This window comes from Pleurodeles waltl, chromosome 8 (assembly GCF_031143425.1).
Source record: "Pleurodeles waltl isolate 20211129_DDA chromosome 8, aPleWal1.hap1.20221129, whole genome shotgun sequence".
Classification (NCBI taxonomy): Eukaryota; Metazoa; Chordata; class Amphibia; order Caudata; family Salamandridae; genus Pleurodeles; species Pleurodeles waltl.
Genome location: NC_090447.1, coordinates 249,244,075 through 249,316,163, shown reverse-complemented (window position 1 = coordinate 249,316,163; position 72,089 = coordinate 249,244,075).

The window sequence follows — 72,089 nt, the reverse complement described above, 5'->3', positions numbered from 1 at the left end:
AGGAAGTGGACCACTGGGAGAGCACCAGGGTCTAGAAGAGGTATGGGGGAGATGACGCCAAGGGTGGGCTGGGTCCCTCTCAGAAGAAAGGGTGGGATAAGGGTAAACAGGGGGAGTTCTCTAAAGGGTCCCAACTTAGTTCCCAGGGTAAGGATTCCCAGCTCCCCAATGAAAAGAAGCCATGGTTCTCCAAAGGGAAACCTGTGGAAGGAGGTCCCCCACGTAAGTGTTATGCATGTGACCAGCTGGGTCATGTGAGGGGGACCCCAAGTGACCCAAGAGTACACCGGCACCCACTGGTGCGCAGTCCCAGGGTTTGGCTAGTGTAGGGCTTGGGGAGCAGTTTGTTCCAGGTGGGTGGGAGCCAGCTGAGATGACCCTTGTCTCACTAGGGGACCGTGAGATGGTCCAGAGAACCCTGGTGCCTGAGAACACTAAAAAGTACAGGCAGTGGGTGACCATCAATGGACAGAGGGTGGAGGCTCTTAGAGACACAGGATCCAGTGTGACTACAGTGAGGAGTTGCCTGGTGTTTGAAGAGCATATAGATCCCCTTGTACGTCACCAAGTAGTTGCAGGGGACAACTCAAAGCTCCTGTGCAGAGTGGCGTAGGTTGCCTTTGAATGGGGGGATCTTGGGTTCCTTGAAGGTAGCTGTGAGTCCAACCATGCCTGTGGATTGTTTTCTTGGCAATGACCTGGAGAATTCCCCTTGGAAGTAGGTGGAACACAGGTCACACTTGGAGATGTTGGGTCTGCCTGGGTGGGTATGCGTGTCCACCAGGTCAATGGCAGCCCATCAGGGTGGTCAGGAGCCCCTGGAGCCTGAAACAGCAGCTCAGGAGACCACCAAAAAGAGGAAGGGCAGGGGGCACGGGAAAGCAGTTGCAGAAGTTTCCACGGTCCAGGAGGAGGCGGAGCTTGAGGGTGACACACTGGAACCTACAGGGGAACAGGTGGCTGAGCTGGGGGAGATTCCTGAGCTGTCACAGTGGCAGCACGAAAGGGGACCCACCAGGGAGGCATTCTGCGGCAGCCGGCTGCAGACCAGGCGGCTAGCAAGGAGCCAGGATCTCACCTGATTTATTAGGAGGACGGCTCTCCTCTATAGTGAGCCTAAGGTTGCTGAGCCAGGGCCAGCCCATGTGCTGGTGGTACCCCAGTGCTTCAGAGCCTTCCTACTGGGTCTGGCTCATGATGTGCCTTTAGCTGGACATTTGGGGCAGGACAAGACCTTGGAACGGCTTGTCACCTACTTTTATTGGCCCCCAATGCGCAGGCACTCGGATGCTCATTGCAGGTCTTTCCAAACTTGTCAGGCAAGTGGCAAGAGTGGGGGGAAATGTACGGCACCCCTCCAACCTTTTCCAGTAGTCAGTACCCCCTTTGAAAGGGTCAGTATTGACATTGTGGGGCTTCTGGATCCCAAGACAGCCATGAGCAACAGGTTCATCCTGGTCTTGGTGGACCATGTCACCCGGTACCCAGAAGCTATTCCTCTGAGGTCAATCACTTCCCCTGTGGTGGGACGTGCATTGATGGGGGTTTTTATCCGCAAGGGTTTCCCAAGGAAGTGGTTTCTGATAGGGGTACCAACCTCATATCCACGTATATGAAGTCTCTGTGGCAGGAGTGTGGGGTAAGTTAAAAGTTCACCACTCCTTACCACCCCCAAAGCAATGATCTGGTTGAGAGATTCAACTGCACCTTAAAAGGCATGATCATGGGCCTGTCGGAGCATTTGAGGCGAAAGTGGGACATTCTCTTGCCATGCCTTCTGTTCGCCTACAGGAAGGTGCCTCAAAAAGGGCTTGGATTTAGTCTTTTTGAACTACTGTAAGGCCACCTTGTTAGGGGATCTTTGAGTCTGCTGAAGGAGGGCTTAGAGAAAGCCCCCAGTAAGCCCATCCACCAGGATGTATTTGGCTACATACTGGCCTTCAGAAACCAGACTGCCCGCTTCAGAACTCTTGCACAAGAGAACCTGGAAGCAAGCCAGGCAGACATGAAACTGTGGTATGACCAGAATGCCACGTTGGTCGAGTTTCAGCCTGGGCACAAAGTGTGGGTATGGTGCCAGTGGTGCCCAGGGTGCTCCAGAACAAGTGGACCAGGCCATTTGAGGTGGTGTAGCGCAAGAGTGAAGTCACCTACCTGGTGGACTTGCAGACTCCCAGGAACCCCTTAAGGGTTCTGCGTGTGAGCCGTCTCTAACCACACTTTGAGCGTACTGAATTGTCTATGCTCCTAGCAACAGATGATGGGGCGGAGGAAGACAGCAAGCCTCTTCCTGACCTCCTGTCTGCCGGAGAGAAAGATTGGTCTGTGGAGGGAATTAACCTCTCCCCCTCCCTGACCTCAGAACAGCAGAGGGACTGTCGCCAGGTATTGGGTCAGTTTGCCTCCTTGTTCTCCCTGATCCCAGGGGGTCACACACTTGTGTACACATGATGTGGACACTGGGGAGAGTCCACTCATTAAAGAGAAGGTTTACAGGGTGACTGATAAGGTCAGGGCTAGCATCAAAGATGAAGGGGGTCATTCTGACCCCGGCCGGCGGCGGAAGCCGCCGGCCTGGCTGGGACCGCCAGAATACCGCTGCGCGGTCAAAAGACCGCCGCGGGTATTCTGGGTTTCCCTCTGGGCTGGCGGGCGACCGCCAGAAGGCCGCCCGCCAGCCCACCGGGAAACACCCTTCCATGAGGATGCCGGCTCCGAATGGAGCCGGCGGAGTGGAAGGGGTGCGACGGGTGCAGTTGCACCCATCGCGATTTTCAGTGTCTGCATGGCAGACACTGAAAATCTTTGTGGGGCCCTGCTACGGGGGCCCCTGCAGTGCCCATGCCATTGGCATGGGCACTGCAGGGTTCCCCAGGGGCCCCACGACACCCCATACCGCCATTCTGTTCCCGGCGGCCAAAACCGCCAGGAACAGGATGGCGGCATGGGGGTCGGAATCCCCATGGCGGCGCAGCAAGCTGCGCCGCCATGGAGGATTCCCCAGGGCAGCGGGAAACCGGCGGTACACCGCCGGTTTTCCGTTTCTGACCACGGCCGTACCGCCGCGGTCAGAATGCCCATGGGAGCACCGCCAGCCTGTTGGCGGTGCTCCCGCGGTCGTTGGCCCTGGCGGATTTTATCGCCAGGGTCAGAATGACCCCCGAAGTGTCTAAAATGTTATCCCTGGGGTGACTGAGTTTTCTAGCAGTCCTTGGGCTAGCCCTGTGGTCTTGGTCCCAAAGGCTGCTGCTCCTGGTGCCACCCCAGAAGTCTGGTTCTGTGTGGACTACAGGGGTCTCAATGCGGTCACTAAAACTGACACCCACCACATCCCCTGAGCTGATGAGCTCATAGGTCGGTTGGCAGCTGCCAAATACCTCAGCACTGAAAGGAAGGGGTAGGAGGTGGAAATACCTCAGCACGTTTGATTGGACGTCTGGGTATTGGCAGATTGCCCTAACTGAGGGGGCCAAGGAGAGGTCAGCATTTCCTACCCCAGATGGACACTTCCAGTTTAAAGTGATTTCATTTGGGATGAAAAATGCCCCAGACACATTCCAGAGGTTGGTCAACTAGGTGTTGACTGAGCTGGATGACGACAGCACAGCATACCTGGATGACATTGCAATGTTGAGTTCCACTTGGGAGGAACACTTGCAGCACCTCTGCAGAGTGTTGAAGGCCCTGCAAAAGGCAGGCCTCATTATTAAGGCAAACATGTGCCAAATAGGGCAGGGTTCAGTGGTGTATTTGGGACACCAGGTAGGGAATGGCCAGGTGGCACCCGTACAGATAAAAATTGACACCATTCTGGCTTGGGAGCCTCCCAAGACCCAGACTGAGGTGAGAGCCTTTTTAGGCCTCATTGGCTATTACAGGAGGTTTGTCAAGGAATATGGCACCATTATTGCCCCCTGAATTAGTTGACTTCCAAGAAACGACCAAAGAAGGTGATCTGGACCGAGGCTTGCCAGACCGCTTTTGATGCCCTGATGGCTGCCATGTGCACAGCACCTGTGCTGAAGGCTGCCTATTCCAAGGAATTTGTTGTGCAAACAGACGCCTCAGAGCATGATACAGGAGCAGTACTCTCACAGCTTAATGAAGAGGGCCTTGATCAACCTGTAGCCTTCATTTCCAGGTGGTTACTTCCCAGGGAACGTAGGTAGAGTGCAATTGAGCGTGAAGCTTTTGCTGTGGTCTGGGCGCTAAAGAAGCTAAGACCCTACTTCTTCGGGACTTACTTCTGGGTTCAGACAGACCACGGGCCCTCAGATGGCTAATGCAGATAAGGGTTGAAAATCCCAAATTGTTGAGGTGGTCCATCTCCCTACAGGTAATGGACTTTACAGTGGAACACCGCCCTGGTACAGAACACGCCAGTGCTGATGGTCTATCCAGATTCTTCCGCCTTAGTGATGAGAATTCCCATGAGGTTGGGTAGTTGCTCCCCACTTTCAGCTGGGGTTGGGGGGCGCTTGTTAGACTTAGCATCCTTGGCTTGGTCTTTCCTAACTTTTTGCCTCTGTTTCCCAGGTTGTTGATATATGCTGGACTCATTTTTTGCTGTTTTTGTTACTCTGGGCACTTTACCACTGCCATCCAGTGCTAAAGTGCAAGTGCTCCTATGTAAAATGTATGTGTAATTGGCTTTCCATGATTTACTAGTAAGACCCTTGTACAGTACAGTAGAGGTGCCCAGGGCCTGTAAATCAAATGCTAATAGTGGGCTTGTAGCACTGGTTGTGCCACCCACATAAGTAGCCCTGTAAACATGGCTCAGACCTGACACTGCAGTGACAGTGTGCACAGTTTTAATCTGGCAATTTGACGTGGCAAGTGTACCCAATTGCCAGACCTCATCCTTCCCTTTTTATACATGTAAGGCACCCCAAAGGTAGGCCCTAGGTATCCCCACGGGCAGAGTACAGTGTATGTAAAAGGTGGGACATGTTCTTATGTGGTTTACATGTCCTAACAGTGACATACTGCCAAATTCGGTTTTCACTGTTGCAAGGCCTATCTCTCTCATAGGTTAACATGGGGCTGCCTTTAAATATTGTTAAAGCGCAGATTCCCTTTGGGAGCAGATAGACATTTGGAGTGTGGTGTCTCTGAACTCACAATTTAAACAAAACATATTTTAGTGAAGTTGTTTTTTAGATTGTTTGTGTTTGAAAATGCCACTTTTAGAAAGTAGGCATTTTCTTGCTTAAACCATCCTGTGACACTGCTTGTTTGTGGATTCCCTGTCTGGGTCAGTTTGACAGTTGGGCTGTTTGCACCTCTCTCTAGACAGAGACACAAAGGGAGCTGGGGTGTAGCCTGCAGATCCTGATGAGCCATCTGTGCTAGGAAGGAGGGGAGGAGTGGTCACTCACACCTGAAAGGGCTGTGCCTGCCCTCACACAATGCAGTCTCCAACCCCCTGGTGGGTGTCTGGGGCCTGGCCTGAGCAAGGCAGGATCTTGAAAACAACAGAGACTTCTCTTTGCAGTAGGCCTACTTCAAAGGCAGAAAGGGGTATAAGAAGAGTCCACCAGACCCCTGAAAATTGGATCACTTCTGGAATCAAGAGGGGCCTCTGCCAAGGAGAAGAGCTAAAGAGCTGAGGAGAAGTGTTGCCCCTGCCTGTGACTGTGCTTTGTTGGGCTATCCTGTGTAGGAGGCTGGCCTGGCTTATAGTGGGTACCTTGTGGTACTTACACCTTGTGCCAGGTCCAGTTATCCCTTATTAGTAGAATAGAGGTGTTCTAGCAGCTTAGGCTGATAGAGGTAGCTATAGCAGAGCAGCTTAGGCTGAACTTGGAGACATGCAAAGCTCCTACTATACCACTTATATCATATAGCACAAATAAAACACAATACTCAGAGTTACTAAAAATATAGGTAATTTATTTTAGTGACAATATGCCAAAGTATCTCAGAGGATACACTCCCTTAGGAGGTAAGTAATATACACAAATTATATGTACACAGACCAAAATCAGGTAAGTAACAGTTAGAAAAGTAGTACAAACAATGTAGAATCACAATAGGATGCAATAGGTAGAAATAGGCCTAGGGGCAACACAAACCATATATTCCAAAAGTGGAATGCGAACCACGAATGGACCCCAGACCTAGTGTAGGTCGTAGAGGGTCGCTGGGAGTGTCAGAAAACACTAAGGGTGTCCAAGATACCCCACCCCAAGACCCTGAAAAGTAGGAGTAAAGTTACCCTACTACCCCAGAAAGACAGTAAAGTCGAGATAGGGGATTCTGCAAGGACAACAACTGCTAGCAAAACACTGAAGATGGATTCCTGGACCTGAGGAACTCTAAAGGAAGGGGACCAAGTCCAAGAGTCACGCAAGTGTCCAGAGGGGGCAGGAGCCCACTAAACCCAGGATGCAGGTGCAAAAGGGCTGCCTCCGGGTGGAAGAAGCCGAAGATTCGGCAACAACGGAAGGTGCCAGGAACTTTTCCTTTGGTCAGAAGATGTCCCACGGCGTGCTGGAGAATGCAGAGTTGTTTCCATGCAGAAAGACCGCAAGCAAGCCTTGCTAGCTGCAAGAGTTGTGGTTGAGGATTTTGGGTGCTGCTTGGGCCCAGGAAAGACCAGGAGGTCGCCCCTTGGAGGAGGAGACAGAGGGGGCACTCAGCAACTCAGAGAAGCAGGCAGAACCCGCAGAAATATCAGAACAGCCACTTACAAGATCTGAGGACAGCGGTCGAGTGAGAGTCACAAAGGAGGGTCCCACGACGTCAGAGTCCAACTCAGCGAGTTGGGCAATACAGGACGGAGTGCTGGGGACCTGGGCTAGGCTGTACACAATGGAAGCCTTGGAAAAGTGCACAGAAGCCCAAGCAGCTGTAGATCACGCAGTACACAGGATTACTGTCTGGCCTGGGGAGGCAAGGACTTACCTCCACCAAATTTGGACAGAAGGGCCACTGGACTGTAGGAAACACTTAGACCCAGCTCCTGTGTTCCAGGGACCACGCTTGTCAGGATGAGAGGGGACCCAGAGGACTAGTGATGCAGAAATTTGGTGCCTGCGTTAGCAGGGGGAAGATTCCGTCGACCCACCGGATGTTTTTTCTTGGCTTCCAGTGCAGGGTGAAGGCAGACAGCCCTCAGAGCATGCACCACCAGGAAACAGTCGAGAAAGCCGGCAGGATGAGGCGCTACAATGTTGTTGGTAGTCGTCTTGCTACTTTGTTGCGGTTTTGCAGGCGTCCTGGAACAGTCAGCAGTCGATCCTTGGCAGAAGTCGAAGAGGGAAGTGCAGAGGAACTCTGGCGAGCTCTTGCATTCGTTATCTGAGGAATAGCCCAGAGGAGAGACCCTAAATAGCCCATAGAGGAGGATTGGTTACTGAGAAAGGTAAGCACCTATCAGGAGGGGTCTCTGATGTCACCTGCTGGCATTAGCCACTCAGAGCTGTCCATGGTGCCCCAACACCTCTGCATCCAAGATCGCAGAGGTCTGGGACACACTGGAGGAGCTCTGGGCACTCCCCTTTCCTTTGTCCAGTTTTGCGCCAGAGCAGGGCTGGGGGATCCCTGAGCCGGTGTAGACTGGCTTTTGCAGAGAGGGCACCATCTGTGCCCATCAAAGCATTTCCAGAGGCTGGGGGAGGCTACTCCTCCCCAGCCCTTCACACCTATTTCCAAAGGGAGAGGGTGTAACACCCTCTCTCAGAGGAAATTATTTGTTCTACCTTCCTGGGACCGGGCTACCCAGGCCCCAGGGGGGGGCAGAAACCTGTCTGAGGGGTTGGCAGCAGCAGTAGCTGCAGTGGAGACCCCGGAAAGCAAGTTTGGCAGTACCTGGGTTCTGTGCTAGAGACCCGGGGATGCATGGAATTGTCACCCCAATACCAGAATGGTATTGGGGTGACAATTCCATGATCTTAGACATGTTACATGGCCATATTCAGAGTACCATGGTGACGCTACATATAGGAATTGACCTATATGTAGTGCACGCATGTAATGGTGTCCCCGCACTCACATAATCCGTGGAATTTGCCCTGAACAATGTGGGGGTACCTTGGCTAGTGCCAGGGTGCCCACACACTAAGTAACTTGGCACCTAACCTTCACCAAGTGAGGGTTAGCCATATAGGTGACTTATAAGTTACTTATGTGCGGTGAAAAATGGCTGTGAAATAACGTGGATGTTATTTCACTCAGGCTGCAGTGGCAGTCCTGTGTAAGAATTGTCTTAGCTCCCTATGGGTGGCAAAAGAAATGCTGCAGCCCATAGGGATCTCCTTGAACCCCAATACCCTGGGTACCTAGGTACCATGTACAAGGGAATTATAAGGGTGTTCCAGTGTGCCAATGAGAATTGGTAAAATTAGTCACTAGCCTGCAGTGACAATTTTAAAAGCAGAGAGAGCAGAAACACTGGGGTTCTGGTTAGCAGAGCCTTAGTGATACAGTTAGGCACCACACAGGGAACACATACAGGCCATACATTATGAACACTGGGGTCCTGACTAGCAGTGTCCCAGTGACACATAGGCAAAAACAAACATACATACAGTAAAATGGGGGTAACATGCCAGGCAAGATGGTACTTTCCTACATCCTGCAGTTGTTACTTCTGCCTGTGAAAGGGGACAAAGACTGGACTTTGTTGTACATTCCTGCTTGAGAAGAATCTCCAAGGGCTTGAACTGAGCTTGCCTCCTGTTGTTGAAGTCTCAGGGCCATCAAAGACTTCCCCTGCCAGCACCTGGACTCTCTTGAGACTCCTGCCAAGTGGTACCCTATCCAGTTCCTGGGCCCTTGAAAGCTGAAAATCCACGCACAGACTGCGTGCAGGGACATTTTGGATGCACCTTCCGTGATGCCACTGATAAACGATGTGCACCGGCTTCGCGGCTGAAATCAACTCTCCACCTGCATTGCGGCTGTAAGATAGACGCAAAGCGGCTGGAGAAACGACGGGCAGCACCCACTAACGGAGGCTGATAACGAAGCAAACCCCACGCAGCACGGTTTATGTGAAACTGTGTGACTGAATTTTCAGTGCAACATCGCTTGACACGGAAAATCAAAGCAAAGCCTCCCCGGACCCACGTTGCCAGTTCGGATCAATGCATTGCTCTCTTGCGGGAGAGAAGAAATGATGCACGCGAACCGACCGGAGGAAGAATGATGCACGATCTTGCTTGCGAGTGAGAAATCGACACATCGCTGGCCTTTTTTGACGCACACTCACCATGTGGCTTTATTTAGATGCTACCCAGGTACTTTTGTGAAATAACAGCATTCTCACTGTTTTCTAAGGATTAAGGGGGTCATTCTGACCCTGGCGGTCAGTGTAAAAGCGGCGGCCAACCCGCCAACAGGCTGGCGGCCTAAAAATATGAATTCTGACCCTGGCGGGAACCGCCAACACAGGCCGCCGCTTTAACACTCCGACCGCCACGGCGGTACAAACAAACAGCGCGGCGGTCACCGCCAACAGGCAGGCGGCAGACAATGTACCGCCCACCCTATCACGACCCACCAATCCGCCACCTTTTCCGGGGCGAGAGCCCCGCCGATAAAAACACGGCGGAAACAGACATCTCCAATGGAAAACGCTTACCTCGACACACTCCACGCGGAATCGGAACAGCATGGAACCCGAACTCCACATCCTCCCAGCCATTGCCTTCCTGCTCTTCTTCCAGGATCACGAACCTCGCCGCAGACGACAACGGTGAGTACTGCACCTACGACACAGGGGAGGGGGGAGGAGGAAAGGTTACGGGCACACACATACGCCACACACCCACCCCCACCCTCACCCCCACCGAAATACCTACACACCCATGCAGATAAAAAAGTCAGAGTGACACCCCCAACCCCCCCCCCAAAAAACAAAGACAAAAGGCAATGAATGTAAAAGTAGAACCATATTATTGCAACAATAAAGTATAGTGACCTTAGCAATATATGAAGAATGAATACACATCCAGAACTCTATCCATACAAGTAGCAAAAGTCCGGCCCAGTCATTCAAAGTCCAAATGTCCGTGGGCCAATGTGCAGCAACACATGGGCAAAGCCCACACACGAGATCGAGTCCATTGGAGAGAACACTGCTGGGGCATCACTAAAATAAAAAGACAGGCACCTCAGGGGGAAGGGAAGGGGGGGCACCTCAGCCACATGAGTCCACGACGCCAGATCCACGAAGGGCCTCCATGCCCACTGTGCCATCCTGGGGAGTGCAAAGCCACAGTCTCACAAGTCTCTACAGTGGGTGGATTGCCCACTGTGCCATCCTGGGGAGTGCAAAGCCACAGTCTCACAAGTCTCTACAGTGGGTGGATTGCCCACTGTGGCATCCTGGGGAGTGCAAAGCCACAGTCTCACAAGTCTCTACAGTGGGTGGATTGCCCACTGTTACATCCTGGGGAGTGCAAAGCCACAGTCCATCAGGTGGATTACAGAGACCACTGGTCATGGAGGAGGCATGGTGGGCAGAGTGCGTCGTGAAGGCCTGCCCGACACAGAACCGGGACTGCCAATGGGCCCGCGGTGCTTGACAGGAAGGGCCCAGCGGAGCGGTGCTTGAGATGAAGGGCCCAGCGGAGCGGTGCTTGGCAGGAAGGGCCCAGCGGAGCGGTGCTTGACAGGAAGGGCCCAGCGGAGCGGTGCTTGAGATGAAGGGCCCAGCGGAGCGGTGCTTGACAGGAAGGGCCCAGCGGAGCGGTGCAGAGACGGCGGTGCCCAGCGGAGCGGTGCTTGAGATGAAGGGCCCAGCGGAGCGGTGCTTGAGATGAAGGGCCCAGCGGAGGGGTGCTTGACAGGAAGGGCCCAGCGGAGCGGTGCTTGAGATGAAGGGCCCAGCGGAGCGGTGCTTGAGATGAAGGGCCCAGCGGAGCGGTGCTTGACAGGAAGGGCCCAGCGGACCGGTGCTTGACAGGAAGGGCCCAGCGGAGCGGTGCTTGACAGGAAGGGCCCAGCGGAGCGGTGCAGAGACGGCGGTGCCCAGCGGAGCGGTGCTTGAGATGAAGGGCCCAGCGGAGCGGTGCTTGAGATGAAGGGCCCAGCGGAGCGGTGCTTGACAGGAGGGCCCAGCGGAGCAGTGCTTGAGATGAAGGGCCCAGCGGAGCGGTGCTTGACAAGAAGGGCCCAGCGGAGCGGTGCTTGAGATGAAGGGCCCAGCGGAGCGGTGCTTGAGATGAAGGGCCCAGCGGAGCGGTGCTTGACAGGAAGGGCCCTGTTCAGCGGTGCTCCTCACGGCGGGGCCCTGTTCAGCGGTGCTTCTCACGGCGGGGCCCTGTTCAGCGGTGCTTCTCACGGCAGGGCCCGGCAGGGCCCTGTTCAGCGGTGCTCCTCACAGCAGGGCCCTGTTCAGCGGTGCTCCTCACGGCGGGGCCCTGTTCAGCGGTGCTCCTCACGGCGGGGCCCTGTTCAGCGGTGCTTCTCACGGCGGGGCCCTGTTCAGCGGTGCTTCTCACGGCGGGGCCCTGTTCAGCGGTGCTCCTCACGGCGGGGCCCTGTTCAGCGGTGCTCCTCACGGCGGGGCCCTGTTCAGCGGTGCCTGTCTTGTGTTTCCAGTGAACCACACCTGGCCAATACTTGCCGCTCAGTCTGCATCGGACCTTTCCGTTGCGGGGCCCTCCTGTGATGGAGTCCTGGGGCCCTGGCTCTCCTTCGATACCCCCGGAATGGGGCTGGTGGGGCCCTCATGGCCAGGTCGCCTGCTCCCTGCCTTTTGCTCCTTGCTGGCCTTGCCCTCCTTGGCAGACTGTCCGTGGCCCTTGGCTCCCTTACCCGATGTGGCAGGTGGCGGTGCAAGGCTACCCTCCTTGGGGGCAGGCGTATCAGGCCTGTCGCGCCTGCCCTTCAGTTTTTTGGTCCTCTTCCCAGGGGGCGGGGGCTGGCTGTGCCTTTGCTGCTGGACGATGTCCCAGCCCAAGAAAAGGGCGGACTCCAAAAACCAGGCACGACGTTCTTTGGAGTTGCTGGGCTGGTGGTGGCTGAGGTGTTTGTGGAACTCTTACGGGATGGAGGGGGTGGGTCAGGTGAGGAAAAGAGGTCCACTTTAGAGAGGAAAGTTTTCTTTGGAGCCATGGGAAGGGTGGCTGGAGTGGGTATGGGAGTGGAGGAAGAGGATGTGGTTGTAGGAGAGTCAAGTGTGCTGTCTTTGGGTGCAGGTGCTTGGGCAGGAGGCTGACGTGAGGTGGATGGCTGTTGTTTGGGTACCTGCCTGCGTTTGTGTGGTTGGGAAGCGGGGGTGACAGACACACTGGGAGAGGACACAGGTGACGTGTACATGCCAGTGGGGGTGGTGACTGCACGTGTGCGGACTGGTGTGGAGGGTGTGCTGGTGATGGGTGCAATGGCTGATGGTGGTGTGCTTGCAGGTGTGTGTGGAGACGTCACAGGGTGGGAGGAGGGAGACGAGGAGGTGGGGGACACAGAGGAGGTAGTGGCTGTTGGCATGTCTGCATCTGGATGTTGCTTGGGTGAATGCTTGTGTGTCCTGTGGTGCTTATGTCTGGATGAGCTGCCCTTGGGTGTTGAGGTGTGTGCAGGCTGGTCTGTAGGTGTGGATGGGATAGGCAGAGGAACAGGGGAGTGGGACTGGGTGGAAGGAGTCAGAAGAGGGAGGCTGGAGACAGGGACAATCGCTGCCGTCAGTGCTGAGGCCAGAGTGTTGAACGATCGTTGATGGGCAGCCTGACCCGAATGAAGGCCCTCCAGGTATGCATTGCTTTGATGCACCTCCCTCTCCACACCCTGGATGGCATTCAAAAGGGTAGACTGCCCAACAATGATGGTCCTCAGTAGGTCAATGACCTCCTCACTGAGGGCAGCAGGGGTGACTGGGGCAGGGCCTGAGGTGCCTGGGCGAAGGAGATGGCCGGCTTCCTGGCCTTGCGGGCACGGGCTGAAGGCCGAGGGGCTGCTGGGAGGGCGGAGCTGGTGCGCTGGGTGGCGGCTGTACCTGTTTCTGCGGTGGGCACGGATGTCGCTGCCGTCTTCACGGGTCCCCGTGGTGGAGCCCCCCTCGCCCTCCGTCTCACTGGTCATGTCGGAGTCCGTTGCATGGCACTCCGGGGCCATGTGAGATGCAGCTCCCTCTTGCGCCAATGCCAATTCTCCTCCGCCTGATGATGCTAATGCACACATTCACAGAAAAACAAAGAAAATGGGGGGCGGGTGGAAAACATAAAGACAAGTTGAGTGCATGCATTGGGGACACAGTTGGCGGAGAGGACAGACACAGAAGCCCCCTGACCTACGCTGCGCACTTGGGGTACACTACTCATTCACTGGGACATGCCCTACAAGCCTATGGGCGACAACTGCCCACACAGTAAACACTGGTCCATGAATCGCGTTACTAGGCACCCTACAGAGGTGGGGGGCGGGGGCACAGGACCATACCTCACGGACGGGCCTATCCTACAGAAATCGCCTTGGCCTAGGGATACCCACAGCCCTCCTCCCCCACCCAGGCACCTCCACTGCGCGCAAAATAGCTGAATGTGCTGGTACTCGCCCCCTTGTGTCTGCTGTGATGTCCTCAAGCGCCCATCTAAATCGGGGTAGGCCACCGCCAGGATCCGGGACATCAGGGGGGTCAAGGTATGACTGGCACCCCTCCTAGGTTGGGAGGCCATCCCCAGCAGAGGCTCCGCGGTCTTCCTGCTCCCGCGGCGGATGTCCTCCCACCTCTTGCGGCAGTGGGTGCCCCTTCTGGTGTGGACCCCCAGGGCCCGGACGTCCTTGGCGATGGCACGCCAAATGTCAATCTTCTGATGGGCGCTGACCTATGTGACATGTACAGGGGGGGAAGAGAAACATCATCACTTTTCTGCATGCTCGATGTGAGTGGCCCCCCCTCCCCAACCTTGCCATGTGGCACATGCTCTCATCTGTCGTGCCATGCATTCGGCATTCGCTGCCCTCCCCTCCATCGTACATCCTCCCCCCTCAGCCCAGGCATTGGGCACTATGCATTGCCCCCCGTGTACTCACCTGTTGGTCTGGAGGCCCGTAGAGTAGCGCATACTGGGGGAGGACCCCGTCCACGAGCTTCTCCAACTCCTCGGAACTGAAGGCGGGGGCCCTTTCCCCAGTCGCAGCAGCCATTGTCACTTCCAGACCGAGGTCACAGCAGCACTTGCAGTATAGGTCCTCTCCTGTGGATGCTCAGGTCTCGTGTGATCAAGCAGAGAGAAAATGGCGGTTACGGCCGCGGCGGTGCGTGCCGCTGCGGTGCGTACCGCGGCGGTGCGTACCGCGACCGCCAGCGCTCACCGCCATTGGCTCCTGAAACCCATAGGGTTCAATGTTGTCCAATGCGGCTTTGCGCCGCGGACTGTGACCGCCTACCGCCACGGTGTGCCACGCTTGCGCAATGACCTCACTTCACATTGTCACACTTCACAGGTCAGGCAGCCGCCATTTCAAGGGCCCACATGGCTTCATTCCTACTGCGTCACACATGGCTAGGCCTTGCACCAACAATCATACTAGCCATTCAATCCCGAGAGATTCGTGTACTGGGCATGCTGTGGGCACTTACCTGTGGGTTGCTTGACTCTGTGCTCCATGTTGTCCTTCCTAGGCATCGTCCGCTGGGACTTGCGAGGAGACGGAGGAATCTTCCCGTGTACAGACCGCTGGTGGACCTGTCGACAATGGAAGAAAGACACGTCATACTCACCTACAGACTCAACCGTGCCACTATACAGGAACTGTGTGCCCAGCTGGAGCCAGACCTGATGTCACCCATCCGCCAACCCACAGGGATTCCGCCTCTAGTGCAGGTGCTGTCAGTACTGCATTTTTGGGCAAATGGATCATTTCAAACTACCGTGGCTATTTCATCTGGGATGTCTCAGCCTATGTTTTCAAAGGTGTTGTCCAGAGTGTTGTCTGCCCTGATGAAATACATGCGGAGCTACATCATTTTCCCTGAGGTGGGTGACTTGCCTACAGTGAAGGGTGATTTCTATGCCCTTGGACACATTCCCAATATCATTGGTGCCATTGATGGTACCTATGTGGCTTTGGTTCCCTCAAAAGACGATGAGCAGGTGTACAGGAACCGTAAAAATTATCATTCGATGAATGTCCAGGTGGTCTGTTTGGCTGACCAGTACATCTCCCATTTAAATGCCAAGTTCCCTGGGTCAGTGCATGACGCGCACATCATGCGAAATAGCAGCATCCCTTATGTGATGGAACTGCTACAGAGACACCGTGTGTGGCTAATTGGTGACTCTGGTTACCCAAACCTGCCTTGGCTATTGACCCCAGTGAGGAATCCCAGGACCAGGGCAGAGGAACGGTACAATGAGGCCCATGGCCAGGTTTAGGTGCCTGCATATGACTGGTGGATCCCTCATGTACTCACCAAGGAAGGTGTGTCATATCATCGTGGCCTGCTGCATGCTTCACAACCTGGCTTTGCGACGCCAGGTGCCTTTCCTGCAGGAGGATGGTCCAGATGGTGGTGTTGTGGCCGCTGTGGAGCCTGTGGAGAGTGAAGAGGAGGAAGACGAAGAGGACGACACAGACAACAGGGACAGAGTGATACTGCAGTATTTCCAGTGACACACAGGTAATAATCTACTCCTGCATTGTATTATATCTGTAACTGTAGTGGCTCTCTACTGTCTGACCTTTCACCCCAATGTATGGTAACTTAGTTGTGTATATCACTTCCTATTTCAGTGATCTGATCCCCACGGAGTGCCCTCTGTTTTTTTTTTCCCATGGACTACCGCTGTGTGACACTGGTATGTTGTCATCACAATGTAACTAGAAATGTTTTGTTGGTTATATCGAATACATTTGGTTTAAATAAATATATAGCAGAATCCAGTTGGTTAATGTGCAATAATTGTGTTTATTGAAGTTTTAAAATAGGTGTATAGTTCAAAAAGGGTGATGGTGGAGGCATGTCCATGGCAGTGTCCAGACTGTCGTTCCTACAGGTCCATTGTCCATATGCCTGTGGAAGGTGGAGCAGGGGCAGTTCAAGGTTGGACAGGGTAAACAAGTGGGACAGTGGGATGACATCCGGGGGGTTTCCGTGCATGGTGGGGGTCTTGACATCCTACTCTGTCTTCTTCCTCGATCTCAGGCCTTTCTTGCGGGGTGGTTCTTGTTCTGCAGGGGGTGGGGTCCGGGAGGGCCGTTGCTGTTGTGTCGGGACCTCCTGACCACTAGCGCCGGCAGAGGTGGTGGGCTGTTCTTCCTCCATGCTAGTGGCAGGGGCCCTTTGGGGGGCCACATGGTCCCGCAATGTGGTGACAATCTGGTTGAGTGCCACCACGATTGTACCCATTGCGGAACTGATGGTGCGCAGTTCTTCCCGGAACCCCATGTACTGGCCCTCCTGCATGGCCTGGATCTCCTGGAACCTGGCCAGGACCGTCGCCATCGTCTCTTGGGAGTGGTGGTACGCTCCCATGATGGTGGTGAGGGCCTCTTGGACAGTGGGTTCCCTAGGCCTGTCCTCCCTCTGTCGCACAGCAGCCCTCCCAGTTCCTCTTTGTTCCTGGGCCTCTGTCCCCTGGACAGTGTGCCCACTACCAGTGCCCCCAGGTCCCTGTTGTTGTTGGGGTTGTGGGTTACCCTGGGTGCCCTGTACTGGTAGACACACCGCTGCTTGACCTGTCCTGGAGACAGAAGCATGGGCCCGCTGGGTGGGTGCTGTGCTGGTGTTTCCTGAGGGGGGTAGGTCTGCTGTGGCCTGGGGCTGACTGAGGGTAACCGACTGTCCAGAGGTCCCCGATGGTCCGGGCTGGTCATCAGGTTCTAGGTCGACAGAGCTGCTGTCATCACTGGGGGCCTGTTCTGGGGGTGGGATGGACAAATCTGGACCCTCCTGGCCGGTGTGTTGGCGTTCGGGCCCTGCAGGGGTAAAATAATATGGTTATTGATTTTTGTGTGCCGTGGCGTGCGATTTGTGGGTGCCCTTGTCCCCCAGTGCTGGCAGTCCCATGTGGGAGGAGTTGTGAGGGTGGTTTGTGGGGGGGGGATGGGTATGTGCAGTGGTCATGCTTAGGTGTCCATGGTTTGTGTTGGCATTCAGGGGTTTGGGTTGGGTTGGGTGGGTTGTGCTGGTGAGACATTAACAGGGAGTATGTGTGCTGGGGGGTTAGGGGTGAGGGTGGGGGTGTGGGTTGGCATGCTGGTGGTTGGGGGGGGTGAAGTAGTTGAGATTAGACTTACCAGAGTCCATTCCTCCGCCTACTCCAGCGAGGCCCTCAGGATGCAGGATGTTCAAGACCTCTTGCTCCCATGCTGTGAATTCGGGTGGAGTGGGTGGGGGTCCGCCGCCAGTCTTCTGCACAGCGATGTTGTATCTTGACACCATCGACCGCACCTTCCCCCGTAGGTCGTTCCAGCGCTTTCGGTTGTCTTCCCGATTTCTGGGATGCTGTCCCACAGCGTTGACCCTGTCGACGATCCTTTGCCATAGCTCCGCCTTCCTGGCTATTGTGGTGTGCTGCACCTGTGTGCCGAAGAGCTGGGGCTCTACCCTGATTATTTCCTCCACCATGACCCTGAGTTCTTGGTCCGTGAACCTGGGGTGTCTTTGGGGTGCCATGGTGTGGTGTGGATGAGGTGTGGGGTGGTGTTTGTGGTGATGAGTGTGGTGGTGTGTGGTGTTTTGTGCGTAGATGTGGTGTGGGTGATGATGTTGGGTTCCTGTGTGTGTTGTGGTTTGCGTTCCCTGTGCTCTCTCTCTCTGTATTGCGCCTTGTCTCTGAATTTCGATTTGTGGGGGTTTGTGGGTGATGTGGGTGTGTGTTTTATATGGTGATGGGTGTGTGGGTGTGGTGTGTGTATGTGTATCAGGTGTGTGTATTTCGAATTGTCCAATGTGGCTGTGTTTTGTAAAGGTGTGTGTATTTTGAGCGCGGCGGTGTGTACCGCCAATGGTATACCGCGGTTGAAAGACCGCCGCGTGGATTCGTGGGTCGTAATGGCATGGGCGTGTTTGTGTTGGCGTGACGGTGGAGGTTTGGTCATCTTCAGTTTATCGCTGACCGCTGATGAGGCGGGCTTCAGTGGATGTCGGGTTTTTGGCGGTTTTGCAGTTGTGGGTCAGAATGACCGTGGCGGTTTACCGCGGCCGCGGCTGGATGATGGCGGTCTTCTGACCGGCGGTAAGAGCCTTTTACCGCCAGGGTCAGAATGACCCCCTAAGACTCTTATTCTTTGAAAATGCATAACTTGGCTTGTGTATGTTGGTGTTTTGTCGTTTTGGTCTTGTTTTGTTTAGATAAATAGTCGCTATTTTTCTAAACCTGTGTTGTGTGATTTTGTAGTGTTTTCACTGAGTTACTGTGTGTTTCGGTACAAATACTTTACACATTGCTTCTGAAGTTAAGCCTGTCTGCTCTTGCTAAGCTACCAAAGGGGTGAGCGGGGGTTAACTGAGGGTGATACTCCTTTATCCTGACTAGAGTGAGGGTCCTTACCTGGACAGGGTGTAACCTGACTGCCGACCAAAGACCCCACTTCTAACAATATCAGTATACTGATAGACGCCAATCTCGTTCCTTTTAGGACTAACTGGAAAAACGCAGCGAGAGAGGTGGGCGGTAAGAGCAGTGAACCAAGTCATGAAACTGAGAAAGGACTCACAACGCTCGTCTGAAGTTTCAGTTAAGACAGAACAGAAACTTCCACAACAGAAACCCCAATTTAAAAAGAAAAAGTTGGAAGCAGTTGCAATCCGACATGCCACTTAAGAAGATAACTTTACTAAAGAATAAGAAATAGGCACTGGCACTGCTAGACAGTGCCGCAGAAGTCACAATAGTGCGCCAGGATCTTCTAGAGCATCTGGAGGTGAAAGCAAATGATGACTACCTGCAAGCTGAGATTGAGGGCATGAGTGTATCCACACCCGATAGGGTGTATAAAGTAACTATTCAGTTAGAAGGGGACATTGAACTCATGATAGACGCCATCTTTTGGGACCGCGTCATCTCTATTTATGATATCTTGCTGGTCGAAAAAGATTGCCCGCCAATATTTGTCCGTGTTCTCCTATACGGAGAGGATGTTATTGAAAAGTCCTTTTCGCCCTTTGTTCCTAAAAACCTTACTGAAATGTATGCTGTTGGTTGGGCAGTGGCGCAGGCACCTGCATTATACCGCAATCATGTAGGGTGGAACAAAGATTCTCCCTACCACATAATACCAATAAAATCCCAACCTCAGTCTCAACCTCAATACCCAATAAAGTATGATACAAAAGTCCCTGTAAGAGAAATCCTCAATCAATTAGAGTACCAGGGTGCCATTGAACGTTCAGATTCATCAATGAATAATCCATTATTTCCAGTCGCTAAACCCGACCACTCATATAGAATAGTCTTAGACTACGGATATTTAAACAGTCACACAAAGACATTTGCTATACAACACACACATAGCACAGCACTGATAAACAACTTTGTTCGGAAAGAATACAAAACGACCCTGGATATATTCAACAGGTTTTTCTGCCAAAACATAGCACCTGAAAGTAGGGACTTAACAAGTTTCAGTGCCCTAGGCTCCCAGAAAATTGTTTGCCGACTCCCACAAGGCTAAAAGAACAGTCCAGGTCTATTCTCAGCTTGTGTTACATCAACTTTACACGACATAGACCCAGAGGCGTTGCCATATGTGGACAACATCTACCTCACAGATGACGACCTCATGCAACATTTAAGATGGGTAGCCCACATTGTTGTACGATTTGCCGAATTCGGCTACAAATTCAACTTCAAAAAAATAAAAATAGCCTTTCTCAGTGTCCTGTTTCTGGGATACGAGTTGTTGGATGGAGGCAAGAGCCTTGCGACCCAAGTTTTTAGAAAAATGCACACAATTATAACCCCCAAATATGATTTAAAAAACTCCAATCAGTATTGGGCTTTCTAAATTTTGGCAGAACTTACATTCCAGACTATGCACAATGCATTAAACCTTTATATGACTTAATACTTCCTGATTTCCCAGTAAATTATAGAAAGTCAAACACACATGCATCATGAGAGCATTACTAAAAGACATGCTTGAAGCAAAACACTTGCATACAAGTGACAATAATACACATTTGGTCATCAGATTAATTGCTGGGGCCATTGGTTTCACCTATGTGACTTTCAGAGGGTGAGACAGTCCCAATTGCATATAAATCGCACTTATACTCCACAGCTGAACAACGCTTTGCTCCCACTGAGAAGATTCTCACTGCTGTCCAGATGGCGGTCTTTAAAGACAGAAACGCATCATTGTGGTGTCACCCATTCCAGCCCTTGAGGCTGTTACCAAAGCAAATGTTCCTAATGCTAAAACATTATATCCACGTTGGATTCAATGGGCAACATCTCTGACGGCCACTGATGTTGATTATGTTTTTGACTCTAAATTACAGACCCAAGCCAGACCCAAGAATTCCTATAATATGAACTTGAGTATCCAGTCCCAGCAGATAGATTACCTATTGAACAATATCAGACCATCTTGTATAAAGATGGTTCAGCTCAACCAGCAATAGGCACCAAACACCAATAGTCAGCTGCTTGTGCAGTCGTGAGTGGATACATAAAGGATGGCAAGTTCCATTCACAAATTACTTACACGCAGATGCTAGGGGACTGCACAGCACAACTTGCAGAGCTCAAGGCTCTTGAGATGACACTGGAACATATGGATCCTGAACAGATGGCGTTGATTGTCTGTGATTCGTACTATTGTGTCCAGTCTTTCAATAAATTTCTGCAGTAATGGCGACAAAATGGGTTCAGAGATTCAAAAGAAAATACCATTAAACACAGACTTCTGTGGGGGAAAGTAGCGGACCTGAAAGAAACGCTACCTAACATCCATGGTGTACATACACTAGGACACCAACATGTTGGAATACATGTGAAAGCAATACTTTGGCTGATGAAGCAGCAAAGTCGGCAGTCGCTTTGGCTTCTGTTGCAGCAGTAACTCGTTCTAGATCAAAAGTGGATGATGAAACACTAGCAGCTGTGAAAGCTTTGGCTGATGCACACCCTTGCCTAAAGCATATCCTGCTAAATATTCCTAATGGATGGCAGCATGTTTGATGTACTAGTAACAATACCAGTTGTGGGAGTTCGAGTGATTTCCAATAAAGACCTAAGACCTGAATTAATAAGAGCAGCGCATGAGGAAGTTGCTTCTGCTCATGCTGGTGTGGCGGCTACAATATCAATATTACAATCACGCTATTGGTGGCCAGGTCTTTACAGGTCCTTTATTGTGACATCTGCCAACAAATTAAAGGTTCCAGCGTTAAGCGCCCACCGCAGACACCCCTTCTAATTTCCAACAAACCATTACAATGTGTGTACTTCGACCATTGCATACAAATACATTTTAGCTGTTGACTCATGCTCCAGATTTTTATGGGTTTGGCCACAACGCTCGGCTGACGCTCAACGTGTTATTAAAGATTTGCAAGTCTTTATCGGTACATATGCTGTTGCAGCTTTCCACTCGGACCAGGGCCCTGTTTTTGCCATGGCTTCGTTAGGGGTCCAACTACATTACTCGTCTCTATTTCATCCCATGGGGAATAGTGTTGTGGAGCAATAAAACCAAAATTTAAAGTAATACTTAATGGGTAGAGTGTTTGGCTCACACACCTGTATGGAGTTCAGAGAGCACTCACTAATCTGCCCAGAAGGTCCCTGTGGGTGGCGTACTTCATACGAATGCCTGTTTGGAACCTGAATGTCTGTTCCAGATCTTGATGGTCCTGGCCTGGAGGCGGCAGATTCACCCTTTGACATAAATGAACGTGTCACTGTCTTGCAGGAGTTACAACAATTCTGTGATGACAACGCATCTGCCAATGCTGCCTCCTCTGGAATTAGGGATGTACCAGTAACATCTACCAGTTGGATTCCAAAATTAGGGGATCTGGTACATGAAAAGATTGCTGTGAAAAAGGAGTTTGTTCCTTCTTATTGTGCACCGGTTCCAGTCCTGGGAATACACTGTACCAGAACTGTCATTCTACCACCGCTGCCTGGTTCGAAAGAGAATCGCTTTGTCTCCATTGACAATGTCAAGTTACACCATGTGGCCGATCCTGCACAGCAGACCTAGGGGACTCATGGGTAGTACCCAAGTCCCTCTCACTACAGACCAGGACGTTCCCCTACAAATCTTCAACAGCAACGCTGACACCTCTCTGAGCTTGAGGAGGGTGGAAAATGAGCTTTCATTAGTTCCACTAACAACTACTTCTACATTGATTTCTGCTGATACTGAACAATATTATTAAAATTCTACATAAACGGATGGCATAGTCTACTATGAACCGCTGAGGGAGTCTTCTGCAACTCCTCCTCTTCAAAAGACAGCTTCAATATTTACACACACAGATTACGGTTATTTTGACCACGTTAATGACACTTTCACTGACTCATCTGCCTCTACTGCAACAGAACTGTCAAGAGCACATAAGCTGATACATTGGATAGAAATAACTATTTCATTTGTCCATGGAACTATCTATGGTTTTCGTTAACTATATTTGCTTTTCTTCTTTGGATTGGTTTTGTCATTATTTTCTTTCTTCTTATACATGGTCATAATCTTCCTGAACGCTCTACAGTTGAACTGGTGGATGAGGTTCTAAAACCAAATTTTCATCACACAAAATTCGCAGAGACTTGTCCCTAGTGAACATTTCAGCTATACCAATTCCTGATGGGATTGTTTGGGATAAAGTATTATTCGATGTATATGGGCCTACAGAGGTCATTCAAATTCCATGTGTATTCAAACTTCCATTGACTGATGTAATAACACCCGGTGTGGTTTCTGCTGATTGGGATGTGAAAACAGTTGATACTATGTTGTCTGATCCACAGTATTATACAGTTTTTGAAAATGATGATGTGTACCAGTTTAAAGGAAATTATGGAGATCTGTTCTGTTATAATTACTATGGACATTATTTCATTCAAAGAGCTAGTACCCCAAAGACTATTTTTAAACATACACAGTGGGAACACTGCCCTACTCCGCCAATAGGCAGTTCTAAAACATATACTGAAAAGTTTGCATATTTTTCTGGGCACAATGTTGAAAATGCCAACTCATATTATTTTAAATTGCAAGTAATGGAAAATGCGCATATTTTATTGACAGACATGAAATTAATCTATTCTGATTCCTTTATTTCCCGATCGACCATAGAAGGTTATAAACATTGGTTGAAATCAATTGATTTAAAAAGTGTGTGGGGAACAAATAATTGGCAAATTAGAGGAATAGAAGGTTTATTCAGAGCCTGCATGATTCCTGTCCAAATTATATTTTTTAATGAAACAGTGCAACAACCAAGTTGTTTAGGCTTAGCAAACATCAAAGAATTAAATGCGCACAGTATTCCCGCCCCTGCAAAAGTTTACAAATGGCAAAAGTATATAAATGCATCTGAAGATCAGCTCAATGAATAGGTCCAGAATGGAACATATAACTCATAATTTTCACATCCTGGTGGGTGGTTATTGTGGCCTGTAGACACCAATGGGTGCCATACATGTTTTGTAAACTCCTCGGGGGGGACTTAGAACAAATAGGCCCAACCCTTGCTATGTATCCTCAGAACACTTGGGTATTGTCATGACATAGTGTAGTAAAACTATGCCAGCAATGGTTGAAGGGCTCCTCACTGGATGATGTCAAAGAACATCGTAGTCTCCTGTCCAATAATACAGATTTACAGGATTTCCTGTTAGGTGCCAGAAGACATGTAGAAAACGCTTCATATATGCAACATATAATGAAATGTGGAAACTTTCCCAACAAGAAGTGGACGCCTGGTTAAGGGAAATCGATCAGGAAAATTTACAGAAAGCATTGGCCGTTGTGCATAATGGAATTAACACCTTGTCCAACCGAATTTACACGTCAAATAACGTTGTGTCCTCTGCAATAGACATAGTTCAGAGTGATGTATCACTTTTGCAACATGGACAAAGTCAGCTAAGAGCTATTATGCAGTTAGGTTGGACATTACAAACTCTGAAAGAATGTCGCGTTCCCTGGCAACAAGTGAGTGCAAGGGACATTTTTAAAATATTTAGTTTAAAACAACAACAACAAATAATGGCTAAGAAGGAAGCAACATATATCATGCCGAGTATAGAAAAATTAGAAAGGTTGCCATTTACTGTGGCTGAAGTACCATCTGCTGAGTGGCTAATACATGGGGTTATAAATCTGCCTATTTCAACACGTCAATTTCCATCTTGTTTGAAACACATTCCAGTAGGCAGATATGAAAGGCTGAGAGATAGTTACATACACGAGGTGTGGGAGCTTCTCTTTTTGTACAAATGTTTCCGTGGCATTAAAGAGGTCTTTCTTACCGGCAGAAAATGCAAAACTCCTGTGAGTCATTCAATGGTTTGTAAACAGCTGTCCTTGCACGGGGCATATAATGCCTCCGTGGCAAATTTGGCTTGTTATCTGAAGGGAGTCCCGGTCCCCTTAATTAGACCTGCATTCCAGGTGCCCTTTAACAGCAGCTGTGTGCTCCTTAACAGTGAGAGCTGTCGTGGAAATGCGAGCCGGAATAGCTTATGTCGTTTCGGTCTCCCAAATTGTTACATGTTGCGGAAATGTCCTTTTTCCCCCACACAATTCAAAGGAGTAGCGGATATCTGGCCTCATATTGCTACTTCTGATGTAAATTTTGACAAGTTCAGCAGACTAAAGGCTTTATTGTTTCAAAAACATGTGGTGCGTACATCAGCCAGCAAGACCTATGCGCTTCATGATGTGAGGTCATCAGCAGAGATTCAGTCCCTTTTAAGTAATAACTTTCCGAGACACTTTGGTGAGCTTGTGGGATGGATATCCAATGCATCCAGTACTACTGGAATCGCCCACTTTTTTTAAGGCTGTCGGTTTTGGTTTCATTCACACCTTGTCCTCCATATTCGGTTTAATACCTTCAGCCATACACTCAATATTTTCGAGTATTTTGGGGGGATTTCCGATTACTTTGGCTATAATAGGTGGCATTTTGCTGTTGCTACTTTTTCTATGCCTCTGGTGCCTCTTTGAATGTGCACTGGATGTCTGTCTTTCCACGCAGCACATACTTTTATTGGACGCTGATCTGTTGATGTTCTTGAAGAAGGCTCATTTCAGACATGCACATTGAGGTTGCGTCTGCTGAGGGAGGCTGTCTATGAGATGTCCTTTGTGTATACTGCGACTCATAGCTTACTGATGGACACTACACGGAATGCTGCTGCCTCAGCTGAAGCTCAGGCTTTTGAATAAGAGTGTTCTGTGGTCTTCCTTGGACATGATTTGGATACTTTACCACCTGCTGAAGTGGAACGTCTCCTGGCTTCAATTGTCCCGGATGTAATTGGTGACTTCCAAAATGACACTGACTTTTGAATTTGATTTTTTGTACCACTAAGTGGCTCTTTAAATTGTCCTTTCTTACTGTTCAAGTCTCTTAACTTGTCATAATTGACATATTTTTTATAGCTCTTATTTTAGGGTTTTATTAGCTTTATTTTAGCTTGAGCTCTGAACCACCTTTGACCGGCAAGGGGAGGGTGTTGTAAAGCTATTTTAGCCATATTTTATACACGTTATTTTAGCTACCTAGACCTGCAGCTGTGCACCTTCACCTAGATACATTTTCTTCAGCATGGTTTTATTTTGCTATTATGACACACATCTTGGAATCCGCCGAAATTCAGACACCCACACAACACCGCCACACCAAAGGTCAGTGACAAACTGGCGGAAACAAATCCTCCACCTCCACGCCAACAGAAACACGCCCATGCTATTACGACCCACTAATCCACGCGGCGGTCATTCAACCGCGGTATTCCATTGGCGGTACACACCGCCGCGCTCAAATACACACACATCTCCAAAACACCTCCAAATTGGACAATTCAAAATCCACACACCTGATACACATACAAACAACACTCCCACACACCAAACACAATATAAAACACACACCCACAAACCCCTACGACCAAAAATTAGACACGAAGGCGACAGAGAGAGAGCACAGAATAGACAACCCCACTACACAGAGGCACACAACACCATCACCCACACAACATCCACGCACAAAACACCACACACCACTACACTCACCACACTCATCACCACATACACCACCCCACACATCACCCACACCACCCCATGGCACGCCAAAGACACCCCCGCTTCTCCGAGGAGGAGCTCAGGGTCATGGTGGAGGAAATCGTCCGGGTAGAGCCACAGCTATTTGGCTCACAGGTACAGCACACATCAATAGCCAGGAAGATGGAGTTATGGCGCAGAATAGTGGACAGGGTGAACGCCGTGGGACAGCACCCAAGAAATAGGGAGGACATCAGGAAGAGGTGGAACGACCTACGGGGGAAGTTGCGTTCAACGGTCTCCAGGCACAACATTGCGGTACAGCGGACATCCACCTCCTCCCCCACAACTAACAACATGGGAGGAGCAAGTCTTGACCATCTTGCATCCTGAGGGCCTCGCAGGAGTCGGTGGAGGATGGGACACTGGTAAGTCAAATCTTAACTATCATATCCCCCACCCTACCTGCATGCTATCACACACCCCCTCCCTCATCCCCTTCCCTATCACTACAACTCCTCACTAATCTACCCATGACACAAACCACCCATCCCAAAACCAGCCCTGCATGACACAACTAAGCATGGACACCCCTCACTAAAGCATGCCCACTGCACATACCCAGTACACCCCCCAACCATCACCACACAAACTCACACACAGGAATGCATGCACTGGGGTACACAAGCACCCACCAATTGCACACCATTACACACACACATGCAATAATCATGCTCTTATGCCCCTGCAGGAACCCGAAGGACCATCACCACACCAGAGGGTCCAGACAACACCACTCCACCCCCAGAAGAGGCCCACAGTGACGAGAGAACTCTGCCCTACTGGATCCTGATGACCAGCCCGGACCATCGTGGGCCTCGGGACAGTTGGTTCCCCTTGCACAGGCACAGCCCAACACCGACCTTCCACCCTCTGGTAACACCAGCACAGCACCCACCCAGCGGGCCCAAACCTCCCTACCCAGGACAGGTCAATCAGCGGTGTGTCCACCACTACAGGGCACCCAGGCTAACCCACCACCCCAACAACAACAGGGACCTGGGGGCAATGGTAGTGGGCACACGGTCCAGGGGACGGAGGCACAGGAACACAGGGGAACTGGGAGAGCTGCTGTGCGACAGGGGGCGGACAGGCCAAGGGAACCCACTCTCCACAAGGCCCTCTCCTCCATCATGGGAGCATACCACCACTCCCAGGAGACGATGGCGACGGTTCTGGACAAGTTGCAGGAGACCCTGGCCTGCAGGACGAACTGTATTTGGGGTTCAGGGAGGAGCTCAGGACCATCAGCTCCGCCCTGGGCACCATTGCTGAAGGACATACAGCAGACCTTGAGGGACACCGTGGCACTCCAAGGGGCCCCTGACACTAGCCAGGACGATGAAATGCCCACCACCTCCGCCGGCGCTAGTGGACAGGACGCCCCGCCACAGGACCAACACACCAGCACCCCACACCCTGCAGACGGACAACCACCACGCAAGCGGTCCCTGAGATCCAGGAACAGGACAGAGCAAGATGGCAAGACCCCCGCCAGGAAATTACACCACCCTGATTGTCCTCCCACTGTCCCACTTTGTTACCCTGTCCATACTTTAACTGCCCCAGCTCCTCTTCCTATGCCCAGATGGGCAGTGCACCTGTGAGACTAATAGACTGGACTCTGCCATGGACATTCCTCCACCATCACCCATCCTCACTTTACAACCCCCTCCCATTTCTGAGCACTTCAATAAACACCCTTGAAACACAAAACAATCTGGAGTCAGTCTGTGATTTAGTAAAAATGTATTATCAATGACAGTGTCATAATGGGTGTACCATTCTAAAGCTAACATACCTATGTCACACATCACAATCCCTTGAAGGATGCAAGCAGTTGATACGTAGGTAACCACACCTGTGAAACCGTAATGGAAGGGTACAACTCAGTTACCAAATGTTGACTTAAATCGAAAAACAGGATAGATGTAGATGTGTGAAAGTTAATGTAATGCTAAAAATGAAAATGTTCTCACCTGTGTGTCACTGGAAATATTGCTGTATGACTGACTCCCTGTTGTCGTTGTCTTCTTCATCAGCTTCATCCTCATCACTGTCCACAGGCTCCACAGGCTCCACAGGCTCCACAGCTGCCACAACACTGTCATCTGGACCATCCTCCTGCAGAAAAGGCACCTGGCGTCGCAATGCCAAATTATGGAGCATGGAGCAGGCGATGATGATGTCGCACACCTTCTTCGGTGAGTAGAATAGGGGCCCACCTGTCATATGGAGGCACCTGAACCTGGCCTTCAGGAGGCCGAAGGTGCGTTCGATCACCCTCCTAGTCTGCCCATGGGCCTCATTGTAGCGTTCCTCTGCCCTGGTCCTGGGATTCCTCACTGGGGTCAATAGCCACGAAAGGTTGGGGTAACCAAAGTCCTCCAAAAGCCATACACGGTGCCTCTGGAGTTGACCCATCATATCAGGGATGCTGCTATTCCGCAGGATGTAGGCGTCATGCACTGAGCCAGGGAACATAGCATTTACCTGCGAGATGTACTGGTCTGCCAAACATACCATCTGTACATTCATGGAATGATAACTCTTCCTGTTCCTGTACACCCGTTCAGTCCTGTGGGGGGGGACCAGAGCTACATGGGTCCCATCAATAGCACCTATGACGTTGGGGATATGTCCAAGGGCATAGAAGTCACCTTTCACTGTAGGCAAATCCTCCACCTCAGGGAAAATGATATATCTCCTTACGTGTTTCAGCAGGGCAGACAACACTCTGGACAACACGTTGGAAAACATAGGCTGGGACATCCCTGATGCCATGGCCACTGTTGTCTGAAAAGACCCACTTGCAAGGAAATGGAGCACTGACAGCACCTGCACGTCAGGGGGGATTCCAGTCGGATGGCGGATTGGTGACATCAGGTCTGGCTCCAACTGGGTACATAGTTCCTGGATTGTGGCACGGTCAAACCGGTAGGTTACGATTACATGTCGCTCTTCCATTGTCAACAGGTCCACCAGCGGTCGGTACACCGGAGGATTCCGCCATCTTCTCATATGTCCCAGCAGACGGTGCCTACGAAGGACAACAGCGAAGAACCAGTCATTAGTCCTCCAGGTATGTACCCACAGTCAAACACAAGACTACACCACTCACATAACCCTTCCTGTATGTGTGTTGAGTGTAGGCCTAGCTATGTGTGACGCAGTATGAAATGAAGCCATGTGGGCCCCTGAAATGGCGGCTGCCTGACCTCTAAACTGGGACAATGGGATTGTGGGGTAACTGCGCTGGCGTTACACACCGTCGCGGTAGGCGGTCGTAGACCGCAGCGCAATGCTGCATTGGTTAACATTGGACCCTATGGGTCCCAGGAGCCAATGAACAGGTGTGCCGGCGGTGATGATGCGCACTGCCGCGGACGTCACCGCCATTTTCTATCTGTTCAATCACTAGATACCTGACCTTCGACAGGAGAGGACCTACACTGCAAGTGCTGCTGTGACCTCGGTCTGGAAGCGACGATGGCTGCTGCGTCTGGGGAAAGGGTCCCTGCCTTCACTGCACAGGAGTTGGAGAAACTGGTAGACGGGGTCCTCCCCCAGTACACGCTACTCTACGGTCCTCCAGACCAACAGGTTAGTACACAGGGAGCACGTTGTATGGGCTAGGCCTGGGTGGAGAGGGCTGGTTGGAAGAGGGAAGGGGGCAGAGTCCATAGAACATTAATGCATGGGAATGAATGGGCCACATGGCCAGAGTAGGGAGGGGGCCACTCACAACGACGGTGCAGTTGGTAATGACTGTTCCTCTTTCCTTGTGCATGTCATGTAGGTAAGCGCCCACCAGAAGAGGGACATTTGGCGTGCCATCGCCAAGGAGGTCCGGACCCTGGGGGCCCACCAGAGACGGGTCACCCACTGCCGTAAGAGATGGGAGGACATTCGCCGCTGCAGCAAGAAGACGGCGGAGGCTCAGCTGGGGATGGCCTCCCAACGTGGGAGGGGTGCCTGTCGCACCATGACCCTCCTGATGTTCCGGATCCTGGCGGTGGCCTACCCGGAGTTGGATGGGCGCTTGAGGGCATCACAGCAGACACAAGGAGGTGAGTACAACCTCATTCTGCGGACTTTGCGTGCAGTGGAGGTGTCTGGGTGGGGGAGGTGGGCTGTGGGTGTCCCTAGGCCAGGGCGAGTTAGGTAGGCAAGGCCCCTCCGTAATGTAGCCCATGTGGCACTCTACCCCACCTCAGCAGAGTGCCAAGTCGAGGTATAGTTGCCCCTGTGGCATCCAAGTGCGCCGATCTCCACCATTGCCATATAGGCCATATCCCAGAAATTGCATGTGCAGAGGGCAGGTGCACGGCGTAATGCAGGGGGCATCTGCGTTTGTCTTGTCTGCCAACGGTAGCGGTATGCCATGCACTAAAACCCTCTTTCTTCTGTCTCCCCCCCTTTGTCTGCTCTCCCTGTCCTTTTGTACATCAGCATCAACAGGCGGAGGTACAGTGGCACCGGGCACGAGGGAGCTGCATCCCACAGGGCCATGGAGGGCCACACCACAGACTCTGAATGCACCAGTGGGACGGAGGGCGAGGGGAGCTTCACGTCGGCCACCGGATCACCAAGCAGCGACACAGACTCGTTTGACGATGGGAGCTCCCTTGTGGTGGCGGCACCATCTGTGCCCCCCACCTCTACAGGTACAGCCGCCACCTCCCCAACCAGCACCGCCCTCCCAGCAGCCCCTCAGCGTTCGCCCCGTGCCCGCTCACCCAGGAGGGTGGGCATCACCTTCGCCCCAGGCACCTCAGGCCCTGCCCCAGTCACCCCTGCTGCCCTCAGTGAGGAGGCCATTGACCTCCTCAGGTCACTCACTGTTGGGCAGTCTACCATTGTGAATGCCATCCAGGGTGTAGAACGAGAGTTGCAACACGGTAATGCATTCCTGGAGGGCATTCATTCTGGTCAGGCTGTCCTTCAGCGAACCCTGCAATCTTTGGCCTCAGCACTGATGGCAGCAATTGTCCCTGTGTCTAGCCTCCCCCCTCCAACTTCCTCCACCCAGACCCAATTTCCTGTACCCCAGCCCATCCCAAGCACACCTACAGACCAGCATGCACACAAGTCAACACACCCAAGTAGCTCAAGCAATCATAGGCACCACACACACCACAAGCACTCACGCAAGCCTCACCCACATACAGACACAACAACATCCACTGCCTCCACTGTGTCCCCCTCCTCCTCTTCTCCCTCCTCCCTCCCAGTGTCGTCTACACTCTCACCTGCATGCACGATATCTACAGCCACTAGGACTCGCACCAGTACACCCAGCACCACACCCCGCTCACCTGCACTCACCACCTCCACTGCCATTTACACGTCCCCTGTATCCTCTCCCAGTGTGTCTGTGACGCCCCCTCCCAAAGTACACAAACGCCGGCAATCACTCACCCAACATCCATCCACCTCACAACAGCCTCCAGTACCTGCACCTGCACCCAAAACACCTAAAGTGACACCTCCGACAACCACCTCCTCTTCCTCCACTCCCAGACCCCCTCCACCTACCCATCCCAGTGTTCGTCAGAAACTGTCCCTCTGTAAAGTTGACCTTTTTGCCCCCACCCCCTCCAATTCATCAGTCCTGTCGTATCGCCTCAGCCAAAAAGCCTCCAATACCAGTGGTGCCTGTTCAATGTTTTTGGAGTGCACCGGCCACCAGGGCAGGCAGTAGGACCCGGAGCCAAGGCACTGGCAGCCCACCCCCTATAAAGGCAATAAAATTGGATAGTGGACGACGGGACCGTGTTAAGACTCCAGGTGGGAAAACAACTGACATGGGTTCCAAGGGGATTGGAGAGTCAGCTGTGACTCCACCAAAGGTGGGGAAGGGCCAGAGGAAGTCTGCCCAGCCTGTTGTGAGTGTCACGGCGGAGAAGTGCGCCATCATTTCCGGTGGTCGAGACACAACCGCCAGCACCGTCGTTACTGGTCCAGAGACCACCGCCATAGTCACAGCCCAGGAGGGCCCCACTATCGTCACTGGTCAGGAGATCACCGCCAGAGTCACAGCCCAGGAGGGCCCAAGTATCGTCACTGGTCAGGAGACCACCGCCACCGCCGGAGTCAGTGCCCAGGAGGGCCCCACTATCGTCACTGGTCCGGAGACCACCACCAGAGTCACAGTCCAGGAGGGCCCCACTATCGTCACTGGTCAGGAGACCACCACCACCGCCGGAGTCAGTGCCCAGGAGGGCCCCACTATCGTCACTGGTCCAGAGACCACCGCCAGAGTCACAGCCCAGGAGGGCCCCACTTCCGTCACTGGTCAGGAGACCACTGCCAGAGTCACAGCCCAGGAGGGCCCAAGTATCGTCACTGGTCAGGAGACCACCGCCACCACCGGAGTCAGTGCCCTGGAGGGCTCCGGCTGCCACAGCCCCGCTGGGCAATGATAAAACGTCATGCAACACACCAATGTCCTTATCAGGACTGCCATGGCAAAGCACTGCTGAACTGTCCAGAACCGCCATGGCAAAGCACCGCTGAACTGTCCTGAACTGCCATGGAAAGCACTGCTGAACTGTCCTGAACCGCTATGGCAAAGCACCGCTGAACTGTCCTGAACCGCCATGGCAAAGCACCGCTGAACTGTCCTGAACCGCCATGGCAAAGCACCGCTGAACAGGGCAAAGTCCGCCATGTCAAAGCACCGCTGAACAGGGCACAGACCGCCATGGCAAAGCACTGCTGAACTGTCCTGAACCGCCATGTCAAAGCACCGCTGAACAGGGCAAAGACCGCCATGTCAAAGCACCGATGAACAGGGCAAAGACCGCCATGTCAATGCACTGCTTAACAGGGCACAGACCGCCATGGCAAAGCACCGCTGAACAGGGCAAAGACCGCCATGGCAAAGCACCGCTGAAGAGGGCAAAGACCGTCATGTCAATGCACCGCTGAACAGGGCACAGACTGCCATGGCAAAGCACCGCTGAACTGTCCTGAACCGCCATGGCAAAGCACTGCTGAACAGGGCAAAGACCGCCATGTCAATGCACCGCTGAACAGGGCACAGACCGCCATGGCAAAGCACTGCTGAACTGTCCTGAACCGCCATGTCAAAGCACCGCTGAACAGGGCAAAGACCGCCATGTCAAAGCACCGCTGAACAGGGCAAAGACCGCCATGTCAAAGCACCGCTGAACAGGGCAAAGACCGCCATGTCAATGCACCGCTGAACAGGACAAAGAGCGCCATGGCAAAGCACAGCTGAACAGGGCAATGCACCGGGTAGGAATGAATGGCCCGCCACATCAGGCATCCTTATCCCATGTGCAGCTGGGACAGTGACAGGACATGACCTTTCACGGGGAGACTCATCCAGTCTGGGCACCAGTCCCCCCCAGTACCAGTAAAGACCTGCAGCAACTTGAGAGACTGGCTTTGCACTCCCCAGGATGGCACAGTGGGCAAACCACCCTTGAGAGACTGTGGCTTTGCACTCCCCAGGATGGCACAGTGGGCAAACCACCCACTGTAGAGACTTGAGAGACTGTGGCTTTGCACTCCCCAGGATGGCACAGTGGGCAAACCACGCACTGTAGAGACTTGAGAGACTGTGGCTTTGCACTCCCCAGGATTGCAGAGTGGGCAAACCACCCACTGTAGAGACTTGAGAGACTGTGGCTTTGCACTCCCCAGGATGGCACAGTGGGCAAACCACCCACTGTATAGACTTGAGAGACTGTGGCTTTGCACTCCCCAGGATGGCACAGTGGGTAAACCACCCACTGTAGAGACTTGAGAGACTGTGGCTTTGCACTCCCCAGGAGGGCATGAATGGGCATGGAGCCCCGTCGTGGATCTGGCTTTGCAGTCATCCGGCTGTGGTGCCCCCCCTTCCCTTCCCCCTGAGGTGCCTGTAGAATTTCTATCTGATTCCCCGGCAGTGTTCTCTCCGATTGTGGTCAGGTATCGTTTGTGGGCCTCGCCCATGTATTTTTGGACTGATGGTGCACGCACATTGTTATGTACATATCTGCACTACTTCTCGTCTTGTATATAATTATGACTGATTTTCAAATATATATCTGTATATTTTTGTATGACATGTATATTGGCACATTACATTGTTTGACCGATTTTCGCTTTGTGTATTCATTCTTCCGGGGGGATTGTGGGTTGTTACTGTGATTTTTGTGAATGCATTGGTGTGTATGTTGTAATATGCGAGGGTGGGGGTGGGGGTGTTTGGTGTGTGTCCCCCTAACTTTTGCCTCCCTCCTCCCCCATGTTGTAGGTGCAGTACTCACCGTTGTCTGCGGGGCCTACGTAGCTGTTGGTCGTAGAAGAGCAGAAACACAAGGGCAGGGAGTATTTGGAGTTCTGGCTCCATGGATTCCTCGTTCCTCGTGGGATATGTTAAGGTGAGCGTTTTCCCATAGCAAAAGCTGTTTCCGCCGTGTTTTTATCCACGGTGAATCCACCCCGGAAAAGGTGGCGGATTGGCGGGTTGTAATAGTGTGGGCGGTACATTGTCTTCCGCCTGTCTGTTGGCGGTGACCGCCGCACTGCTTGTCTGTACCGCCGTGGCGAGCGAAGTGTTAAAGTGGCTGTCTTTGTTGGCGGTTTCCGCCAGGATCATTATTCCCTTTTTTTGTTCTCCGGACTGTTTGCAGTATTTCCGCTGCTTTAACACCGTCCGCCAGGGTTGTAATGACCACCGTTGTCTTTCTAGACTACAGGCTTCTTTCTCCAGGTATGAGGGATGATGTTCTCCCAAGGGGAAACCTGAAGGGCAGATTAGGTTTAGTATGCTGTGCTCATACAGAGCATAGGCAGGAGGATTATAGATCCATCCCCTTTTGACAGTATGGTATGATTATTTTTGTGTTTTACACTTTTAGTCACATGCTTGCTTTTATTGTGTTTTATCATCTAATTTATTGCTACACATGCTCTTTTATCTCAGATGCAGTTATTTCAATAAATGCTTATTGAACTACATTCTGCCTCTGTTTGTCTTTGCCTGTGTGAGACTAATGTAACTGAGAGAAAGGGATGAGATCTGACTTACCACGATTCCCTGAGGAATCTTTCTTGCCATGTGCCTGGTTGCCACTATCATCTCGGCCAGAGATGAGGTGCTGCTAGTTAGCCGGAAACCCCAGATTAGGCCAACAGGTATCACCTGGTGTGGAATTGTGCTCTGTACCCACAATCCATGTGATCCTACCGTCCACATCCAGTAGCCTCATTAGCATAATGAGAACCTACGGGACAGGCTTTGCATCACCTCTCAATGGCTTAGTCCTGCCCCCTCACATTTATAGCATGGAGAGCTAGGTTACTAGTAATCTATCATATTGTGATTTCACTATATGAATGTAAGGGTGACTGGAGAAAATGGTGGGGATTTAGGGTATATGGGCCCCAGTTACCAAATGGATGAAGGGATCACTATGATCATATTTTAGTCTATAAGGCATTCACAGTTATGTAATGATCAAGCATACATATTTTCTCTTTTCCACTTGCAGGACAGTCTCATTGGCTGCTGTTACTTATGATGCACTTCCTTGACTCAGTGGGTTGGGATCTTTTTCTGCATGAATTTTGAGATCTATGCTTACATATATAAGTCATTCATGATGCATTGCCAAGATTCAGTATGATAAGAACTTGTCTCTTTCCTGTATGAATTATGAGAGATAAGTTTATTTACATTTATGTCTATGATATTTTGATACTTTTGGAATAAAATAAAAAATAAGAAAAGAAAAAAAGGAAAGTTTAAAGGGTATCCTGCAATGGAGAAGTCTTGTAACCGCTGTAGAAGTAAGGGACATTTTGGGAGGGTGTGCAGAAGTAAGTCTTAAACAAGTGTAATTTGCATGGTGAATGAAGAAGATGATGGATATTTAAATCCTAATGCAATACTTTGTGTTAGGGATGGGAGTGTGAAGAGTTTTCCAAAATGTGTAGTGAACATTAATGGAAAGAATGTAGAGGGCATGGTGGACTCTGCATAGTACAGCATTATCAGTAAATCCTTATGGGAGATGAATTGACAGAATGGAAAGTTGGTATCGCCTGATGTGCCACCTGGGGGCTATACTGTTCACAAAATAGATTTGCTTGGTTATTTCTGGGCCAACATTTGTTTTGGTGAATCATAGACCCGAGGTAAAATTTATGTGGCTGCCAAAGGTGATCCGATTTTGGGGTGGCCTCGTCAACAGGAATTGAATATGAATTAGATCTCATTGCTGTCCCACCTGTGTATGCTTTGAGAACTGAAAATGCTGTACAATTTTTAAATGACTTATGGCCAGATTAAGACATTGGCCCTATGATGGCTGTCAGACTGCCGGGGTTGTGGCTGTTCAACCGCCACATTACGAGGTTGACGGGCAGACCCGCCAACCTACTGCCATCCCCACCAGCACCCTAGATCCTAACAGGCTGACGGAGATGCAGGTTGCAATTAGCCCAGGCGGCGCTGATTTCAGCGCCGCCTTGCTGATTACAACTTTGTTCTCTGCCAGCCTTTTCATGGTGGTTTCACACCAAACTCATAATTGGGCCCTTAAAATCAGAATTTCCAGAAGTATTCTATGATAAATTAGGGACATTTATTAGTTTTAAACACAAAATCATGTTGTTGGAGAATACTGTTCCCATCAGGCAAAAGGTTCATAACAAGCCTCTTACTTAGAGAGCAAAATTAAAATAAATGTTGCTAGACTTAAGCGATAAACAAGTAATTCAACTGATTGAGTCATCACCATGGGTTTCACCAGTGGTAAAAGCATTCAGGGGATCTCAGATTATGTGTGGACATTAAGAGTCTGAACAATGCAATTAAGACTGATAGACATTTATTGCCTAATTTGCTGAATTGGTTTAAACAGTGGCAGGAGCAACGGTTTTCTCTACATTGGATCTTGCCAGTGCTTATCATCAAATTGAACTACAGGAGGAGCCTCATCACCTAACTTCTTTTGTTACTCCTGAAGGCATGCTTTAAGTCTGCAGGATGCTGTTTGGCTAGTGTAGAGTCTGTATTCCAACATCTGATGAAAGAGACATTGGAAGGTATCAGTTGGGACCATTGCATTCCAAGATGACATATTGGTATATCATCGAGATGAAGATGATCATTTATTGAATTTGAGAAATGGTCTTTGAGGCCAGAAAGGTTTAACTTTGCCAGAGTCTAAATTGAAATTAAAGTGTGAAGAGGTGAACTTTCTCGGTAACTGTATTACTAACAATGGTATTAGACCAAAACATGATCATGTTAAAGCTGTAGAAGATCCCCGTGTTCCAAGAACAATGGAACAATTACTTTAATTTTTGGGCCTGACAGAGTTCCACTCTAAATTTATAGACAACTATGGTTCCAAAGTTGAACCTTTACCCAGACTATTAACCTATTACGGAAAAAAATGAATTTCTGTGAGGAAATTCAGAATGAACAGAATGATTCTTTTGTTTATCTAAAAAATGAACTGGACAACGCTCCGTTTCCTAAATCTTTTGAATTGGGGAAATAATGTATTGTTGCCTCAGACTCCAGTAATTGTATCCTGTGGGCAGCTCTTTTACAAAGAGAGAGATCCAAAGAATGTGTGGTGTTAAATGCATCAAGAGCATTGAGAGATTCTGAAATAAACTATTTGGTGATCAAAAGAGAGTTGCTGGCATGCACCTGGGCTGTTGATCATTTGAGGTAATTTCTGTGGGGTACACTGTGTGTGCTCTGGACAGATCATAAACCCCTTGTCTTTGTTATTTCTCCTGAAGGGGGCGGCTAGTGTTTGACAGACAGGCTGGCTCGAGGTCGTGCAAAATTGCAGTCCTGTCAATTTAAAATTGAATATGTGTCAGGAAAAATGAATGTGCATTCTGATTTTGTGTCACGCTACCTATGGTTTTGAAGTCTGGAGATGATGATGTAGTTGATGCCTGTGAAGTGGCATGTATTATGAATGACATCAATGGCTGGGATCATTTATGTGACTATTCTAGAGTGATTTCCAAGAAACTTTGGGAAACTCAAGTGAAGAATGATGTTGAAATTATGTCTGAGTGCAGTTTTGTGTCCAAAGGATGGACGGAAGAGAGCAAGTTGAGTGGTGGAAAGGCAGTGTTTTTTAAAGTGAGAAATTAGTTGATGTATGATGGGTTTTGCTTGTTTCAAAGAGATAAGGTTGTACATCCGGTAGGCTTAAGAAATAATTTTTTTGTTATGGGATATGAGGGGCACTTTGGAATGTCAGCTATAAAAATATGTATTTGTGGGGTTTACTGGGGGTCTGGTATTGATGACATGTGGATGAATTGGTGAGAGGGTGTGATTATGTTTCAGCAGAGATAAATCAGTGAACTGAAGCCCATATTTATACTTTTTGACGCAAACCAACGCCGGTGCTGGTTTGCATCAAACATTTTACCGCCGGCTAACGCCATTCCTACGCGGGTGCCTTATTTAAGGAATGACACTAGCCGGCGCTGCGGACTGGTCTGAGTAAAAAAAAATGACTCAAACCAGGCAGCGCTGTCGTAGGGGAAAATGGGGGTTGTGCGTTAAAAAATGGTGCAAGTCAGGTTTGAGGCAAAAATCATGCCTCAAACCGGACTTGCACCATTTGTTGACGCACAACCCCCATTGAAATGACTCCTGTCTTAGCAACGACAGGAGTCATGCCCCCTTGCCCAATGGCCATGCCCAGGGGACTTCTGTGCATGGCCATTGGGCACAGTGGCATGTAGGGGGGGGCAAATTAGGCCCCCCTATGCCACTTTAAAAAGATACAAAAAAATACTTACCGCAACTTACCTGTACTTACTTGGGATGGGTCCCCCACCCATGGGTGTCCTCCAGGGGTGGGCGAGGGTGGCAGGAGATGTCCCTGGGGGCATGGAAGTGCACCTCTGGACTCCTTCCATGGTCAGAGACCATGGACATGAGCCCACAGGTCCCTTAACGCCTGCCCTGACCAAGGCATTGAAAAACGGCGCACATCAGGCTGTGCACCATTTTTTAAGGCCCGCCCCCTCCTGTGCGTCAAAATGATGCTGGAGTATAAATAAGGCGCACAGGCCTTAAAGTTATTTTTTGGGCGGGAACGCCTACCTTGCATGTCATTAACGCAAGGCAGTTTCCTGCATCCAAAAAATGATGCACACGGAGGAATGTTGACGTCCGCGGGGTCGGGCGTCAAAGTTTAAATATGGTGCACGGTTTGCGCTGAATGTGTGTCAACATTTTTGACGCACTTTCGGCGCAAACAGATTATAAATATGCCCCTGAGTCTTCTCTCATTGAATTTGTTTCAGGTCCATGGAGTTAGTTAGATGTGGACATTTGCAGTCCATTGTGTACGATCCCCAGGGAGAAGCTTTTGCCATTGTCCTAGTAGATTGTTTTTCAAAATGGCCTGATGTTAAGACAATAATTTCTGATGTTGTGATTGAGTTTTTGGGGGACGATTTTTGCAGAGAGGGACTACCAGAGGAGTTGGTTTTAGATAATGGGCCCCAAGTTGTAAGTAAGGCATTTGTTGACTATTTATCTAGTTGTGGCATAAAACAAAAAATCCCATTAAACATGAAGCAAAAGCTCCGGTGAGGGAGATCCTCGCCCAACTTGAGTACCAGGGAGTGATTGAGCCCTGTACATCTGCAATGAATAATCCGTTATTTCCTGTTGCAAAGCCGGACCATTCATATAGAATAGTCATTGATTATAGACACTTAAATAGTCATACATGTACATATGCTATACAAAATTCACACAGTACGGCACTAATAAACAATATAGTGCGTAAAACATATAAAACAACAATAGACATTTCTAATGGATTCTTCTACCAGAATTTAGCACATGAATGTTGGGACCTGAGTGCATTCTCATTTGGCACTCAGAAAAGCTTTTGTTGTTTACCTCAAGACTATAAAAATAGCCCAGGGCTATTTTCAGCCCGTGTTACATCAATATGGCATGATATTGATTCCGAGGCGTTGTCCTACATGGATTACATATATCTCACAGACGACGTCCTTGACATTCATCTTGCGAGGGTCGGTCGGATCATTTTTGGTTTTGCAGACCTCGGTTACAAATTCAATTTTAAGAAAAGCAAGATAGCCTTTCTCAGTGTATTATTCCTGGGATACCAGCGAGGGAAAGAGCCTGGCCCCGCACTTTCTAGAAAAATGTGCTCAACTGCACCCTTCAAACACACTTAAGAAACTCCAGTCATTACTAGGTTTCTTTAATTTTAGCAGGATATACATTACAGATTATGCACAACGCATCAAGCCACTTTATGACTTAGTTCAGCCCAATTTTTCTAGCACACACTGGACAATTGAACACACACGCATCCTTAGGGAAATGCAACAGGACATGTTAGAAGCTAAACACTTGCACACACGTGACAATAAAACAAATTTGGTCATCAGAATAATTGCTGGTGCCATTGGATTTACTTATGTTGCCTTCAATGAGGATGGCACGGTACCCATAGCGTATAAATCACATTTATACTCCAATGCTGAACAGCGTTTCAGACTACAGAAAAGATTCTGACGGCAGTTCAGATGGCCGTCATAAAAGAGAGACCACTTGCACAGGGGAAACGTATTATCGTTGTTTCCCCGGTGTTGGCCTTGGAGGCTGTCACCAAAGCAAGCGTTCCTAGCGCTAAAGCATTACATCCACATTGGATTCAATGGGCAACGTCTCTGACCTCCACTGATGTCGATTATATATTTTGTCCAAAACTTCAGACACAAGAGTTTCTCCAGTACGAACAAGAGTTCCCCGCTCCTCTAAATATCTTGCCACTAGACAACTACCATACCGGCTGTAGGTACTAAACATCAATACTCGGCAGCTTGCGCAGCCGTGAGCGGAGTGATGGAAGATGGAGTCTTCCACCCTCACAATACCTACACGCAGACTTTAGGGGACTGCACAGCCCAGTTGGCTGAGCTCAAAGCTCTTATTCTAGCGCTCAAACATACTGAGCCAGGATGCCAGACTTTAATAGTCTGTGATTCTTTTTACTGCGTCCAGTCATACAATGACTATCTCAGTCATTGGAGACTGAACTAGTTTAGAGATTCTAAAGGGAACACCATTAAATACAAAATACTGTGGGGTGAGTGGCTGATCTTAAGGATAAGCTGCCGTGTGTCCATGTAGTCCATACATTGGGACACCAACGTGTAGGAGTACACGTTACAGGTAATACACTGGCTGATGAAGCAGCCAAAGCAGTAGTAGCTACTGCTTCTGTGGCTGCAGTGACTCATTCACAGACGAGATTGGATAATGAAATATTGACTGCCGTTAAAGCTTTGGCTGCAGGCAAGCCCCTTCCGAAAGTATACCCTACAAACTATACTTACCATATCAGTGCGCAGAATGTTGCTTACCCAACAATTCATGGGGTTGGAGATCGAGTGATTCCCAATGAAGACCAGAGATTAGATCTAATTAAAGCAGGGCATGAGGGTGTAGCTTCTGCACATGCTGGTATACAGGCCACCATAACACTTCTACAGAAACGCTTCTGGTGGCCTGTTCTATGCAGACGAACAAAGCAGTATGTCCTTTGCTGTGACATTTGCCAGCAGATCAAGGGTTCTAATATCAAACGCCCACCGCAGACATCCCTCTTAGTGCCCAACAGGCCACTACAGTGTGTGTACCTGGACCATTGTGGTCCCTTACAGCCTGATGGTGCATACAAATACATTTTAGTTGCTGTAGATTCTTGTTCTAGATTCCTGTGGGTATGGCCACAGCGGTCGGCTGACGCCCGGACTGTTATAAAAGACTTGCTGACCTTTATCGGTACATATGCGGTTGCAGAATTCCATTCGGACCAGGGCCCTGCATTTGCCTCTAAGGCATTCAGGGATACCATGGGGACGATGGGTGTTGGACTCCATTAATCCTCACCATAACATCCAGAGGGAAATTCTGTTGTGGAGAGGCAGAATCGTGATCTAAAGCAGTCCTAAACAGCTTGAGTATTAGGTTCAGGTCACAGTTGGTTACATCACCCATATGGGGTCCAGAGAGCACTGAATGATCTGCCAAGATGGTCCTTGGGGGGACGCACTCTGTTAGACTTTTCATCCTTGGCGTGGTCTCCCTTAACGTTTTGCCTCTGTTCCCCAGGTTGTTGATGTGTGTTGGACTCTGATTTTGCTGTTTTTGTTACTCTGGGCACTTTACCACTGCTAACCAGTGCTAAAGTGCAAGTGCTCTTTTACAAAATGTGTATGTGATTGGTTTATCCATGACTGGCATATTTGATTTACTAGTAAGTCCCTAGTAAAGTGCACTAGAGGTGCCAGGGCCTGTGAATCAAATGCTACTAGTGGGCCTGCAGCACTGGTTGTGCCACCCACATAAGTAGCTCTGTAATCATGACTCAGACCTGCCATTGCAGTGTCTGTGTGCACAGCTTTACCTGTAAATTCGACTTGGCAAGTGTACCCACTTGCCAGGCCTAAACCTTCCCTTTTCTTACATGTCAGACACCCCTAAGGTAGGCCCTAGGTAGCCCCAATGGCAGGGTGCATTGTATGGTTAAGTTAGGACATATAGGCGGTCATTCTGACCCTGGCGCTAAAAACCGCCAGGGCCGGGGACCGCGGGAGCACTGCCAACAGGCTGGCGGTGCTCCTTTGGGCATTCTGACCGCGGCGGTACAGCCGCGGCCAGAAACGGAAAGTCAGCGGTCTCCCGCCGGCTTTCCGCTGCCCAGCAAGCTGCGCCGCCATTGGGAATTCCGACCCCCATACCGCCATCCTGTTCCTGGCGGTTTCGGCTGCCAGGAACAGGATGGCGGTATGGGGTGTCGTGGGGCCCCTGCAGTGCCCATGCCAATGGCATGGGCACTGCAGGGGCCCCCGTAAGAGGGCCCCACTTAGAATTTCAGTGTCTGCTTAGCAGACACTGAAATTCGCGACGGGTGCTACTGCACCCGTCGCACCCCTTCCACTCCGCCGGCTCCATTCGGAGCCGGCTTCCTCGTGGAAGGGTGTTTCCCGCTGGGCTGGCGGGCGGCCTTTTGGCGGTCGCCCGCCAGCCCAGTGGGAAACCCAGAATGACCGCCGCGGTCTTTTGACCACGGTACGGTCTTCTGGCGGTTCCCGCTCAGAATCACCCCCATAGTAATGTGCTTTATATGTCCTGACAGTGAAATATTGCTAAATACATTTTTCACTGTTGTGAGGCCTGTCCCTCTCATAGGTTAACATCGGGGCTACCTTTTAATCTGATTAAAGTGTAGATTCCCTTTGGGAGCGGATGGACATGTGGAGTTTGGGGTCTCTGAGCTCACAATTTAAAAATACATCTTTTAGTAAAGTTGATTTTAAGATTGTGCATTTGAAAATGCCACTTTTAGAAAGTGAGCATTTTCTTGCTTATACCATTTCTGTGACTCTGCCTGTTTGTGGATTCCCTGTCTGGGTCAGTTTGACAGTTGGTCTGGTTGCACCTCACACTAGACAGTGACACAAAGGGAGCTGGGGTGTAGCCTGCATATCCTGATGAGCCATCTGTGCTAGGAGGGAGGAGTGGTCACTCGCATCTGAAAGGGCTGTGCCTGCCCTCACACAATGCAGTCTCCAACCCCCTGGTGAGTGTCTGGGGCCTGGCCTGGGCAAGGCAGGATTTCACATTCCAAAGAGACTTTACTTTGAAGTAGGCCGACTTCAAAGGAGAAACTGGGTATAAGAAGGGCACCCAAAACCACAGACTTTAGAACACTTCTGGAAACAAGAGGAACCTCTGCCTGGAGAAGAGCTGAAGAGCTGAGGAGAAGTGCTGCCCTGTCTGTGACTGTGCTTTGTGGAGCTATCCTGCAGTTTCTGCTTCTGCCAGAGTAAGAGGACAAAGACTGGACTTTGTGTGCCTTCCATCTTGTGAAGAAATCTCCAAGGGCTTGATTCAGAGCTTGCCTCCTGTTGTTTGAGTCAGGGACAGCAAAGACTTCTCTCTGCCAGCACCTGGAGTCTCTGGAGAGACTCCTGCTCTGACAAGTGGTGCCCTATCCAGTCCCTGGGCCCTTGAAAGGAAAGCTGGTGGAAATCCAAGGAAATTGACTTCGGACGACCTCAGACCAATGCCGCTGCTGAATCCGGTGACGCCGCCTGCACCCAATGCCATGACCTTCGCTGGAACGCGACGCTCTTCGCAGGCCCGACGCCACTGCAGCCCCGACGCCGCTGCAGCCCCGCTGAAGTCCGCGACTCTGTGGAAGTCGCCGCACCATGTCGTGACCGACGCCGCTCGAAGTGCGCTATTCAACGTTTCGCACCGATGCCGCGATCCCCGACTTCGCGCATCGACTTGTTTTCACTCTCCACCAAAGGTACTGTACTTGGGGGTCTACGCGACTCCGTGTCCGGCGCTGCTGGTGTCAGCTTGTTGTGAACGACTCCGTCACGACGCTGTGTTAACACTTCATCGAAGCATTTTTGTTTCTGAGCGCTATTTTTGAGTTTAATCTTTAAAAATTCATAACTTGACTTGTGTATGTTCGATTTTTGTCATTTTGGTCTTGTTTTGTTTAGATAAATATTTGCTATTGTTCTAAACTGGTGTTTACTGTGTGTGTTGGTACAAATACTTTACACCTAGCACTCTGAAGTTAAGCCTACTGCTTTGCCAAGCTACCAAGGGGGTAAGCAGGGGTTGGCTGAGGGTGATTCTCTTTTACCCTGACTAGAGTGAGGGTCCTTGCTTGAACAGGGGGTAACCTGACTGTCAACCAAAGACCCCATTTCTAACACACTCTATATGAGGTTCTCTTTTGGATACCTATGTATGTCCCAGATTTTGATGCCCCTGGTGTGGTGGCAGCAGAAACACCATTTGACATAAGTGAACGTCTCACTGTTTTACAGGAGCTTCAGCAATTTCGTGATGATAAATCATCTGCAATTGCTGCCACCTTAGGAATAAGGGATTTAGCGAAAACTTCGAATGGCTGGATTCCTAAAGTTGGGGATCTGGTTCGTGAGAAGATCGCAGTGAAGAAAGAATTCGGTCCTTCATACAGAGCACCTGTACCGGTCTTGGGAATAAAAGGCACCAGGACTGTCATCTTACCACCACTGCCTGGTTCTAAAACGAACAGATTAATCTCCATTGATGACATCAAACTACACCATGTGGCCGATCCTTCACAGTAGACCAAGAGGTCCCTTGGGTGGTTTCCGATCCCCTCTCACTACCCAACAGAACATACATCTACATAGTAGAATGAACATAACTACAACAGACTATGCAACAATGTCAACTGCTGTTCCAGACACCTCCCTGGCCATGGGGAGGGCGGAAAATGAGCTCTTGCTGGTTCCAGTCACTTCTTCAGTGACCACCCAGGTTCAAGATCTAGCTGTTTTTTACACAAACACATCACAGACTAACGACACTGTCTACCAAGAGCCCCCACGTGAAGTGGACCAAAGTACGTATGGTGCACCGGCTCCCGTGTTTGCAGAGACTGCCTCTGGCTATTTCATTGACATTGATGATTTTCCTTCAGACTCATCCACTACTGTGATTGACAATGTTTCAAAAAGTAGTAAGCTGTATCAATCGGTTAAAAATAACTATTTGAAATACCCATGGAACTACTTATGGTTCTGTTTGACATTTTTTGCATTATTTTTATGGATTGGTTTTGTGACTGTTTTCTTTTTGCTTATAAATGGTCACTATATTTCTGATCGCTCCTCTGTGGAGCCTGTTGATGAAGTTTTAACTCCACACCATTCTTCACTTAAGGTCTGAAGAGATTTGTCCCCTGTGAATAATACAGCAATACCGATTTCTGATGGGATTGTGTGGGACAAAGTTCCATTCGATATATACAGGCCTACTGAAATTATTCAAATACAATACGTGTTCAAAATTTCAATGACTGATGTAATTACACCTGATGTTGTCTCTGATGATTGGGATGTCCAAACAGTTGATTCCATGCTAACTGAAATGAAGGACTATTCTGCTTTTGAAAGTGATGGTGTATATGAACATACAATGAATTATGGGGAAATGTTCTGCTATAACAATTGGGGACATTACTACTTACACCGTGCCACTAGATACAGGCCAGTATTAAACTACACACAGTGGGAACACTGTTCTACACCTCTGGTGGGGAGCCCAAAATACTATAGTGATAAATTTACATACTTTTCTGGGCATGACACAAGAAAAGCATAGTAGTATTATTTTAAAATACCTCCGGCACAAATTAGGAAAATGTTGCTAACTGATACAAAACTGATTTATTCAGATCCCTTTGTTTCCCAGCTCGCAGTTGAAGGTTACGAATACTGGAAGAGCACTATAGATTTGAAAAGTGTATGGGGAACGCAAGATTGGCAGATACGGGGTAGGGAGGCTTTATTTTGAGCATGCCTGATTCCTGTGCAAATGATTTTCTTAAATGACACTATTCAGCAGACATCCTGTCTGGGGTTAGCAAAAATTAAAGACTTGAATACGCCCAGTATCCCCACCCCAGCAAGGTTTAAAGATTGGCAATACTTCCTCAATATCACAGAGGACAAGCTAGATGCAATGGTTAAGGCTGGTACTTATAATTCTTCACTTTCTAGTCCTGGCGGGTGGTTAATCTGGCCCACTGACACTAATGAGTGTCAGGCGCATTTTTTTAACTCTTCAGGGGGTTTCTCAATTAACAGACCAGACCTTCACTTTGTATCGGGTCAACATACAGGTATAGTTACAACATACAGTGTGGGTAAGCTGTGCCAGCAATGGGTACAGACCAACACGTTAGCCACGGTTAAGAAACATCTGAATACTCTTTCCGAAGATGTAGACTTGCAGGATTTTCTGCTGGGTCCTAGGAAAAAGCGCTGTAAAAGGTTTTTATATGCTATGTACAATGAAATTTGGAGACTTTCCCAGATTGAGGCTGCTGCACGAAAAAGGCAATTGGATAAAGAAAATTTAGAAAAGGCGTTAGCTGTTGTTGACAACGGCATGAATACACTGTCCAACAGGATTTATTCACTATCAAATATGGTGTTGTCTGCTATTGATATCACTCAGACAGACTTGTCCCGGTTATATCATGGGCAAACACAGCTACGTTCCATCATGCAGCTGGGTTGGACTTTACAGACACTGAAAAATGGGCACATTCCATGGAAGTATATTAATGGGAGTGAATACTTCACTGCTTTTAATTTTTCCAAGGAACAACAGACAATGGCTAAAAGGGAGGCTAGTGTCACCATGCTTCGTGCAGAAAAATTAGATAAGTTGCCCTTCACGGTAGCAGAGAGTCCTTCAACTATATGGCTCTTACATGGCATAATTAATTTACCGATTTCCACCTTTCGTTTCTCGAGCTGCCTGAAATATCTTGCAGTGGGAAGGTACGAGCAACTAGGAGATAGCTATATTAAGGAAGAGTGGGAGTTGCCCTTTGACTATAAATGTCTGAATGACGAAACAGAGGTCTTTCTTAGCGTAAGTGAATGTGAGACTGCTGTTCGTCATTCCATGATATGCAAGCAGGTGTCTCTTCACGGTCTTCGCAATGCGGGGGTCACAAAGTTGGCCTGTTTGCTGAAGGGTACTCCCGTGCCTTTGATTCGCCCGGTATTTCATGTACTTTCCAATGGAAGTTATGTGGTACTGAACGATCACAGTTGTTGCGGCATGCGACCAGGAATTGCCTACGCAATCTCGGTCTCGAAGGTCGTTACGTGTTGTGGACATGTTTTGTTTCCCCCCACACGAGAGATAAAAGTATCTGACATAGGGCCCCACATAGATACTATTAATGTGAATTATGACAAGCTGAGCAGGCTAAAGGCGCTATTGTTTCAAAAACAGGTCGCCTTGACATCCGCAAAGGAGACGTATGCTCTCCAGATTGCGGGATCATCAGCCGAGATACAATCCCTATTAAATACCAACTTCCCCAAGCACTTTGGAGAACTGGTATCCAGAATACTCAATGCTTCGAGCACCACTGGGATTGTTCATTTCTTTAAGGCTGTCAGGTCTGGTTTCGTGTCCATCTTCCAGACTGTCTTCGGAGTCATCCCGTCAGCCATCTATTCGCTCTTTTCAAGTGTGTTTGGTGGCTTTCCAATTATTTTGGCTTTGATTGGCGGACTACTACTGCTATTTCTTCTGATCCGCAGTGGTTGGTTCTTTCCAGCTACGCAGAGCAATGGAGCTGCTCCCACCAACTCCATTGTGCTTTGTGCGCATGGTTCGGATCTTCGGTGTACCCTTGCTGGTGGAATTGGAGCATGACTGGTCGTTGTCATTTCAGCCCCTTCTCTGGTGCATACAACCAGTCTTCCAGTGCATATGGTGCCTCTTTGAACATCTGCCTATGATCTGTCTTGCTGTTGCACCGACATCTCCTGTGGACCACGAACTGCTGATGTCCCCAATGAGGGTTCATACACGGTCATGCCCCTTGAGACTGAGATTGCTCCGCGAGGCCACCTGTGAGCCTTCCGTTTTGAGATCTACAATGGACGAGGGCACTGCAACGAATGACGTTACACCAGAAAGTACTGCTCACACCTGCTCTGTGGATCCATTTGTCCGCCCAGCACTCGATTTAACACCAGATGATGTTGACTGGTGACTTTGATGACACTCTTCAAGATCATGTGTACAGCAAATAATTTGATGAATTGGCTTGCCATTCCCGATTTACAATTATGCACTTAAATTAACTTGCTTTGGCACGCTGTGCTTGTCATGGTTTACATTAACATCTCTATGTATTTTAGCGACATTGTTTTAATTATCTTTTTAACACATTTTAAAGATTTATTAGCTGATTTTTATGCTTTTAGCTTTTAGTTCAGAGCAATTTTAGCGTTTGGGTTCCTATACCTTCGTCATACCTGTTACGGCAATGGGGAGGGTGTAGTGAATCCTACTTTGTTTTTAATGGGATAACAGGAGTTAGCTTAGCCTTTGGCTTACAGACTCGTGCCCCCGTCACCTAGTGACTTTTAACCTACTTAGCTTGCTCTGTCTTAGCCCATTTAATTATTTATTTCTTCTAAGATGGCTGCCTTGTTTATAGTTAGGCCACTTGTTATGAGTTACATTATCAGTGTCACTGCACTAAGGCGTCAAGATCAAGCAAAAAAGACAAACAAACAGTAGGTGTTCACACTTAGGGATTTTCCCTCTCTATACTTTCGAGGGATTGTTTATATTAATTGCTGTCCCAAGCATGTCTGTTATCTATTGTTTGGGAAAACACCTACGTCAGGGGTCCTTGTAGCTCTGTATAAATACATCGCACTTTAGACAGATAATCAGAGGTATTCCGGCCAGAGGGCATTGCCACCATCGCTGATATTGATGCTGCACGTCGTCTTGACGCTGACCCAGTCTTTGTGTCCCTGCGGAGTCTGAGATACAGACCTCATTCCAAGGTAACGAGGGTTGGGGGCTCCTCTCATGGACATGACATTGGCTGATTAGGTTTAGCAAACCCAGCTCTCCTTTAGGTAGGAGGTTAGCCCTTTCACATTAGTGTATTAGGGCATATTACATCTCGTATGTCTTGACTATGCATTGCAAGATGGTGGGGGTCTTTATAATAATGACTCTTGTCTTCACAATTCTGTTCCTTGCATTATTCATTATCCTAATCATTGCAGCTCATGCAACTTATCGCAAATTGCAGTTTTGTTAAATAAAAACTATTTAAACTTTACTGCAGCTTTGTCATTGCCTGTGTTTGTATGAGACATGATATATCTGTGAGAAAGGGTTAATCTCTGTTTAACCACAACACTCCCTGAGATGCCTTACTCTCGAGTTCATGCATAAAGGCTGCCACAAATCACCTGTTACTATTGAGTTTCTGGTGAGGTGCTGCTAGTGAGCCGGTAAGGTTGGGACAACAGTTGCGACTTGTTGTAGGAAAGGCGTAGTCGCCTACAAGCAAAAGTACTGTCATCCTTTAACCAGCAGTCTTGCCCAGAGCAAGAGTCCAAACTACGACAAAGGTTGAGGAGGTTTATAACAGAGCTGTGAAGGTCAAAAGAAGGAACATTTGGAATATGAGCGGAGTTTCTGTTTGTAGGAATTCACTTTGTGCTGATTCAGGTGCATTTGATTTCTCTAAGAATTTGGATGAAAGAAATATTTTCATGGATGTGTCTCTGTGTGAGATAAACAATAGTGATATTGTGAATACAATAGTGATATTGTGAATGAGGATAATGCTGTTTTTATAAGTGAATCGAAGTGTGCCCGAAAGGCAGTTGCTTTGAGTGGATTAGAATGTGCTGAAAAAATGGAATCGATTCAAAATATGTTGATGACGGAAGGAGTTCACAAACCAAACGTTCACCTGCAAAATTTTCAGAATACAATGAGTATTGTATCTTGCAGTTGACCAATGGTTTGCGGTATTACTTTATTTGGGTTCTGCACTGGTGGTTTTCCACCCTTTTGTTACCCTTTTGTTTTCTTGTTTTCTAAATTATGAATTTGAGGTTACTTTAACCTTTGTTAAAACTGTGTTGCTTTTGTTTCTGTCTACATTTGAAAGGGGAAAGGTGTGTTGGGTTCTGTATCCTTGAATATGGGGATTAGAAATTGGAGAGATAGATTGTGCATGGAACTGTGGCGAGAATTCCAGGAGGGATGGTTGTAGAGAGTTGGGGAAACCTCAGGAGTTAGTAGCGATCCTTGTCTGCTGCTTGAACTTGAAATAAACGTACTTTCTTCAATTAATCCGGATTATGTCTCATTATGATAAATTAGAATAAAAAATAACCTCAGTGGTAAAGAGAAACATTTTATTTTCACATAAACGGGCCACTTGTGACTGGAAAAATGCCTCTATCTATGTACAAGACCTATTTTGCCATGCGGTAACCTATCACTGAATTGCAAAATAGGCTTGCTATTCGGTAGTAGGAACGGGCATGTTAAGGGCGTCGCTTCCTAATAGTGACTCGCAAGGGAATTTATTAATATTTTGCGACCAGAATGTTGTTGCGCAACATTCATAGTTTTCCACCAACTTCAAGTTGGTGGTAACCCATTCGCAAATGGGATGGGGTCTCCAAGGACACCATCCCCTTTGTGAATGTAGGTGCAAACATTTTTTAAGAGCAGGCATTGGTCAGGTGGCCCACTGCCTACTCTTAAATAATGAATAGAAACCTTTTCAGTTTTCTCTTTGAAGTGCATCCCATTTTCCTTTAAGGAAAATGGGCTGCATTTAAAAAACAAAATGCTTTCTTTGAAAAGCAATCACGGACATTATGATCTGCTAACCCCAACAGACCACCATTCCTGTGGTTTTGGCCATTGCCAATGAATCACGAGTTGCAACCTACCTCATGAATATTGTAAGAGGTAGGTCCATGTATGACCCACTGGGAATCTCTAAATGTGTCTGAGACACATTAGTACATCACAGTTTGCAATTTCCTAATAGCACATCTCTAAAATTTGCTATTAGGAAATCGCAAACCTGCAATTTTGTACATCTTGCCCCAGGTGACATAGGCCCTCATTATGACTTTGGTGGTCTCTGAGCTAGACCGCCAAAGCCACGGGCGCCAGGAGACTGCCAGTGTTGGCGGTCTTTCACCCTCCATAAAATGGGTACTGCCGGATTTCCACCACACTTTAGCCGGATATCCGGCAGTAGCGATGCTGGCGGGCAGTGGCACATTGGCGTTGCTACCACCTGCACCGCCCCACCAGAAGGACGCCCCCAGCCGTATGAAGAATATTAAGCGTTGGCATCGAACCCTTCCCATTCCCTGCTGGGTGACCTCCACGCCAGACAAGGTAAGTCAGGCGTCCGACAGGGGAGGAGGGTGGGAGGTGTTGTGTGTGGTGTGTGCGTGTGTGTATGCATGTGTGTGTGCGTGTGTGAATGCGACTGTGAGTGTTGTGGTGTATGCGTGGTTGTATGCATGTGAATGCTTGTATGAATGTTGAAGTAAGTACGTGTCTGCATGTCAGTGTGTATGAGTGTCAGGATGCGTGTTTGGATGTTTGTGTGTATGCGTGCCTGAATGCGTGTGATATGTGTAAGTGAATGCGTGGATAGATGCGTATGAGTGAATGCGTGTATGGATGAGTGTGAGTGGATGTGTGTCGGGAAGTGTAGGTGAGTGGGTGTATGCGTGGTGCGTGTACTAAGGGACTGATTTAGATTTTGGTGATATTACTGCCAATCTGTAGCCACAGCGGTCCCGAAAACACTGTCAAGTCGATGGTGTTCCGCCCGCCATATCCAGATGTATTGCAGCTGAGCCACACACCGCCAGGACAGAGTGCTCTTCCTAGCCATCAGGCTGGCGGGTTCCCGCAGACCATTTTTAGATGTTACAGTCCTGCAGGCAGTGTGCTGGTGGCGGATTGCTGACAGAGGGAGACCGTTGCTGGACCCAATGGACATCGTACAATGGCAGTGGCAATGGAATAGAGGTAAACCATGCACACACACTGTACCTTAGCCACACGTGTCCCCATGTACAACACACTACACAACACACCACATATACACTTGCCATTCCAACACAACACAACACGTTAATGCAGAAAACACACCTCCCCATGCATTCATGACACAACACACACACATTATTGACACTGCATCTACACACGACATAGCCACAACAACTACAAACTCATCTACACAAACACGCTCACACACAAGCACAGTTACACATATCACAACAACAGCAACCACACAACAACAACACTCACCTGAATGTTGCACAGAGCAGCACAACACACAATCAAATATACACAACATCAAACCCACCTGCAAGTGGCACACATGTAGGCACAACCACATCACCCACTCCACCTCCCTCTGCCTCAACCAGCCAATCGAGTTGCATGCACACATTGACATACTAATTCACATACACAACTGGAAGCACAACATTACAGGCACAGGTCCCCTGGCAATGTGCACACATGGACATAGTCGACAGGTGTGAATGTGACGTCAGTGTGGTGCCAGCATTCATTTGGCAATGAATACTAGCACCAAAATGACAGTTGTGTATGTGTGCGATGTGTCATGTGCCAGTGTATTCCCATCTATATCCCACACAAATGTGATGCCGACATATGCATGGCACAGTAATTATAAAAAATTACTGTGACATGCATGTGACTGCAGTGGTCCCAAGCTCATATGCGGGGACCACTCAACGTTCACAGCCAATGCAGATTCCCTACTTTTCAGTCTGACAATTGGGGGGTGGGGGTTGTGGGAGGCTGGCCTGGTTTGTAGTGGTACCAAGGGGTACTTACACTCTGCACCAGGTCCAGTTATCCCTTATTAGTGTAGAAGAGGTGTTTAGGCTGATAGAAAAGGGTAGCTTAGCAGAGCAGCTTAGGCTGAACTAGGAGACGTGTAAAGCTCCTACTATACCACTGGTGTCATATGCACAATATCATAAGAAAACACAATACACAGATATACTAAAAATAAAGGTACTCTATTTTTATGACAATATGCCAAAAGTATCTCAGTGAGTACCCTCAGTATGAGGATAGCAAATATACACAAGATATATGTACACAATACCAAAATTATGCAGTAATAGCAATAGAAAGCAATGTACAGTCACAATAGATTGCAATGAGAGCACATAGGTATAGGGGCAACACAAACCATATACTCCAAAAGTGGAATGCGAATAACGTATGGACCCCAAACCTATGTGAGCTTGTAGAGGGTCGCTGGGACTGAAAGAAAACAGTGAGTGTTAGAAAAATAGCCCACCCCAAGACCCTGAAAAGTGGGTGCAAAGTGCACCTTAGTTCCCCAGAGAGCACTGAAGTCGTGATAGGGGAATTCTGCAAGGAAGACCAACACCAGCAATGCAACAACAATGGATTTCCAGACGAGAGTACCTGTGGAACAAGGGGACCAAGTCCAAGAGTCACACTCAAGTCGTGAGTGGGCAGATGCCCAAGAAATGCCAGCTGAGGGTGCAAAGAAGCTGCCACCGTATGGTAGAAGCTGTGGATTCTGCAAGAACGAAGAGGACTAGGAACTTCCCCTTTGGAGGATGGATGTCCCACGTCGTGAAGAAGCTTGCAAAGGTGTTTCCGTGCAGAGAGACCGCAAACAAGCCTTGCTAGCTGCAAGGGTCGCAGTTAGGGTTTTTGGATGCTGCTGTGGCCCAGGAGGGACCAGGATGTCGCCAATTGCGTGAGGAGACAGAGGGGGCGCCCAGCAAGACAAGGAGCCCTCTCAGAAGCAAGCAGCACCCACAGAAGTGCCGGAACAGGCACTACGAAGAAGAGTGAACCGGTGCTCACCCGAAGTCATGAAAGAAGGTCCCACGACGCCGGAGGACAACTCAGGAGGTCGTGCACTGCAGGTTAGAGTGTCGGGACCCAGGCTTGGCTGTGCATGAAGGAAATCCTGGAAAAGTGCACAGGAGCCGGAGCAGCTGCAAATCACACAGTACCCAGCAATGCAGTCTAGCGTGGGGAGGCAAGGACTTACCTCCACCAAACTTGGACTGAAGAGTCACTGGACTGTGGGAGTCACTTGGACAGAGTTGCTGAGTTTCAAGGACCACGCTCGTCGTGCTGAGAGGGGACCCAGAGAACCGGTGATGCAGTCTTTTGGTGCCTGCGGTTGCAGGGGGAAGATTCCGTCGACCCACGGGAGATTTCTTCGGAGCTTCTAGTGCAGAGAGGAGGCAGACTACCCCCACAGCATGCATCACCAGGAAAGCAGTCGAGAAGGCGGCTGGATCAGCGATACAAGGTTGCAGTAGTCGTCTTTGCTACTTTGTTGCGGTTTTGCAGGCGTCCAGAGCAGTCAGCGGTCAATTCCTTGGCAGAAGGTGAAGAGAGAGATGCAGAGGAACTCTGATGAGCTCTTGCATTCGTTATCCAAAGAATTCCCCAAAGCAGAGACCCTAAATAGCCAGAAAAGGAGGTTTGGCTACTTAGGAAGGAGGATAGGCTAGCAACACAGGTAAGAGCCTTTCAGAAGGAGTCTCTGACGTCACCTGCTGGCCCTGGCCACTCAGAGCAGTCCAGTGTGCCAGCAGCACCTCTGTTTCCAAGATGGCAGAGGTCTGGAGCACACTGGAGGAGCTCTGGGCACCTCCCCGGGGAGGTGCAGGTCAGGGGAGTGGTCACTCCCCTTTCTTTTGTCCAGTTTCGTGCCAGAGCAGAGCTGGGGGATCCCTGAACCGGTGTAGACTGGCTTATGCAGGATGGGCACCATCTGTGCCCATCAAAGCATTTCCAGAGGCTGGGGGAGGCTACTCCTCCCCAGCCCTGACACCTTTTTCCAAAGGGAGAGGGTGTAACACCCTCTCTCTGAGGAAGTCCTTTGTTCTGCCTTCCTGGGCCAAGCCTGGCTGGACCCCAGGAGGGCAGAAACCTGTCTGAGGGGTTGGCAGCAGCAGCAGCTGCAGTGAAACCCCGGGAAAGGTAGTTTGGCAGTACCCGGGTCTGTGCCAGAATGGCATTGGGGTGACAATTCCATGATTATAGACATGTTACATGGCCATGTTCGGAGTTACCATTGTGACGCTATACATATGTAGTGACATATGTATAGTGCACACACGTGTAATGGTGTCCCCGCACTCACAAAGTCCGGGGAATTTGCCCTGAACAATGTGGGGGCACCTTGGCTAGTGCCAGGGTGCCCACACACTAAGTAACTTAGCACCCAACCTTTACCAGGTAAAGGTTAGACATGTAGGTGACTTATAAGTTACTTAAGTGCAGTGGTAAATGGCTGTGAAATAACGTGGACGTTATTTCACTCAGGCTGCAGTGACAGGCCTGTGTAAGAATTGCCAGAGCTCCCTATGGGTGGCAAAAGAAATGCTGCAGCCCATAGGGATCTCCTGGAACCCCAATACCCTGGGTACCTCAGTACCATATACTAGGGAATTATAAGGGTGTTCCAGTATGCCAATGTGAATTGTTGAAATTGGTCACTAGCCTGTTAGTGACAATTTGGAAAGAAATGAGAGAGCATACCCACTGAGGTTCTGGTTAGCAGAGCCTCAGTGAGACAGTTAGTCATCACACAGGGAACACATACAGGGCACACTTATGAGCACTGGGGCCCTGGCTGGCAGGGTCCCAGTGACCCATACAACTAAAACAACATATCTACAGTGAAATATGGGGGTAACATGCGAGGCAAGATAGTACTTTCCTACACAACCCCCCCCCCAAACGAAGGACAATAAGACTAGCCATGACCTGATGAGTCTTCATTGTCTAAGTGGAAATATCTGGAGAGTCCATCTGCATTGGAGTGGGTACTCCCAGGTCTATGTTCCACTGTATAGTCCATTCCCTGTAGAGATATGGACCACCTCAACAATTTAGGGTTTTCACCTTTCATTTGTTTTAGCCAAAGTAGAGGTTTGTGGTCTGTCTGAACAATGAAGTGAGTGCCAAACAGGTATGGCCTCAACTTCTTCAGTGCCCAGACCACAGCAAAGGCCTCCCTCTCTATGGCAGACCAACGCTTTTCTCTAGGGGTCAACCTCCTGCTGATAAAAGCAACAGGTTGATCCTGGCCCTCAGAATTGAGTTGTGATAAGACTACCCCTACCCCTAATTCAGATTCATCAGTTTGAACAATGAATTTCTTGGAGTAACAAGGGCTTTTTAGGACAGGTGCAGAGCACATGGCCTGTTTCAGCTCCTCAAAAGTTTTCTGACAGCTAGCTGTCCATAATACCTTTTTAGGCATTTTCTTAGATGTGAGGTCATTAAGAGGGGCTGCTATGGAGCCATAGTTCTTTATGAACCTCCTGTAGTACCTAGTGAGGCCTAAGAAGGCTCTCACCTGAGTCTGAGTTGTAGGGGGAACCCAATCTATAATAGTTTGGATTTTCCCCTGAAGTGGTGCAATCTGTTCTCCACCTACAAGGTGTCCCAGAGAAACCACTTTCCCCTGCCCTATCTGGCACTTTGAAGCCTTGATAGTGAGGCCTGCCTTTTGCAGGGCCTCCAAAACTTTCCACAGTTGGACCAGGTGATCATCCCAGGTGGAGCTAAAGACAGCTATATCATCTAGATATGCTGCACTAAAAGCCTCCAACCCTTGCAGGACTGTTTTCACCAACCTCTGAAAAGTGGCAGGTGCATTTTTCAACCCAAAAGGCCTTACTGTGAATTGGTAGTGCCCTCCAATGGTTGAAAATGCAGTTTTTGCTTTAGCATCCTCTGATAACTTGATCTGCCAATACCCTGCAGTCAAATCAAAGGTGCTTAGATACTTGGCAGATGCCAGTGTATCTATCAGCTCATCTGCCCTGGGTATAGGATGAGCATCATTTAGTTTTAGTTACACAAAATCTAATTTCCTTCTTTCCATCTTTGGAATGAGGTTTTGGTACAAGTACCACAGGAGAGGCCCATGGACTTTCAGAGTGCTCAACCACTCCCAGTTCAAGCATTTTTTGAACCTCTTGTTTTATGCAGTCCCTGACATGGCCAGGCTGCCTATAGATCTTACTTTTGACAGGCAAGCTGTCTCCATTATCTATAGTGTGCTCACACCAAGAAGTGGTGCCTGGCACAGTAGAAAAGAGTTCAGAAAACTGACCCAGGAGATTTCTGCAGTGGTCTTTCTGCTCAGGAGTAAGACAATCTGCTAAAACTACCCCTTCCACTAGAGCATCTTGTTCTGTGGAAGAGAAGAGATCAGGGAGAGGGTCACTCTCTTCTTCCTGTCCTTCATCAGTTGCCATGAGCAGGGTGAGATCAGCCCTGTCATAGTAGGGTTTCAGGCGATTGACATGGAGCACCCTAAGGGGACTCCTGGCAGTGCCTAAGTCAACTAAGTAGGTGACTTCTCCCTTTTTCTCAACAATAATGTGGGGACCACTCCATTTGTCTTGGAGTGCTCTTGGGGCCACAGGCTCCAAGACCCACACTTTCTGCCCTGGTTGGTACTGAATCAGAACAGCCTTCTGGTCATGCCATTGCTTTTGGAGCTCTTGGCTGGCCTGAAGGTTTTTACTGGCCTTTTTCATGTACTCAGCCATTCTGGATCTTAGGCCAAGTACATAGTCCACTATGTCTTGCTTAGGAGCTTTTAAAGGTTGTTCCCAACCCTCCTTCACAAGTGTTAGAGGACCTCTTACAGGGTGTCCAAATAGGAGCTCAAAGGGGCTGAAGCCCACTCCTTTTTGGGGTACCTCCCTGTAAGCAAAAAGGAGGCAAGGTAACAGGACATCCCATCTCCTCCGGAGTTTTTCAGGGAGTCCCATTATCATTCCTTTGAGAGTTTTATTAAACCTCTCAACCAGTCCATTTGTTTGTGGATGATAAGGTGTGGTGAATTTGTATGTTACACCACATTCCTTCCACATGGCCTTTAAGTAAGCAGACATAAAGTTGCTACCCCTGTCTGATACCACCTCTTTTGGGAAGCCCACCCTGGAAAAGATTCCCAGGAGGGCCTTTGCCACTGCAGGAGCTGTAGTGGTCCTTAGAGGAATTGCTTCAGGATATCTGGTGGCATGGTCCACTACCACCAAAATAAACCTATTGCCTGAAGCAGTAGGAGGGTCAAGGGGGCCAACTATGTCATCCCTTACCCTTTCAAAGGGGACCCCAACCACAGGTAGTGGAATAAGGGGAGCCTTTGGGTGCCACCTGATTTGCCACTGGCTTGACAGGTTTCACAGGACTTACACAATTCCTTTGTGTCCTCTGACATTCTAGGCCAATGAAACAGGGGGACAAGCCTATCCCATGTTTTCATCTGCCCTAAATGTCCAGCCAAGGGAATGTCGTGGGCTAGAGTTAGGAGGAACTCTCTGTATTGTAGGGGGATCACCAATCTCCTGGCTGCTCCAGGTTCTGGATCCCTTGCTTCAGTATACAAGAGGTTGTCCTCCCAGTAAACTCTGTGAGAGTCACTGACATCCCCATTCTTCTGTTTGACAGCTTGCTGTATTAGACCCTCTAGTGTAGGACAGGTCTGCTGAGCCACACTCAGCTCCTCCCTGGCAGGCCCCCCTCAACCCAAAAGCTCAGCAGTGTCTGCTTCCAGCTCCTCTGGTGTAGGTTCTGCACAGGGTGGAAATTCTTCTTCCTCAGAAGTAGAATCCACTGTAGAGGGAGGGATAGTAGGTAGTGTTTTACCTTTACTAACCCTAGCTTTAGGGAGCACTTGGTCCATTGTTCCAGGATCCAAGTCACCCTGTCCTTTTTGCTTTTTGGCCTGAGCCCTTGTCAAAACATAAATATGGCCAGGAATGCCCAGCATTGCTGCATGAGCCTCCAACTCCACTTCTGCCCAAGCTGATGTCTCTAAATCGTTCCCTAGTAGACAGTCTACAGGTAAATCTGAGGCAACCACAACTTTCTTTGGACCAGTAACCCCCCCCCCCCCAGTTGAGATTCACAACAGCCATGGGGTGGCTAAGAGTGTTGTTATGAGCATCAGTCACTTGGTACTGGTGACCAAGTAGGTGTTGTTCAGGGTGGACCAGTTTCTCTATTACCATTGTAACACTGGCACCTGTGTCCCTGTAGGCCTGAACCTCAACACCATTTATTAGGGGTAAGTTGCTTGTACTTATCCATATTAAGGGGACAAGCAACCAAGGTGGCCAAATCAATGGCACCTTCAGAGACTAACACAGCCTCTGTGGTCTCCCTAACCCCAACTAAATTACCAAAAGTGAGCCGAGCTACTCCCTTGGTTTGGCTATTAGTAGGTTTGCTCCCACCACCACTGCTATTACTAGGGGCACTAGGTGTAGCAGCAGGGGTTGTAGTGGTGGGAGGCTTGGTGCTTTTCTTTGGACAACTGGCATCAGTTGTCCAATGGCCTTTTACTTTACATAAATAGCACCATGGTTTCTTAACTTGATTTGAAGAGGATTTGGACTGTGGGAGTCACTTGGACAGAGTTGCTGAGTTCCAGGGACCACGCTCGTCGTGCTGAGAGGGGACCCAGAGGACTGGTGATGCAGTCTTTTGGTGCCTGCGGTTGCAGGGGGAAGATTCCCTCGACCCACGGGAGATTTCTTCGGAGCTTCTAGTGCAGAGAGGAGGCAGACTACCCCCACAGCATGCACCACTAGGAAAGCAGTCGAGAAGGCGGCTGGATCAGTGATACAAGGTTGCAGTAGTCGTCTTTGCTACTTTGTTGCGGTTTTGCAGGCATCCAGAGCAGTCAGCGGTCGATTCCTTGGCAGAAGGTGAAGAGAGAGATGCAGAGGAACTCTGATGAGCTCTTGCATTCGTTATCCAAAGAATTCCCCAAAGCAGAGACCCTAAATAGCCAGAAAAGGAGGTTTGGCTACTTAGGAAGGAGGATAGGCTAGCAACACAGGTAAGAGCCTATCAGAAGGAGTCTCTGACGTCACCTGCTGGCCCTGGCCACTCAGAGCAGTCCAGTGTGCCAACAGCACCTCTGTTTCCAACGTGGCAGAGGTCTGGAGCACACTGGAGGAGGTCAGGGGAGTGGTCACTCCCCTTTCCTTTGTCCAGTTTCGCACCAGAGCAGGGCTGGGGGATCCCTGAACCGGTGTAGACTGGCTTATGCAGAGATGGGCACCATCTGTGCCCATCAAAGCATTTCCAGAGGCTGGGGGAGGCTACTCCTCCCCAGCCCTGACACCTTTTTCCAAAGGGAGAGGGTGTAACACCCTCTCTCTGAGGAAGTCCTTTGTTCTGCCTTCCTGGGCCAAGCCTGGCTGGACCCCAGGAGGGCAGAAACCTGTCTGAGGGGTTGGCAGCAGCAGCAGCTGCAGTGAAACCCTGGGAAAGGTAGTTTGGCCGTACCCGGGTCTGTGCTAGAGACTCGGGGGATCATGGAATTGTCTCCCCAATGTCAGAATGGCATTGGGGTGACAATTCCATGATCTTAGACATGTTACATGGCCATTGAGTTACCATTGTGACGCTATACATATGTAGTGACATATGTATAGTGCACGCGTGTAATGGTGTCCACGCACTCACAAAGTCCGGGGAATTTGCCCTGAACAATGTGGGGGCACCTTGGCTAGTGCCAGGGTGCCCACACACTAAGTAACTTAGCACCCAACCTTTACCAGGTAAAGGTTAGACATATAGGTGACTTATAAGTTACTTAAGTGCAGTGGTAAATGGCTGTGAAATAACGTGGATGTTATTTCACTCAGGCTGCAGTGGCAGGCCTGTGTAAGAATTGCCAGAGCTCCCTATGGGTGGCAAAAAAAATGCTGCAGCCCATAGGGATCTCCTGGAACCCCAATACCCTGGGTACCTCAGTACCATATACTAGGGAATTATAAGGGTGTTCCAGTATGCCAATGTGAATTGTTGAAATTGGTCACTAGCCTGTTAGTGACAATTTGGAAAGAAATGATATAGCATACCCACTGAGGTTCTGGTTAGCAGAGCCTCAGTGAGACAGTTAGTCATCACACAGGGAACACATACAGGGCACACTTATGAGCACTGGGGCCCTGGCTGGCAGGGTCCCAGTGACCCATACAACTAAAACAACATATATTAAGTGAAATATGGGGGTAACATGCCAGGCAAGATGGTACTTTCCTACAGGGGTTTCTCTGTGGTCCAGTGGCAGCAGCAACAGAAGGTCGTGTCCAGTTGTGTCCAGTCAAAAACCGCAGTGGAACAGGAAAATAAAGTAAGTTTGTACCCCATTTCCGCTCCAATCCTCCAACCCAGGTGTGGAGGTCAGACTGCCACAGTTAGCTTGGCAGTTAGGCACATTCAAAACTGCTCAGGAGTAAGGGTGGCTGGAGTGCCATCGAGGCGGTTGGAGATTCTTTGCGGAGTTGGCGGGACTCCGGCGGTATCTTGCCTATCATCCTGCCAACATCTAAATAGGACGGGCGGACCGCCAAGGCAGCGGACAGGTTTTCTGACAGAAAAACAATGTCAGAACCCTTACAACCAAGATCTAAATCAGGCCTGAAGTTATATTTTCCTTTTTTAGACTATAACATTTGCCAAACATATCGCCTGTTGTAAAGTAGGGGGTGAGGGGTCTTGTGAAATTTAGTATGCAGGGCATGACTGTCCATTAACACAATCTGGGTAATCTAAAGGCATTAGGTTAGGACACTTGCCTACTCATTCAGGGCTCCTTCCCTTTAGGTTCATGGCCGCTTTAATACAGGTGCTTGCCTTTCTTTACACTAGCATATGTAAAAGTAAATGAGGAAATGTGTTGTAGCTACAGCTCCTAAACAGTTACTACTGTATGTAAACAAATGCTGATCCCTCACATGTACCTGATGGCAGCTCTGGAACATTCTGGTGGGCTGCTTGAGCTGCCAATTTGCCGCGCACCCCCATGAGAGATGAGCTACTTTCAGGGAGGGAATCTGTCTTTATTGGGTTTTGCAAGTCTCACAGTCTGCATTGTTCTCAGCACAGAGAAGGAGCGAAATTGGGACGTTTTGTGTCCTCAGTTGCTCCCTACAGGGCGCAAAACAAACACTTCAATTGCAGGACAAACCTGCAGAATTCTGGACGGTTAGCCATCCTAATAAATTATAGTAAGTATTCTCTGTCCATTTTCTTTGCCACCGATGGAAAATGCAGTGGAATGGAAGCAGCAATAACACAAAAATATAGGATTCACGATGATCACCATCGTGCTTGTAGTGTACTTTGTTGATTTACCAAGGCGCTCGGGAAACTCACAATGGTTTAACCAATTGCTGCCTCCTGCAGGCTCGGACTCCACAGTCTACTGCTCTTATTTATATGGCTTTAGGTTTAGCAACTGTTGAAATGTTTTCAGGCATAAAATAACATCAAATGTGCATTTTCAGCAAATGATGCCTTTCCTGCCTGCTCCACATGCTGCAACCAAGTATGGTATTGTGACAGAAGGCGTCGATCGTGCCTACGTGACATGAGAATGGCATATTCAACAAGATTTAATCCCTCGTTTATCAGAAGCCTGTATGATACTACAGTAGAAAAAAGAGCGTTGCATGGACGTGCAAATCAAAAACCTCAAGCCTCCAGCAAGCCTCCTGTTCTGTACAAGAGAACACATCCCAGATGTCTGTCATCATGTGTTGGACTCTGTCACATGCATGCACCACCCTTGCAGCTGGCCTCAGCCTGCGTGAGGCAAATAATGGGCACAATTCATGCCCGAATGCCAGTTCCCCACCAACTTTTTGTTTCTTTGTTTGCCAGCTGTTCTGCGGGTCCAAAGTAACCTGATTGGAAAGGTCAGGACCATGCGGGGCGCCGATGCATGAGTGAAAACTGGCAATGAGAGACAGGGTCACATGCCCAAGGCCAATAGACGCACAACCTAATACACAGTAGCCAAACATGGCCGACTGCGAAGCAAAATGAGCAGCGGTAGTTTGCCACCAATGCCGATCTCCTTTCAAAAGCACACTGTCAACATTGAGCAAAATAGTAGCCCTTCCTCAGAGCTCTCAACTCTCCTAGTTTCCTGTGAGTAACTCATTTAGCCCAGTTTTTTCCTTTACACTCTGAAATATGTCGTCTTGTTGATCCTATTATAGAATTAGGACTATAATCCCCAGAATTGCAAAACAGAACCATCGATTGGATGAGATTTATCGCGCATGGACCTGTCAAACTGGCAGATCTGCTCTCCTCAGCCACCCTAAGGCAGAAGACGGTGATAGTAAGACTTAATAATTAATGCATAACATAAAGTGAGACTAATGTGGAGGTAAAAAGATCATTACTCCTACACAATGCGGGATAAGAAATCCATTGTCTTTTCCAGCGTCTCCCAGACACAAGAGATGGCCACGACTATTAAAAAGTAGTGGCTGTAATAGATCTTCTTTTAAATCACAGTTTAAACCCAACTATAAATAGATGAATGCACACAGTGAAGTTAAATCTCAGATCAGACAGTATTAATTATCTGTTCTACAGTGGATCTTTTTACATAAGCACTGTATAAGCCTTACAACTTCTCTGATTCTAGTCCTGTCCCTTGAACTATTTTGCTGGGACAATCTGAATGGAATATTCATTGGAACCTATGGCAAACAAACAAGAGCCAATTGCTGATGAGTTGGACATGGTGAAATGCATTGAAAAATGCACATGCTTTGAGCTGGACAAATACAGGTGCTGAAAAGATGAGGAATATATAATAACTGTGGGTACAAAGCAAACTCAAATGGGGCGTGCCCCATGCAAGAGAAGAACTGCATGTCCCATAGACGTTAAACTCACTTTGCACATGCTTGGATATCACTCTTGGCAGGCAGTCAAGGAAATTAGAGGCACTGCCCACCACCAAATACAATATGATTTTTTTTTTTTTGTCCTCATATTCATCACCCCTGCTTTGGTTAAGTAGGAAAGGCATTGGCACGACAAACGACAACATGCCACCAAGTACATAGTCCAAACCTCAGTAGATCATCCCCTCTAATCTACTGATTATACTTTCTCGTACGGGTGTCATTGATCAAAAGTTATCACTTTCAATCATAGCCAAAGCAGCACCTCCAGAGAGCGAGGGGGAGATCTTAATCATTGGACTTTAAAAATTCAAAAGTATAAGGAGCTTATATGACAAAGAAATAATATGTTATTGATACACATTTTCCCAATATAACCAAAAATTATCTTTTCTAGACAGGGGGCCCGCTGTTCCAGTGTACAGATTCGATTTACAGCTATCTGCCAATCCAACACACGAGGAGGAAGAGGATCAATCCATTTACGACAAATTTCTCGCCTAGCTAGAAGAATTAATATGAACAGCAAATGCTCCTGCTGAACTGACAATTTCTGATAGTTTGTATCTTGTTCCCACACCCCAAACACCACTACTGCTGAATTTACAACTAAGTTTACATTAAAGATTACTTTAAAAATACTCTCTATGTCCCCCCAGTAATCCAACAACTTTGCGCAGTGCCAAAACATATGGATATCATCCGCCTTATCATCCCCGCACCTTGGACAATTTTTCTGAGTTTTCCCAATAGCTGTTAATTTGGCCGGAGTCCAATAAACCCTATGGAGTGTGAACAAATGATTTTTCTTCAGCCCCGCAGGACTGGTAGTAAGCCACAATATTGAACAAGACTTTTGCCACAGTGTTATAACATCTAAAGTTGGAAAAGTCGCTCCCCACTTCGACAAGGGGAGGGAAGCGCTATCATCTGATGTTTCTAACAAAGCGTGGTACCACAATGCAACCTCTTTGTTGATGGTTCTCTGATTTAGCTTCCCTTCCCATGTACTCCTCCCTATTTCTCCAATTCGACGGGACTTTACCCAACTAGATATTTGAAGATATTTAAATCTAGAAACTGTCCCACCAGTACCTTCCTGGAATGCGCCCCAGCTTAACACTTCGGGGGTCATTCTGACCCCGGCGGTCCCCGCAGGGCATTCTGACCGCGGCGGTTCGGCCGCGGTCAGAAGAGGCAAACCGGCGGTCTCCCGCCGGTTTACCGCTGCCCTTAGAATCCCCCATGGTGGCGCAGCTTGCTGCGCCGCCATGGGGGATTCTGACACCCCCTACCGCCATCCTGTTCCTGGCGGTTCGCCCGCCAGGAACAGGATGGCGGTAGGGGGTGCCGCGGGGCCCCTGGGGGCCCCTGCCGTGCCCATGCCAATGGCATGGGCACGGCAGGGGCCCCCGTAAGAGGGCCCCGCAAAGTATTTCAGTGTCTGCTAAGCAGACACTGAAATACGCGACGGGTGCAACTGCACCCGTCGCACCCCTGCAACTCCGCCGGCTCAATTCTGAGCCGGCGTCCTCGTTGCAGGGTCATTTCCTCTGGGCCGGCGGGCGCTCTTTTGGAGAGCGCCCGCCGGCCCAGAGGAAATGTCTAAATGGCCGCCGCGGTCTTTTGACCGCGGTGCTGTCATTCAGCGGCGGTACCTTGGCGGACGGCCTCCGCCGTCCGCCAGGGTCATAATCAGGCCCTTCATCTCCTTCCATCAACTGGCCCCATCTTTCCACCCCACTTGTTCTCAAAGGAGTTGATAGTTTGTCTATCAGGCATTCCGGAGTGCCAGGCGAATCCCAAATGGGAGCTGAACTACAAAAATAAGGGATCTCTAACGCCCTCCGAAAATGCATCCAAACGTTACATGCATGTCTGGGGAGTTTCAAGCGAACCTTCTTGAAGTAACTGGGGTGTCCAAATTTATATAAAAAATGATCTGCTCCTTCTTCAAGGTGAGCCGTTAATGCTCCCCAGACTGAATCGTGCTCAGACTTTTTATTCAATAAAACTCTAATATTTTTTAAGTGAAAAGCCAAATAGTACTTAAAAAGGTCTGGAGACGCAATACCTCCCCATTCCCTTTTTCTACTCAACTTCTTCCAAGAAATCCTAACTCCCTTGGAAGCCATACAAATGAAGATAACTCCCCTTGTAGTTTTTTAAACCAGCTCTTCTCAAACTCTAATGGGATAGTGTTAAACAAAAAAGTAAATTTTGGAAGGATACACATCTTCAAGATATTAGATCTCCCAATTATCGTAAGAGGAAGAGCAGCCCACGCTTTTAACAATTTTTTGGTTTCCCTATATACTATATCAAAGTTCAATTTAGCTACCTCGTTAAGATCAGCTGTTAATCGAATACCCAAATATCTAATCTCTTGTTTAACTAAAGGGGAAGCATACAACAAATTCCAACACATTATTTCTGTCTTTTCTGCGTTTATGATGTACCCAGAAAGTCTACCAAATTGTTCCATCAAAGCAATGACCCTAGGTAGAGTAGAGCTAACATCACTCGTATATATCATCAAATCATCTGCATATAAGGCTAGTTTTTTTTCCCATCCCCCAGTTCGAAATGGAGTAATCTCTTTAGAAGACCGAAGTAGAGTTGCCAAGGGTTCAATGTATAAATTAAAAAGCAAAGGAGATAGGGGGCATCCCTGTCTCGTACCTCGCCTGATCCTAAATTCTTGTGTTAAATGGCCATTGACCAAAATTCTCGCTAGGGGACATCTATACAGTTCCCCTATCGCCCTAATAAAAGGGATTCCCAAGCCCGCTTTTTCCAGAACTGCCTTTAGAAACAACCAATTAACACGGTCAAAGGCCTTGGCCGCATCAAAAGACAAGATCGCCAGTGGCACCTTCTCGTGGGCCGCCAAATCAACTGCAGCAAATAACTCGTGAGTTATCTCGTGAAGCTGCCTCCCCTTCATGAAACCCTTTTGGTCCGGATGGATTAGATTGCCAACGACTCTCCCCAACCTCTTGGCTAAAAGTCCTGAATAAAGTTTATAGTCTGCGTTCAGCAAAGAGATGGGCCTATAGGAGGAACAAGACGTGGAATCCTTACCCGGCTTTAACAATAAGCAAATTGTCGCCTCTCTCCAGGAATTGGGAATTTGGCCCCCTTCTATCAACATAGAGTTGAATAGCTCTAATAAAAATGGGGTAAGTTCCTCCCCCAGAGCCCTATATAATTCATTAGGGAGACTATCTGGCCCCGCTGCCTTACCCTTTTTTAGTGCCTTTAAACCTTCCGCCAACTCAGCCTCATTTAGCTTATCATTCAATAGGAGCATCTTCGACTCCTCTAAAACTGGGAGATCTACATTATCTAAAAATTCTCTTACCGGCTCTTCCAAGTTAACCGAACTTTCTGAATATATCTCCTGAAAGAAAGATACGAATGCCCCCTCAATCTCCTCTTGCTCCGTACAGACCTGATTCGTAGGCTCTGATTTGACTGATAAAATGTGCCTTTTGGAAAGGTCCAACTTAACCTTCCACGCTAACAGTTTACTGCAACCTTCTCCATAATCAAAATGAGCATACTGACTACTTTCCCATTTTAACCTACAGCGGTTTTCCAAAAAAGCGTCTAGACTGGACCGGACCTTTTCCTCTTGACAAGACAGCTCCATTACTAAGTCCGTTTTCCCTTCTAACTGCGCATTATACCTTGCAACCTGAAAGGTTTTCAATGACGACTCCATGTTTCCCAACTTTTCCCTCTCTTCACGGTGCTTATAAGCCGCAAGGTTAACTAGCCTCCCTCTTATAAAAGCCTTAAACGCATCCCAAACACACCACAAACTTGCTGTTCCTTGATTCACCTGAAAGAATTCTCTAGTATCTTTTTTTAACACTTCTACTGATGCGTCATCTAAAAATAGAGCACGATTGATTGTGCTCCTAATTGTCCTGTTACTAACCCTAATATCTAAATGTAGTATTACTGCAGAATGGTCTGACATGTGTGCTGTATTGTGGGCAACCCTTCTTACCTCCGGGCATAAACTTTTATGAATTAAAAAAAAATCTATTCTAGATCTATGCCCATATTTTTTATTGTGAAATGTATATCTATCTCCTTCTCCCCTTCTCCAGTGCCAGGCATCTACCAAGCCTAAATCCTGCATCGCTTGCTTCACCAATGCCCTTGTTTTAGGTGAATTAACCGTACCCCGGGGGGTTGACTTGTCCTGTGCAGGGTCTAGCAATATATTAAAATCCCCATCCAACACCACCGGATACCTAGCTGAGAGTAAAATATTAAATAAGTCTTGAAGTGGCGATGGGTCGTCAATATTCGGCCCGTAGTAACCCGACACTGTAATCCAGTGACCGCCTACACACAGCTCTACCACTACCCACCTCCCTCTAGGGTCAGCATGTACTATTCCTACCCTGAACCTCATGGATTTCTTAATCAAAACTGCCACACCTTTTATTGTACTAGTTTGAGAAGAGCATACGCTAAACGCAACCCAATTCAGCTGTTTAAGCCAGGTCTCCCATTCAGTTTGGTGAAGATGGGTTTCCTGCAATATAATAATCTCCTCCTCAACCAAACGCAAATACTCAAAGATCTTCCTCCTCCTACCAGACACCCTTAACCCATTCATGTTCAATGAGAGAAATCTCAACTTTTCAATACCCTGCATGATCGTTCATAACGAGAAGAAAAAAAAAAAAAAGGAAGAACACCAACCCCCCGACCTATATTAGCAACATATGAGGACTTTCTTATTTTATCCCTTTCAATCCACCAAACCCAGAACAAACCCCGACTCCCCGTGCCACCCACCTCTACACCCACCACCAACATGCCCCCAAAACCCCATTCCCCCCCCAGAGGAACCCTCCCTGTTTCTACTGGGATAACCATCCTGTTATCCTATCTTCGAACCCCACGCCGGACGGGGGCTTTCCACTAGGTCTTATTGAGACGCCTTAATCTGATCTATAAATATACTGACCTCCCCAGGGTCTCTCATATTGTACATTTTATTCTTCCACATTATACGGAGAGCTGCCGGGAACCTTAGTTGGACTGTCGCCCCTAGTTCACGGAGCTCCCGCATAAAATTTCCCAGCTCCCACTGCCTATCTAACGTTGCCTTAGACACATCAGATCTTATCCTAAGAGACCATTCCCCCTTAGGAAAAGCCCCAACCTTGAGGGCTTCGGACAAGATTCTTTCCTTAATAGAGTATGTGTTGAAATTTATCAAAATCCTCCTGGGGTTTTTCCTTCCTGGATTTTTCTTGAAAGGATCACGGTGGACTCTCTGAATGTCATCCTCCAGATTGATCCCTACCATACTGGGGAGGACCTCCCTAATCAGGGAGATCACATAGTTCTTAATATTTTCCCCTTCCAAGCCCTCTGGAACTCCCAAGAGCCTTATATTGTTTCTCCTCATGTTATTTTCCAACATTTCCAGTCTATCTTGCAACATCTTTTCTCTCCGTTTCAATTGTGAAATGTCCTTAGATTGAGCTAATACTCGTTCCTCGTGGGCCTCCGCCACAGCCTCTAGTTTCCCCAGCCGGTCTGATAACAGGTTGATTTTACTTTCCAAAACCTCACAGGCTTCCCGAATCCTAGTTTGATTAGTTTCTGAAATTTTGAATTTCCCTCTAATTTCTTTAGTAAGAGAAATTAACAGAGCCTGTACATCCAAGTCATGTGGTATTGATCCACTGGAGAAATTACCATCAACTTCCGGCAAGGGTAGTGTCTTAAAAGGGCCCTCTCTCAGTATAGCTGGTTCCATATCTAACAGTTCTTGTGCTGGGCCGACAGCTGAACCGCCTTCAACTAGCTTAGAAACCTCTAACTTGCCTAAAGCCGGTTTAACGTTTGACATATCCTGTGGTGGAGGAATTGTGGTCTGAAAGTACCTTGTGATCAACGAATCACTCCTCCCCTGGATCTCAATTTGACTCTCCTCCTGGTGGGGTAAGGGATGATCCACTAGTAGTGTTGTGTGGGATGGCCCTTCACCATAGATTTTAGGATCTAGGTCCGCTATGCCTGTTATTGTAGTTCTAGACACATGAGTCCGAAGATTAGCACTTGCACCACGGGTACCAGGCTTACTTTTCCTGGCCACAATCACATCGTTGACTTCTGCCCGGGCACCCCTGGGGCGACGCTTGATTAATGACATGCACTGCGGGGATCCAACACCCTCGCACTCCTTTCTTACCCCCTTCCCACTTAAGTTGGTTCTGGTGTGGAACCCCGGGGGTCTCCGGGAGGCTCCCACGGAGAGAGCAGCGGGAGGTATAAGATCTCCCACGTCGCACACCCTTTGCCGCTTCTGTCCAAATACTGGAGTTTAGAGCCTGTTTCCAAGACACCCCGCCACCCCTCCCCATAGTTAATGACCCCCCCTTCTTGTTCGCCGTTTTTCCTCCCTAGTTTTCCCGACAAAAGTCAGAAAAAGGAAAACACTGTAGTGAGGAAGAATTAAATTAACAGAGCGCAATAACAGAAGTATCTTTCTTGCCCCCTCTCTTTCTAACGCCTAGAAATCCAGGGAAACACAGCACAAGATGTGAGGGACCAAGTACCCCCACCCGACGGGGAACCTATCTAAGCGATGTCCCACCTCTTTTCTCAAGACCCATTAAACCTGAGGAACTCTCTATTGAAACAACAATTTACACTCTCAGCCCTTCCAAGAAACAGCGAAGCACCATGAATACAAGAGCGTTGAATTTTGGTGTCCATCTGTGTCTCACCACCCTTCTGTATAAAGCAGCCAATTTTGCACAGGTTTTGTGATTATAAAATAACAAGCGCTGAAACGTAACAATCCCTGGCGAATATGCAGCTGAAAAACGCGATATTTAGGCATGAAGATCCTCTAGTACAAACTTCTAGTAGAAAACTCATGCAACTGCTTATTTTTGCAACTCTTTCACATGTATATGCGTTTTCTTTAAGCCCCCCAATACTCCTGGGAAGGCGGCATCGATATTGTTAACAGTCTCTGCCTGCTAAAGACAGGCTATAATCAAGTTATAATCAAAGGACTAAATCGCCCAAATTCCCCCCCCCAAGCCGCCAAAAATACACTGTCACCGTCTTTTGCTGCTCCTTGCTCCACTGGCACAGCTCCAGGGGCTACCCCCAAGAAACGCTGAAACGGGAGGTCCGTGGCTCGAGCTCCCAGGTTCCCCAATCCAGTGCGCGAAGGCGCGAGGGGAGAACCCTTACCCTCGCCTCCCTATCATTCAAGCCAACGCCCGGGGGGGCCGGGGGCACAAACACACGCGGATCCGACGGGGAAAAGCTACCGCAGCTTTCCCGAGTCTCAAGCGCCCAGGCTCCCAATCCGATGCGCGAAGGCGAGATGAGGAAATCCTCACCCTCGCCTCCCTATCCTTCAAGCCGTCGCCCAGGGGGGCCGGGGGGACAAACAAACGTGAGTCCGACAGGGAAAAACTTCTGCCGCTTCCCGAGCAGAGACCGAGGGGCGGTCTGCTCACAATCAAATTGCGCGATTTCGGCGTCACATCCGTCCGACGGGAGTTCACGGCAGCTCGTTAGTTGACCGTCATGTTCCTCTCTCCATACTAAGTCCAAATACAATA